Source organism: Xenopus laevis, chromosome 9_10L (genome assembly GCF_017654675.1).
Source record: "Xenopus laevis strain J_2021 chromosome 9_10L, Xenopus_laevis_v10.1, whole genome shotgun sequence".
NCBI classification, from domain to species: Eukaryota; Metazoa; Chordata; class Amphibia; order Anura; family Pipidae; genus Xenopus; species Xenopus laevis.
The window spans coordinates 131,724,818-131,796,906 of record NC_054387.1 but is presented as its reverse complement, the minus strand read 5'-3'; the positions used below and the strand labels follow the sequence as shown (position 1 = coordinate 131,796,906).

Genomic DNA, 72,089 nt, shown 5'->3' with positions numbered 1-72,089 from the left:
TACTTAGGAATACAATTAGAAACCTTCCTCTCCTTTTCCTAAGCAGAAGAACATCAGAGCAGCCTCTTTCTTTCTCCTGACAACTTCCTTGACTACTTGGTGGTCAGACTGGTGGGAAAATGACCAGCAGGTGGCGCTGTTGGAACAAAATTCATTCATATAAACAATACGGGGCAAATTCACTAAGATTCGTAGTTGCGCCAGGCGTAACTTAGCCACACTTCGCCGCACTTCGTAGTTGCGCCAGGCGTAACTTCGCCACACTTCGCCAGGCGTAGTTTCGCCAGCGCTCCGCAAATTCACTAAAATCCAAAGTTGCGCTCAGGGGTAGCGTAAGGTTGTGAAGTTGCGCTAGCGTTGATTCGCTAAGCGAAGCGAAGTTACGCTAGCGATGGTTAATTTGCATACGTCGCCAAATTCAAATTTCAATGGAGGAATACGTACAATCACTACAAATGCCTGGGAAACCTTCAAAACATCAAATAAAAATTTTTTTTTGCCCTACACATGTGCCCACTGTATAGTTAAGTTGCCATGAGTTAGAAAATGTAGGGGGGAAGGAGGGGAGCCCCAAAAAAATTTTCGATCTTTTTCAGCCTATCACCCATGATATAGAAAAAACGCCAGCGTTTTTTGGGACTTAGAAAAAATTTGAACTTTTTTGGAAGCAATCCCTATCTACTCTATTGTGCTTCGCCAGGTCTGAGGTGGCGAAGGAAGTCTAGCGTAAAAGGTAGCGTTCAGTACACTACGCGCATTCGTGAATTTGCGTCGTTAAATCCGTACCGAAAATTCACCAGGCGTAAGGGTGCGAAGTAACACTAGAGAATTTACGCCAGCGTTCGTTAGCGAATTTGTGAAGTAACGAAAATGCCCAACGCTAGCGAATTGACGCTAGCGTTCGGCGCTTCGGCACTTAGTGAATTTGCCCCTACATGTTACATAGTTACATAGTTAAATTGGGTTGAAAAAAGACAAAGTCCATCAAGTCCAACCCCTCCAAATGAAAACCCAGCCCCATACACACACCCCTCCCTACTGTCACATAAATTCTATATACCCATATCTATACTAACTATAGAGTTTAGTATCACAATAGCCTTTGTATTATGTCTGTCCAAGAAATCATCCAAGTCCCTCTTATAGTCATTAACTGAATCAGCATCACAACATCACCCGGCAGTGCATTCCCCAACCTCACTGTCCTCACTGTGAAGAACCCCCTACTCTGTTCCTTTAAATGAAATTTCTTTTCTTCTAGTCTAAAGGGGAGGCCTCTGGTATGTGATTCTCTTTATGGGTAAAAAGGTCCCCTGCTATTTGTCTATAATGTCCTCTAATGTACTTGTAAAGTCTAATCATGTCCCCTCACAAGCGCCTTTTTTCCAGAGAAAACAACCCCAACCTTGACAGTCTACCCTCATAATTTAACTCTTCCCTCCCTCTAACCAGTTTAGTTGCACTTAGTCTCTGCACTCTCTCCAGCTCATTTATATCCCTCTTAAGGACTGGAGTCCAAAACTGCCCCCATACTCCAGATGAGGCCTCACCAGGGACCTATAAAGAGACATAATTATGTTTTCATCCCTTGAGTTAATTCCCTTTTTTATACAAGAACTTTATTTGCTTTAGTAGCCACAGAATGACACTGCCCAGAATTAGACAAAAAACCCCAAGATCCTTCTCATTTAAGGAAACTCCCAACACACTGCCATTTAGTGTATAACTTGCATTTATATTATTTTTGCCAAAGTGCATAACCTGCATTTATCAACATTGAACCTCATTTTCCAGTTTGCTGCCCAGTTTTCCAGTTTAGACAAATCACTGTGCAAAGTAGCAGCATCCTGCATGGAACCTATAGTTCTGCACAATTTAGTATCATCTGCAAAAATAGAAACAGTACTTTCAATGCCCACCTCCAGGTCATTAATAAACAAGTTGAAAAGCAAGGGACCTAGTACAGAGCCCTGCGGTACTACACTAACAACACTGGTCCAATTAGAAAATGTTCCATTTACCACCACTCTTTGTAGTCTATCTTTTAGCCAGTTCTCTATCCAGGTACAAATACTATGTTCCAGGCCAACATTCCTTAATTGAACCAGTGACCTTCTGTGTGGCACTGTATCAAATGCTTTAGAAAAGTCTAAGTAAATCACATCCACTGCCATCCCAGAATCGAGGTCCCTGCTCACCTTCTCATAAAAAGAAATTAAGTTAGTCTGGCAAGACCTATTACGCATAAAACCATGCTGGCACACACTCATAGTATTATGATTTGCTATGAAGTCCAGTATCTTATCCTTTATTAACCCTTCGAAAAGCTTTCCTACCACTGACGTCAGACTAACTGGCCTATAGTTTTGAGGCTGAGAACGGGATCCTTTTTCGAATAGAGGCACCACATTAGCAATTCACCAGTCTCTCGACACTATGCCAGATCTTAATGAATCCCGAAAAATTAAGTAAAGAGGTTTGGCAATCACAGAGCTAAGCCGCTAAGTACACTGGGATGAATACCATCTGCCCCTGGACCTTTGTTAATCTTAACATGTTCTAGTCTCTTTTGAATTTCCTCATGCATCATTAGTTGTATTACTAGAATTGGGACTATTAAGAAGGAAACCTTCACTTACAGGTTCCTCATTTGTGTAGACAGATGAAAAATATGAGTTCAGAATCTGCGCTTTTATTTTGTTTTCATCAACCAGCTGACCCCCCTCTGATAGTAAGGGTCCCACCCCTTCCTGCTTCATTTTTTTACTATTAACATATTTAAAAAATAAATTTGGATTTTTTTATTGCTTGCTGCAATATCCTTTTCTATATCAATTTTAGCTTGCCTTATAGCTTCTTTGCATGATTTATTGGCCTTGTACCTTATAAATGTTTCGGCTGTACCAGCTAACTTGAAAGCCTTAAAAGCACGTCTTTTCTTACCCACCTCAACACCAACGCTTCTATTGAACCAAAAAGGTTTTGCTTTGCAAGGACGTTCCTTGCTTACAAGTTGAATATACTTTTATATCTTGGAATAAAAACAAAATAAATAATGCATGTAAATGACAAAAGTGCTTGGAATACCACCCTCATCAATTTTACATTCACTTATTTTAAAGGTTTACTTATCCTTTAAACATTTTGACAGAAATCCCATAATAATAACCATTGTTTGCAAAATGAAACAACACATTACAAATTATTTCAATTTGATATACACTCATCACACATTTCCAATGGTTTTATAGCTATGTGGACCTGCAAATGCTTTTGACAGCAGTGTAGCAGAAGTCTCCTCCAGGACTGTTAGTCGGTTAGATGTACAGCTACGCAGTTTTGGGAGGCTGAACCAACGGTGAAGAGAACAGCCAGAAAGATGCATCCAAGAAATCTGCATTATAAGCAATATTGTTTAGTAATACCTCTGTCTACTATCTCAATTCCTTGGAGCATTACAAGAGGTACGTTGCTTACCTGCAGGAGTTTTCGCATGAGTATTACAGAATTCAGCAAGATTCTCTCCCATCCTAAACATTCTTCATAATTACCCTTGCACTTACTGCATCTATTTAAATATAGGACACATCTCATAAAATTGTTTTACCAGTAGGTCTTCCCATAAATACTTTAGATTGCTGCAACATCTCTCTCGTAAAGCATCATAAAGCATCACATATAAAACGTTTTACTGGCAGCCAGAATTCCATTGGTGGGTTGAGAAGATATAAACAGGGTGAAAGTTATTTCTCTGAAATGATCACTTTGTAGCACATCAAACACCCAATTCCAGGAAGGGTGTTAATCTATTGACAACACCACTAGTCTTAAATATACATAAAAGGGACAACAATATTCTGAAAAATATGAGTACAACTGGTACTAAAGCTCCTAAACAAAAATTTATGGAAACGTCCACATATGTGCCAATCAGATATTGAAGATAGAAATCCATGTTGCCACAAGACCATGTCCAAATTAATGGTGGTAACAAACCAAAAAACCAAATGGTTGGTGCTCACTGCAGAGATATCACTTATTATATAGTATAGGGCAGACAGAGTATGACACACACAGGGAGCATAGGGAAAGCCGAGTATGGCACACACAGGGAGCATAGGGCAGACAGAGTATGGCACAAGGAGCATAGGTCAGGCAGAGTATGACACACACAGGGAGCATAGGGCAGACAGAGTATGGCACACACAGGGAGCATAGGGCAGGCAAAGTATGACACACACAGGGAGCATAGGGCAGACAGAGTATGGCACACACAGGGAGCATAGGGCAGGCAAAGTATGACACACACAGGGAGCATAGGGCAGGCAGAGTATGGCACACACACACGAAGCATAGGGCAGGCAGCATAGGGCAGGTAAAGTATGACACACACAGGGAACATAAGGCAGGCAGAACAGAGCAGGAGACAGGGAAACCTGTCAGTGACACAGTGCTGGTGCCCCTTCAGCAGTTTCTATTAGTCGAAACAGGTGAACAATGTGGGCAGTTTTAGTCTGGGTCTCAGGTGTGAAAAGTACAGGGATTTAGGGGTGTGAACAATAGAGGTGTTACATATGTGAACAATACAGGGGATTAAAGTCTGAGGTATAAACAATACAGGAGTCAGTTAATCTCAGTAGTGATACCTTTTAAATCTTACACATGGTAAGCAGTCACAGCAGGTAGACTTTCATGTGGGGGGTCACACAGGGGGGGTCGCAGGCTGCCAGTTGGACAGTTCTTCCCTAAGCAATGATTACTGGTGGCCCTGTCTGCCTTTGTTTGCTGGCACAGTATACTGTTACTGAATGGAACATTAACATTGTAATAATATTAATATCCATGTATCTTTGCTTAAGCAATACTCATAATAAAGATGAAAGGCTATAGAATAATTACTTCAATAAATGAACCCCTCCTCTGGAACTCTCTCCCACGGTCTGTCCGACTTTCTCCCAACCTTTCTGCTTTCAAGAAATCTCTTAAAACGCACTTCTTTAGAGAAGCCTCCCCTCACTCTGCTTAACTACCAAACGCAACACCACATTCAATACCACATTTCTCACCCGCTTAATTCGATCTTGCCCACTCCCACACCTGTAAGTGTAAGCTCTTTCTGCACAGGGCCTTCCTCAACTTTTGTACCGGTATTGATTGTGATGTATGTAACTCCATATGTTCTATGTATGTAATTCATGTGATTCAGTTGTGTAATCACATTTACTTTACAGTGCTACGCAATATGTTGGCGCTATATAAATACATGTTAATAATAATAATAAAAAGTTCTCTGCTGTAGCCACTATACAGCAATAGGTTGTCTAGCAGTTGATTAAATACATAAAGGTGTTATACATAAGACATATGACCTGTGAGAAATGATTCAAATAGAAGAGTTATTAATATATTAATAATGACAGCTACATTTAAGGTAAACAAAAATGAGGCCTGTTTTATTCACAGTAGAGTTTTTTAATTTTGCAGAAATTTACCAATAAATTTAGTTTATTCCTATTTAATCAGAACTCACCCAGAATAGGGCTTCAGCCCAGCGCCGATTCTGGGGCTGCTGCCGCCTGAGGCAGCAGCCCAGATGCCGCCCCCTCCTCTCCCGCTCCGCGCTTAAAAATTAGCGTCGGAGCGGGTTTCAGGGGGCAGTATCGCTATTGCATTGAGCGCAGTAGCAAAGTAGTAAAGCTGTTCTGTCCTTGAGGGACCAGTACCTCTAGTGATAAGTCAGGGAGCAGGGACCCTGTGAATGAGGCCAGCCAGTGACAGGTCAGATCATTTTATAGTATTCTCAAGGGGAGTAAGATAGTGAGGATAACTAGAAAGAGCAATCTGTACTCCAACAAGGACGTGTAGTAGGATGCTCTCTAGTAGCTCTAGTAGCTCTCCCCTAGGCTCTGAGTTTGCCTAAACTGAAGGGACCACAGTTGAAGAGGGATTCAGGCATAGTCTTTTCCCTGATTCATTTCACTCTATGGGATCAGGACTATGACAGGTATTTTGTCCTAGAAGTGTATCTTAAGCTACCCTAACTGCTTCCACATGGTGTCACATTGTACTGTCTTTACTTCAGCTGTCCTGGCATTTTAACATCTCATCTGCAATTGCCTCTGTAGATTGTGAGTATTAACCCTGTGGATTATTTGTCTTGAACAGATAAACTGTTTCATACTGCAAGAACCTCCTTGCGTCATTTTTACTTTGATGCCTATGTAAGTTGTAGTTTATCTGCACCTCTCCTTCATAACTTGCACTTAGTAAAGGTCCTGCCTAAAGTGTTAGAGTCAAATGTAACCCATGCTCTACTATATAGCTGGACATTAATCTTTGTGGTCTAATATCACCCAAAATAGCATTACAAATAATAGAAGTTAAACTCGCATTCTGTTTTCCTCAACTCTTCCTACTCTTCTTCCCCCATGTTGTAACTCATTAATACTGGGACTTGCACTTGATCCCCAAGCCCAAATGGACACTGGATATGTTATTCTCTTCATCTGCTGTCTCTGTAGAGCATTTGGGGGGGATTTCACAGTCTTTCCAGTCATATATATAATTCTTATTATAATTCTCATCAGTTAATGTGTAGTCAGCCAAATAGTTATGCCAATGATTATGGGTGTCCACACCACAGGAGATGATGACATTTTGTGGCCAATAGAGTTAACAGTAGTAGATAGTTTTATGCATTATTCTCAAAACCCCTATCTGTGAATCTCTTGTTTACCTCAAATTTAATTAATTAGTTCTCCATATTCTAGTTGTAGTTGAGTTCAGCTTTTCAGAGGTCTGTAGATCAAACAATTGTTATGACAACACAATCACTAACATGCAAGAGTTATTTTCAGCCTTTATCCTTGATTTGACATTATGATCTATTTTACCAACTTTATTGAATACAAAATTTGACGTTTCTTCCACCTTTAAAAGGCAGTCTAATATATTTTTTTCAGTATGTGACTGACCACAGTGGAAAGCCAAGCATAGAGAAGAGTGTGCAAGCAACTCAGATTCTGGATGCCATTTACGTGTTTTAATTCATGTTTATAATAATTATATGAGTTATCGTCTTACATAACATAGTAACATAGTAAGTTAGGTTAAAAAAGATCAAATTCAAATGGACTAGGAGCTTGTTTATTACTTTATATATGAATATTGTCACAAAGAAGACTTTGATTTATTATCATGAATGTTTATGGTCATAGGTTATATTGAGCAGGGAACAACTGGGCAGTTTCTCTTTCTCTTTCTTCTTTTCTTTTACCTTTCTTTTCTTTTTTCCTCTATGTTTATTGAATAAACTTGTTATTTACCCTTTATTAAAAACCCAAAAAGTCAAGGCATTGATGAAATATACCTATTCTCATAATGTGTATATGGCCTAGAGGTGAAAGAATTGTATACATGTTCACATACTTGTAAGACAATCAAAGTGTGATGGTATATTTTTGTACAATTGTACGAGATAGATCTCAGGAATGTACTTGCTGGTATCATGTCTTCTAAATGTAATAGCAATATGTTTGGACAACAATAACTCGCCAATTGCATTTTGAATGGTATCCCCTCTCATCATGTCCATTATTTATATATGACAATGCCTTTGTTTTTGGAAAACAAAGAATATACAAAAAAAGGTCAAATTCAATATTTTAACTCTATTTTAACTTGCCTTACTGCCAGTTGATCCAGAGGAAGGCAAAAAAAACAAAAAAAAAACACTTCTGAATCCACTCCAATATGCCTCAGAGTGGGAAAATTCCTTCCTGACTCCAAAATGGCAATGGGACCAGTCCCTGGATCAACTTGTACTATGAGCTGTCTCCCATATCCCTGTATTCCCTCACTTGCTAAACACCATCCAACCCCTTCTTATACCTATCTAATGTATCAGCCTGTACCACTGATTCACTTCCCAGCTCTCCCTGTAACACCCCTTTCCCTCCTCTAATCTAATTGGCTCCCTCCTGTCTGCTGGGAGGAGCTACTGGTGAATAAAGCATCCGACCCTTCCTTGTACCTATCTAATGTATCAGCCTGTACCACTGATTCAGGGAGACAATTCCACATCTTCACAGCTCTCACTGTAACAAACCCCTTCCCAATATTTAGCTGGAACCTCTTTTCTTCTAATCGGAATGGGTGACCTTGTGTCAGCTGGAAAGACCTACTGGTAAATAAATCATTAGAGAGATTATTATATGATCCCCTTATATATTTACACATAGTTATCATATCACCCCTTTTTTGACATTATTTCATTCTCAAAAGTATATTGACAGAGGCATCATCGGGACTGATAAAGGGAGGTTGTATCCCCCGAAATGTTGATATTGGTGGTGTAAACAAATAAACAGAAGGGGCACTTTCCCCACCGCAGAAATGTATGTCTGTGCGGATCCGTGAATAAAAAGTTGCTGTTGCTGTGGGACTGTGCCGGTTTAATGGAGAACCAGCACCACTGTAACGGTTGGCACCCTAAAGTCAGAATAGATGCTAAGCACCCTGGTCTTGGCTTGTGCTTCCGCCTGTAGCAGCCGCCTTTGTGCTCGGGAGGAGCCCTCAGCTACTCAGATGCCACCAGGTCTTATAACAAGAGGTGCAAGGTGAAAGGTTCTGACCAGGCAAAAGGGGCCAGAAGGTTTTTGGGCAGAAGGTTGTAGTACAAGGCATTAGGCAATAGAGTAGTCAGATCAGGCTGGGTCAGGGCAGGCAGAGAATAAACATAGTCAGGCAGGCAAGGGTCAAACCGGAAGTCAATCAGACGGGTTAAGCAGGAATCAAAGTCAGTAATCAGGCAAGGGTCAGGATTCAGAAGTCAGGATTGTCAAACAGCCAGGCAGGGGTCACAACAGGGATGTAACAGGTTCAAACAGAATAGCACAAAGCTCAAATAGCACCAGGAACAAACTCCTATAACGGGCAGTGTGTAAAAAGAAAAAGTACCTTTAAGTACTTTTAAATTTAGCGCCATTGCGTGCTGACATCATATGTCAGCGCACCTGCGCCTTTAAAACACAAGGAGGCGCGCCAGGGTAAGACTTTATTACAACCACTGCTGCAGAGTGAGTAAATTCCGGGGGTGTGGTGTATCTATTAAATATCATCGGGACTTGACCAGCCCTCGTCAACCACCTTCACCAAACCCCAATAACGCATCAGACACCAACTGGTGGTATGAAAAGGCCACAGAACATTTTATTATAGAAGTAAAGTTTTGTTGTAAAACATCATAGCAATGTCATATCATAAACATACACAACATAACATGACTGTATAACAAACCATTAACTTTTGAACTTTTCGTCCCATAACAACCATAAAACTGCACGACTCAACTAACCTACCCAATGATCCTCCTGGACTCAACCAACCTGCCCCAACCACAAGGACAACTGAACAGCTGTTGGGTTGCTGCTGGTCATCGGGGCTATTGGACCACTGAGAATGGAATAATTGCTACAAATGATTTATGGTAATAATAAAAAATCTATTTAACAAAAAGAAACTCAAGGAATGTTCTTTCTTTGAAGAACTGTGGCTTTGTAATCATCAGATTGCGGGAAAGCCCTGATGTTTTCTAAATGTAAATCTGAGAATAATTAAAGTTTCATCATCATAAAAACTAAACTCGACTTCAAATATCAAAGAAGTTGTCAGTGGGATGAAATCGTTTTCTTGTAATCAGTATTAAAGTGTATTGAAGTGAAGGAAACATTTTTCAAAATATCAGTTGCCTATTTAAAGGATAAGTAAACCTTTAAAATAAGTTAATGTAAAAGTGATGGGGGGGCTATTCTAAACACTTTTGTCATTTACATTCATTATTTATTTTGTTTGTATTCCAAGATATTAAGGGATACATGTGCTGTTAATATGAATGAATTTAGTTACAACAGCACCACCTGCTGGTCATTTTCCCACCAGTCTGACCACCAAGTAGTCAAGGAAGTTGTCAGGAGAAAGAGGCTGCTCTGATGTTCTTCTGCTTAGGAATAAAATTAGAAACCTTTCTCAATTTTTCAGGTAGCTGCCATAGGACAGCTGGTAAGTAAAGGGTAAGTGCACACCACAGGAACATGATATTGGACAGGAGGGGGGACATCTACTTGCATCTTCTTCCCACCAGTGTCAGACTGGGATGCCAGGGGCCCACCAGAAAACCTTAGGCTGAGGGCCCACTTTCCAAACTTCCTCCTCTCCTCACTCAACCTCTTTATTCTCCTAGTGTCTTTTCTCTACATACTATAATCTATTATTCCTTTATTAAGCCTCTTTGTTCCCATAAAGAAATATGGAATGACCATGAAATTGGCCAAATGTTTAGAAGCAAGAGGCCCACTGACACCTGGGCCCACCGGGAGATTTCCTGGTATCCCGGTGGGCCAGTCCGACACTGCTTCCCATTCACTGCTTCTTTATTTGTCTGTAGACATTCACTGAAATCTATTGGCATAGGTTATTCTATAGAGGGAGCATTTCTGCGTATAGAGTTGCCACCTGGCCAGTATTTTCCCATAAAACATTTCCAAAAAGGCATCCAGTGTTGGTTGTAGTAGATAACAAGGTTAACTTACCAATAATGATGGGGGAGGGGTCCAGGTGCTTAAGCCCCAGACTTTCAGGTTGGGGAGGCAATAGGAACACTTATATTCAGTAGTAGGCCGACACTATACTTGATGTAGTTAAAAGGTATTTTATTTAACAAGAAAACATCTAAAAAATGTAGCCTTACTCGTTTCGTGCCTTGTGGGCACTAGGTATTTTCTCAGCCTCAGCCTAGCCAGTGAAAAACCAGTAGTGAAGGGCCATTATTACACATTTACTGGTAATGTACTTGTTTCTGTTCATAATGAGACCCACGTTACACCCCTTTATGTAATGGACACACCCTTTCACATCCCGACCCCTATGTTATTGGCTGAACCCCAATGTCACTGACCTGCCCACTCGGCCTACACTGGCTGCTAAATTTATTTGTAAAAAGTAGCAAATTATTCCTCATATCTGACATTATTAATAGTGGGGGGAGCCATGACTGCTCTGACTTGAACTAATACCCAGACTCTAATGTAACACTGCTCTTTAGTGGAAATATCATCATGAAAGTCATTGAGCGTTTACTAAGATTTGCAAAATAATTACTTTCTTTCAAATCAGGTCTCAGATATGATAATCCATAATAGATCCATAGAAAATCGATTTAAACATACAGTATCTTTATTTACTGGGAACTGGGATTACTAAAAGAATCAATTCCTAGGCCTAAACAAGGCAAGTTTGCCAATGTACAGAATCTTGGATTCATTTGGCCACTCAGAGTTTATACAGAGTCACAGGCCCAATATGGAGGGGCACAGTCAGTAGTTTATACATACCTCCCAACATTTTGGAAGTAAAAAGAGGGACCAAAATTTTTTTCGCACGTAGTGCAGCGATTTTTTTTGACCACTCCCTTTCTCTGGCCACACCCCGTAATTACCATGTTAATTTTACAAAATTTGGCAGGTTATGAAAGTTTGAAAATATTTCTCCTTATCTAAACTGTGTTTTTGTGTCTGAAATTGTTACAAAGTAACTTATTTGCACCTGTTAGCTGTTCTGGGCTCTCTCCTAAAAGCCAATTAAGTTAGAAACTTTGTTTCTTTTTCTGGCTGTTCATTTCAGAGAAAAGAGGAACTTTCCAGTACAAATGAGGGACTGCGGGTTGAGCTGTCAAAAGAGGGACTGTCCCTCCGAAAAAGGGACAGTTGGGAGGTATGGTTTATATGGCCAGTTAATAAACATTCTGTAATCGGAGTCTTTCATGTTAATTGTACCAGTTTCAGTGAGTCACGCAGCAGAAATGAAAGTGAAAGCTGAATGTGACTCCCAGGAGACATAAGTATAACAATGACTGCAGTATACACAGTGCTGGCCTGTTACTGAATAGGAACTAATAGCTGAGAAACAGAGAGACCGATATGAACACCCAGGCCCCAGGTACGTCTGTGCTTAGTACTAATCTATTGTGCAGCCAGTCCTGAGCAGTGACCGATAAACTGTTACTGTAATCTACTCCTTGTACTCCTACTATTGTCTGTCTCTTGCACTGCAGTCTGCACTCCTTCTGCCGTCTGTCTCTTGTACTGCACTCCTGTCTGTCTCTTGTGCTGCACTCCTTCTGCCGTCTGTCTCTTGTACTGCACTCCTGTCTGTCTCTTGTACTGCACTCCTTCTTCCGTCTGTCTCTTGTACTGCACTCCTTCTTCTGTCTGTCTCTTGTACTGCACTCCTGTCTGTCTCTTGTGCTGCACTCCTTCTGCCGTCTGTCTCTTGTACTGCACTCCTGTCTGTCTCTTGTACTGCACTCCTTCTTCCGTCTGTCTCTTGTACTGCACTCCTTCTTCCGTCTGTCTCTTGTACTGCACTCCTGTCTGTCTCTTGTGCTGCACTCCTGTCTGTCTCTTGTGCTGCACTCCTTCTGCCGTCTGTCTCTTATACTGCACTCCTGTCTGTCTCTTGTACTGCACTCCTTCTGCCGTCTGTCTCTTGTACTGCACTCCTTCTGTCTGTTTCTTGTACTACACTCCTTCTTCTGTCTGTCTCTTGTACTGCACTGCTCCTCTTGCCTGAATGTATAGGGATTTGAAATTCACAGAAACAGGAAAGGCCACAGGATGCGCAGCACTGATATTAATGTTGCTATGATATATAAATAATATGAATATGCTTCAATGAATGTTAACCAATCTACTTCTATTATTTATTCTATCCCACAGTCACACTCCCTTCCCAGAGACTATTATCCCACTGTTACTATAGACACCATCTCTCCCTACTATACCTGCTATCCCACAGTCACACTCACTTCCCAGAGACTATTATCCACTGTTACTATAGGCACCATCTCTCCCTACTATACCTGTTATCCCACAGTCACACTTCCTTCCCAGAGACTATTATCCCACTGTTACTATAGGCACCATCTCTCCCTACTATACCTGCTATCCCACAGTCACACTCCCTTCCCAGAGACTATTATCCACTGTTACTATAGGCACCATCTCTCCCTACTATACCTGCTATCCCACAGTCACACTCCCTTCCCAGAGACTATTATCCACTGTTACTATAGGCACCATCTCTCCATACTATACCTGCTATCCCACAGTCACACTCCCTTCCCAGAGACTATTATCCACTGTTACTATAGACACCATCTCTCCCTACTATACCTTCTATCCCACAGTCACACTCCCTTCCCAGAGACTATTATCCACTGTTACTATAGGCACCATCTCTCCCTACTATACCTGCTATCCCACAGTCACACTCCCTTCCCAGAGACTATTATCCACTGTTACTATAGACACCATCTCTCCCTACTATACCTGCTATCCCACAGTCACACTCCCTTCCCAGAGACTATTATCCACTGTTACTATAGACACCATCTCTCCCTACTATACCTGCTATCCCACAGTCACACTCCCTTCCCAGAGACTATTATCCACTGTTACTATAGGCACCATCTCTCCCTACTATACCTGCTATCCACAGTCACACTCCCTTCCCAGAGACTATTATCCACTGTTACTATAGGCACCATCTCTCCCTACTATACCTGCTATCCCACAGTCACACTCCCTTCCCAGAGACTATTATCCACTGTTACTATAGACACCATCTCTCCCTACTATACCTGCTATCCCACAGTCACACTCCCTTCCCAGAGACTATTATCCACTGTTACTATAGGCACCATCTCTCCCTACTATAACCTGCTATCCCACAGTCACACTCCCTTCCCAGAGACTATTATCCACTGTTACTATAGGCACCATCTCTCCCTACTATACCTGCTATCCCACAGTCACACTCCCTTCCCAGAGACTATTATCCACTGTTACTATAGGCCACCATCTCTCCCTACTATACCTGCTATCCCACAGTCACACTCCCTTCCCAGAGACTATTATCCACTGTTACTATAGGCCACCATCTCTCCCTACTATACCTGCTATCCCACAGTCACACTCCCTTCCCAGAGACTATTATCACTGTTACTATAGGCACCATCTCTCCCTACTATACCTGCTATCCCACAGTCACACTCCCTTCCCAGAGACTATTATCCACTGTTACTATAGGCACCATCTCTCCCTACTATACCTGCTATCCCACAGTCACACTCCCTTCCCAGAGACTATTATCCACTGTTACTATAGGCACCATCTCTCCCTACTATACCTGCTATCCCACAGTCACACTCCCTTCCAGAGACTATTATCCACTGTTACTATAGGCACCATCTCTCCCTACTATACCTGCTATCCCACAGTCACACTCCCTTCCCAGAGACTATTATCCACTGTTACTATAGGCACCATCTCTCCCTACTATACCTGCTATCCCACAGTCACACTCCCTTCCCAGAGACTATTATCCACTGTTACTATAGGCACCATCTCTCCCTACTATACCTGCTATCCCACAGTCACACTCCCTTCCCAGAGACTATTATCCACTGTTACTATAGGCACCATCTCTCCCTACTATACCTGCTATCCCACAGTCACACTCCCTTCCCAGAGACTATTATCCACTGTTACTATAGGCACCATCTCTCCCTACTATACCTGCTATCCCACAGTCACACTCCCTTCCCAGAGACTATTATCCACTGTTACTATAGGCACCATCTCTCCCTACTATACCTGCTATCCCACAGTCCACACTCCCTTCCCAGAGACTATTATCCACTGTTACTATAGACACCATCTCTCCCTACTATACCTGCTATCCCACAGTCACACTCCCTTCCCAGAGACTATTATCCACTGTTACTATAGGCACCATCTCTCCCTACTATACCTGCTATCCCACAGTCACACTCCCTTCCCAGAGACTATTATCCACTGTTACTATAGGCACCATCTCTCCCTACTATACCTGCTATCCCACAGTCACACTCCCTTCCCAGAGACTATTATCCACTGTTACTATAGGCACCATCTCTCCCTACTATACCTGCTATCCCACAGTCACACTCCCTTCCCAGAGACTATTATCCACTGTTACTATAGACACCATCTCTCCCTACTATTACATGCTATCCACAGTCACACTCCCTTCCCAGAGACTATTATCCACTGTTACTATAGACACATCTCTCCCTACTATACCTGCTATCCCACAGTCACACTCCCTTCCCAGAGACTTTATCCACTGTTACTATAGGCACATCTCTCCCTACTATACCTGCTATCCCACAGTCACACTCCCTTCCCCAGAGACTATTACCACTGGTTACTATAGACACCATCTCTCCCTACTATACCTGCTATCCACAGTCACACTCCCTTCCCAGAGACTATTATCCACTGTTACTATAGACACCATCTCTCCCTACTATACCTGCTATCCCACAGTCACACTCCCTTCCCAGAGACTATTATCCCACTGTTACTATAGACACCATCTCTCCCTACTATACCTGCTATCCCACAGTCACACTCCCTTCCCAGAGACTGTTATGCCACTGTTACTATAGGCACCATCTCTCCCTACTATACCTGCTATCCCACAGTCACACTCCCTTCCCAGAGACTATTATCCACTGTTACTATAGGCACCATCTCTCCCTACTATACCTGCTATCCCACAGTCACACTCCCTTCCCAGAGACTATTATCCACTGTTACTATAGACACCATCTCTCCTACTATACCTGCTATCCCACAGTCACACTCCCTTCCCAGAGACTATTATCCACTGTTACTATAGACACATCTCTCCCTACTATACCTGCTATCCCACAGTCACACTCCCTTCCCAGAGACTATTATCCACTGTTACTATAGGCACCATCTCTCCCTACTATACCTGCTATCCCACAGTCACACTCCCTTCCCAGAGACTATTATCCACTGTTACTATAGGCACCATCTCTCCCTACTATACCTGCTATCCCACAGTCACACTCCCTTCCCAGAGACTATTATCCCACTGTTACTATAGACACCATCTCTCCCTACTATACCTGCTATCCCCACCCCTCCTTCCGATGCTATTATCCACTACTAAGCACCATCTCTCCCTACTATACCCTATCCCAAGTCACACTCCCTTCCAGAGACTATTATCCACTGTTACTATAGACACCATCTCTCCCTACTATACCTGCTATCCCACAGTCACACTCCTTTCCCAGAGACATATTATCCTACTGTTACTATGAGACACCATCGTCTTCCCTACTATACCTGCTATCCCACAGTCACACTCCCTTCCCAGAGACTATTATCCCACTGTTTACTATAGGCACCATCTCTCCCTACTATACCTGTCTATTCCCACAGTCACCACTCCCTTTCCACAGAGACTATTATCCCCACTGTTACTTATAGACACCATCTCTCTCTTACTATATCCTGCTATCCCACAGTCACCACTCCCTTCCCGAAGACTATTATCCCTACTGTTACTATAGGCACCATCTCTCCCTACTTATACCTTGCTATCCACAGTCCACTCCCTTTCCCAGAGACTATTTATCCACTTGTTACTATTATGACACGCATCTCTCCCTACTATAACCTGCTCATCCCACAGTCACACTCCCTTCCCAGAGACTATTGATCCCAGGTTACTATAGGCACCATCTCTCCGCTACTATACCTGCGATCCACAGTCACCACTCCCCTTCCCCAGTAGACTATTATACCCACTGTTACTATACCTGCCATCCCACACGTCACACTCCCTTCCCCAGAGACTATTATCCCACTGTTACTATAGACACCATCTCTCCTACTATACCTGCTATCCCACAGTCACACTCCCTTCCCAGAGACCTATTATCCACTGTTACTATAGGCACCATCTCTCCCTACTATACCTGCTATCCCACAGTCACACTCCCTTCCAGAGACTATTATCCCACTGTTACTATAGGCACCATCTCTCCCTACTATACCTGCTATCCCACAGTCACACTCCCTTCCCAGAGACTATTATCCACTGTTACTATAGGACACCATCTCTCCCTACTATACCTGCTATCCCACAGTCACACTCCCTTCCCAGAGACTATTATCCCAACTGTTACTATAGGCAACCATCTCTCCCCTACTATACCTGCTATCCCACAGTCACACTCCCTTCCCAGAGACTATTATCCACTGTTACTATAGACACCATCTCTCCCTACTATACCTGCTATCCCACAGTCACACTCCCTTCCCAGAGACTATTATCCCACTGTTACTATAGACACCATCTCTTCCTACTATACCTGCTATCCCACAGTCACACTCGCTTCCCAGAGACTATTATCCACTGTTACTATAGACACAATCTCTCCCTACTATACCTGCTATCCCACAGTCACACTCCCTTCCCAGAGACTATTATCCACTGTTACTATAGGTACCATCTCTCCTACTATACCTGTTATCCCACAGTCACACTTCCCTTCCCAGAGACTATTATCCACTGTTACTATAGACACCAATCTCTCCCTACTATACCTTGCTATCCACAGTCACACTCCCTTCCCAGAGACTATTATCCACTGTTACTATAGACACCATCTCTCCCTACTATACCTGCTATCCCACAGTCACACTCCCTTCCCAGAGACTAGTTATCCCACTGTTACTATAGGCACCATCTCTCCCTACTATACCTGCTATCCCACAGTCACACTCCCTTCCCAGAGACTATTATCCACTGTTTACTATAGACACCATCTCTCCCTACTATTACCTGCTATCCCACAGTCCACACTCCCTTCCCAGAGACTATTATCCCACTGTTTACTATAGGCACCATCTCTCCCTACTATACCTGCTATCCCACAGTCACACTCCCTTCCCAGAGACTATTATCCCACTGTTACTATAGGCACCATCTCTCCCTACTATACCTGCTATCCCACAGTCACACTCCCTTCCCAGAGACTATTATCCACTGTTACTATAGACACCATCTCTCCCTACTATACCTGCTATCCCACAGTCACACTCCCTTCCAGAGACTATTATCCACTGTTACTATAGGCACCATCTCTCCCTACTATACCTGCTATCCCACAGTCACACTCCCTTCCCAGAGACTATTATCCACTGTTACTATAGACACCATCTCTCCCTACTATACCTGCTATCCCACAGTCACACTCCCTTCCCAGAGACTATTATCCACTGTTTCTATAGTGTGTGTAATTGCAGGACACTGTATTTAAATTAGCTTAAAGTGACTATACCTGGTTAGTCCATTGTTGATCAGTGGGCCTGGAGCTTATGAAAATGGATGATGAATTTTCTTTATGTATTTAATTTGAAACAATAAATTGTTTTTATAGATGATGGTGAAAATCCACATAAGAAAAATTCCATGGCCTCTAAAAAGTCAGCTGATCAAGATAGTGATTTTTCTATTGACGACCTTGTGGAGAGAATGAAAAGTATCTCCCTAGAGACTTCACCAGAAGAAGGTAACTGTGTTGATTTGCAGTCACTTGCTAATGTCTTAAAACGCATCAATAATCTGTATGTCAAGTTGGTTAGGATGTCTATGGCAAGCTAAAATTAAGCGTTGGAGGGATCAGTAGGGCAACCAAAGTGACTCCATTACTTTAAATACTACCTGAAATGCAATCTACATGGTTTGCTCTAGATGGAATAGACTTTTTAGTCACACAAGGGACGTGATTGACTGAAATTCTGTCTCAGCCCAATTTCACTTGGGATTTGTTTAATTTGATAGTCCCAGTGCAGTATCATCAGGACCAGAAGAGGGAACTAAGATACTACAGTTAGTCCCTTGGTGAGTATCTAGGTAAATCTAGAAATCTAGTTAAAGTTGCCTGGACCCTTACATAATGTAGATAACCAAGCATTATTGATGGGCAAATTTGTCCCGTTTCGCATTAACAAGAATTTTGCGAAATTCGGAAACTGCCGAAAAATTTGCTGCATCAAAATGGGCGCTGGCGTCAAAGTTAACGACGGCACCCGTTAAAGTCAATGGGCGTCCGTTAATGGTCTCCGGCATCAAAATTGGTGCTGGCATCGGAACCATCGGCGGTGTCAGAAAAACTTTTATGCAGGTATCCAAATCTTTTCGCCGCCGCAGAATTTTCATGTCAAATACGCAAATTTATATACAATTACGCGAAACACACAAATTTGTCCCGGATTCGTGCCTGGCGAATACATCGCCCATCACTACCAAGGATACTAGACCTTGTACTTAGATTGCAGGTGTTTCTTTATTGCTGAAGAACAGAAAAGCTTTCCATATCTCATCATAACTATAATAGGTGCCTAGTTACATCAGGTGCATGATGGAGTTGGCAAGGAGATCTCTTTGTAGTAGGGTCCCCTAATCATAAAGTAATGTAGTGTATACACATTGTATCAATACAAATGGGGACTCTCTGAAAGATTTAGTGTAGGCTAGACAAGACTATGCTGTGCATTCACAAATGCTGTGCATTTGAGTTGCTCAAAGAGATCTTCTCATACTGGAACATTTTCTTTTTGCAACAATATGTTGGAATTTTAAATTGGGAGCACAACCTGTTTAAACAAATTGCTTTACCTTCTGGTGGTGCGACTCCCTGGTGTATGGCCACATCAATCAATGTAGTTCATGTAAAAAAACACTCACCAAGATTAACTGCTATAATAGATTTATTGTGCAACGCCAAATGGAAACAACACGCAAGGTTATAAAAGTATCAAATCTTGACCCCCTCCTCTCTATGGGTTTATATTTATCAAATAGTGAAGTTAGAGATCACCACAGTCCACTTGAGTGTAATTCCGCCACTCTCCATTAATTTCTTTCACTTTTGCTTTTTGATACACTTTTAAAATTCCATTAGAAAAGAATGAAGAGTGGCGGAACTTCACTCCTGTGGACTGTGGTGATCTCTAACTTCACTCTATATTAAGGCTGGGTGTGTATCAGTGACATTTGTAAAAATAAATAAAAAAAACACTAAAAACAACATGGTAAAGAAAATTTGGTATAAAATGTTGGTGCAGTCCATATTATATCCATGCGTGAACACCATAGTCTCATCACAATAGTTGTATCCAATTTGCAGGTATATATCTGAAAACCCCTTATACAGAAAGCTCCAAATTACGGAAAAGTCATCTCCCATAGACTCCATTTTATACAAATAATCCGAATTGTTGAAAAATTATTTCCATTTTCTAAAGCAGTGCCTTGTACTTCATCCCAACTAAACTATAATCTATCTATATTGTGGGTTAAATAATCCTAATGGGTATAATTCATGTTTAAATCATATTTTAGTAGTTTTAAGGAATGAAGATCCAAATTACAAAAAGATCCATTATCCTGAAAACCCTGTGTGCCAAGCACTCTGGATAAAAGGTCCCATACCTGTATTGAGATTTAGAAAAATGAGACAAAGCAGCTACAAAATACTCACAAGGTGTCAGTAGCCTTGACCAGCTGGAGTATTTGATCAAATCTTATCCCAACTTCTCTATATTATTAAAAGAGAGTATCAGTTACATTAGCATATATACAGCAATTAATCCTGGTGAGTGCTGTACCTACTCCATCTACATCTACATGAACTACATTTTATTGTTGGCCAACAATATAGAAATATTTTAAGAGGTAATTATTTGAATAATTTTACAAATCTGTTTCTCATCAGCATCTGATTAGAAACCATTATCGTTTTGGATAAAATTCCATAAAACTTTTGTTTTTGATTATTTTATTATTATTTTTAAGAAGAATGTTTCCTTTGTTTATTTTTTTAAATAAATAAAGAAACAACTCTTGTTGTATAAGTTTTAAGCTGTGGTGTAAGAAGCAATCTGCATGAAACAAAAAGACAAGAATCTTCATGAAACGTTTAATTTGACATACACTTTTCTTGTTCTGTAGACAAAGGAACTTTGTTTCGAATACTGCTTGATGAATTAGGAATGAGCCATTATGAAAGTTCCAAGCTGACCCTGAAGAATGTTCTTGAAGTTGGACATGAAAATATACAAAGAATTGAGTGTCAGACAGTAAAAGATTTTCCTTGGTATTTTCTGTGGAAGTTGATGGCCCTTAGCCCTGCAGCGAGGTGTTTGCGTGTTCCATATGAAGGCATCAAGTCAGAGGAAAGGAATTTAGATGAAGATGTAGAAGCTTCAAACAATACACCTTACTCTGTCCATCCACTTGACGTTCTTTGTGTTCTACTGCATTGCTCAGACCCTTGTTTACAGCAAGAAATGTTATCAAAAATGTGTTTGTGTCAGTTTGCTGTCCCTCTACTGCTTCCTGCTGGTGATGGACCTGGTTGTACCTATATGTTGTGGGCGATGAGGGGTATTGTGAAAAGATGGAGACCCCAATCATCAAAGGACATGAAAGAATTTTGTGAAGATAACTTGGTGCACATAAAAATGCCAATGTTCTCTTTTACGAGGCTAGGAAAATGCAATTTATCAAAGTCACACATTCTCAATCAGCTTCTCAGCCTACCTCATCAGGTCCAAGAGTTTTTCCTGCACAGAGAAATGGAAAGTGGGTATACTTTACGGAAAATCTCAGATGGGTTAGTGGAAATTTCTTGGTATTTTCCAGGAAGCAGTGATAAAATGAACATTTTCAAAGAACCCATTGCTGTTGCTAATATGAGAGGGGACCTGCAGTCTGCGTTGGAGCAGTTTAAATTTTTAACCCGAGTATCTTCATCTGTGTTTATATTTACAGAGAGTATTAGCGAGAGAGAGTATGAATTCTTATCAAAGATTGAAGATAGGTATACAAGAATTATTATTATTGTACTTTCTTCTGAACCTGTAAGTAAGGAGACAGAAGAACACATCAAACTGTTACAGAACAAAAAGAGGATCAATATCTTCAAAAAGAAAAACTCAGTTACTGACAGAAAATTTGTAAAACTATTAATTCATGTAATAGAGCATCTTATGCAGAATGATTCAGATCTCATGAATTTAGAGGAAATGTCTAAGGAAGCCAAAGAATTTGGGATTAACGTAGATGAAGCATCTGAAGAGATTAAGGATGCTAAAGTTCTTGCCCAGGAGATCACGGGTAATATAAAAAGTGTTGCTCAATATAAGAAAAACACTATGAGACTTCATGGAAATTTATGGAAAAAAATATCCGGAATAGAAAAAGAAATGTGCAGGATGAGGAAACAGGGGAAGAAAAATGCAGAAACATACAGAGCCAAGCTTATGAAAACATATTCTGAACTGCGTGAGAAACAAAATGCACATGCATTTCCAGATGATATGCAGACATTTACAGATGGTATCACAAGACATAAACTTTTATTCCTAAAAACAATGATGTTTTATATTGACGCAATCACGAGAGACAATCTTCATTCTCTGCACAAAGAGTACAGAGAGAGTTTTTACCATTTCCCAGGAGATACAGACAGACTAAAGGAGATAGATCTGAGGATACGGAAAAGTTCTTTGGGAGCTGAACATTTTTTGCGTGAATTGGGACAGTTTTATGAGGCTAAATATTTAACAGCCAAAGATAGAAAAATAACAGGTAAATATACAAAATTTCCGGCAATAGTGGCTGAGCTCTTTCTGGATGGATTCCCTTTAGAGCTCATAGATGGAGATGTCTCCAACATACCCATACATTGGATAACTGATATCCTTTCAGAGTTGGACAGTAAGACAGGAGGAAGATGTAGATTGAGAGTAATCACTGTACTAGGAGTGCAGAGCACAGGGAAATCCACCCTTCTCAACACCATGTTTGGATTGCAATTACCTGTCAGTGGTGGACGGTGCACAAGAGGAGCTTTCATGACTCTGCTCCAAGTCAAAGATAAACTTCAGATTGAGCTGGGATGTGAGTTTATTCTAGTGGTTGATACTGAAGGACTGAGGTCTCCAGAGATGGCTTCTCTTGCGGGCAGCTATGAACATGACAATGAGTTGGCAACTCTTGTTGTTGGGTTAAGCGATATCACAATAATCAATATGGCCATGGAGAATACAACAGAAATGAAAGATATTTTGCAACTTGTGATCCATGCATTTGTTAGGATGAAACAAATAGGAAAGAAGCCAAACTGCCAGTTTGTCCACCAGAATGTGAGCGATGTGTCTGCTTATGAAAGGAATTTGAGAGACAGGCACAAGCTGCTACAGCACCTAAATGAAATGACACTAATTGCAGCAAGAATGGAAAAAAAGAGCCAAATAGCAATGTTCTCAGATGTTATAGATTATAACCTTGAAGAACATACTTGGTATATTCCAGGCATGTGGTACGGTGTCCCACCCATGGCTTCGGTTAACTCCGGATACAGTGATGGTGTGTATGACCTAAAGCTAAGTTTAATTTCCTATTTGCAATCAGCTAGCATAAAAGCTCAGACAATACCAGAATTTACTGAGTGGATTAAAAGCCTGTGGAATGCAGTGAAACATGAGAAATTTATATTTAGCTTAAGGAACAGCTTAGTTTCTGAAGCTTATAACCAGCTATGCATGCATTATACAGGCTGGGAATGGAACTTCCAGAAGTCAATGCATAGCTGGTTCAAAGAAATGACATTTTTTATAAAGAATCTACCAGCAGACAAGGTGAACAGAAAAACATGTAAAAAAATAAAAGAATGCCTGAATAGGAGATTAAGAGAAGAAGAGACAATCATGCTAGAATCACTCAAAGAATTTCTTCACAGTGGGTGTGACAATGTGCATCTTTTGGAACCATTTAAAACTGACTTCTCCAGGAGTGTGAAGTATCTCAGGAAGACACAAGAAATGTCTTTAGCTACAAAATTTGAGGAAGTATTTCACGAGCAGAAGGAGAAATTCAAATTCCAAAAAGTGTTGGATCATTTCAATCAGATAATGGCAGACAGAGTTACAACTATTATTGAGATCGGTAGAAATACCACATGTAAAACTGATGATCATCAACTAAAGAGGGAATTTGAAGAGATGTGGGAAAAAACACTAGAGGATGTGACCATGTCAAATTTTTTGGCACGTAACATAAACCAGGAAATCCTTCATCATATTAAGCTTTTGTATGGCTCATCAAATCCAGAATTGCTTACTCTGAATAGTTTAGAAGAATTTAGCAACAGTAAATTATATTCACAGAAATATTTTAGTCCAGAATATTTTTTCCCCAGTTGTATAATAAACAAATGCCGTGGGTACATTGCAGAAATTGTTAACACAAAAGAGTATTATGATGAAATTTATTCTCAGGAACTTCTCCAAATGATACGGGAAGGAATGAAGAAGAACCACACTGGTGTTCTTCAAGATGAGCCTTCACTGCAGTTGGACCTAGTGTTTTTTATCGTCAAGGAAGCAGCACTAGAATTCCAAAGGATGCACAATGAATTTCTTAAAAAGAACAATCCAGGTCCCAGTTTAAGAAATCTCAAGGACCATTATTATTACATATTTGAAAGTATTTATAGAGAAAAAGATGAGTGCCTGAAAAGGGCAAAATATTTCTGCAAGCTTTGCCTAGAGCCGGCGATCAGCCAACATATTTTTGAACATACTGGTGGCATGATAATGAGTGATATTTTGCATAGAAAAGATGCACTAGAATTCAAGAGTCGAACTGTATTTCAGTTTAAGGTCCTTCAAAATCTCTTAGAACATATGTCCTTCCAGTGGTATCTGAATTACCTTGATAACTATGAGAGCTTTGCTAAAACTTGGATAGTGATGTACATTAAGCATCAATACAAAGACATGAAATGCAGTCGAAACTTGCAGATTGAGATTCTTAAATCCATAATGAAGACAGTTAGATGGGCTCTTGAAACTGTGTCGAAAGAAGAGAAGGAAAATGTTCTAGATTTTGTAGACCATTTTTGCAGCCTGTTAAATAAGGACTTAGCAATTGAGAAAAAATATTTACAGCTGGTAATTTTTCAAAGCAAAGTAAACTCTTCCGAGTTTTCAGAGCACATTCAATTCTTTTTGAATGTTATGGAAGAGAAAATCAGTATGGAAATTCAAGAATTGGATATTGACACCATACTTTCTCAAATCACACTTAAGCCTCAAGATGAACTGCTTAAGAAAGTCATAGGGTGTGGAAAGCAATGCCCGTTCTGCAAAGTGCCTTGTGAGGCTGCAACTGCTGACCATAAGGAACACTTTGCTTCTCTTCACCGACCAAAGGGTCTAGCTAAATGCAATAGAATAAGTAACATAGAGGCCCTAGATTACTCAATCTGTTCTACTGATATCACCTCCAATGACAGTTTTATTTCAGAAGAGACAGACTTCAAGCCCCATCCTTACAAAGATTACCGTACATGTTACCCAGACTGGATTATATATCCTGAGATAAGTACTACCTGCACAGATTACTGGAAATTTGTTTTCAAGGAGTTTAATGAACAATTTGCAGATGCATATTGTACAAAACCAGCAGATATTCCAAAAGACTGGCAGAATATCACACAAGAGAAAGCTCTACACAGTCTAAAAGAGTCATTTAGAGTCAAAGAATGGTTAGAGTACTACTAATTCAATATAGAACAATAAAAGGTATGGGGCACTCTGGAACCCACATGCATATCTGGCCAACAATATTAGACAATGGTTTCAAGCTTACGTGTTTCGTATCCATGTGACACTTAGGGGCAGATTTATCAAGGGTCGAATAGTAAAATCATATTTTCAAGGGTCAAAATTCACACATTTGAATTTTAATCCCCTTATTCAAATGTAAATTTGAATGTGAGACTTATCACACCTTGACTATAGAAACAGTCCTAATTCAAATATTCGCCACCTAAAACCTGCAGAGTTCATGTACAAGTCAATGGCAGAGGTCCGTTGACCCATTTGGAGATGTTAATAGACTTCCTGACATTCAAGGGGAAAATAACTCAATTCGTACGAATTGCATACGATTCGAATTTTCAGGTCGGAACCATTCGATTGAATATTAGCCATCCAATTTTTTTCTTAAATAACCTCCCAGCCGAATTGTGAGTATAGTCAAATTTAAAAAAAAATAAATTTGACCTTTTATAAATGGGCTTCCCCATCATAAGCTTATGATATAAGCTTATGACAAGCTTATGATAAAGGGGTATGTTTATCAAGGGTCGAATTTAGAGTTTATGGGAGTTTATTTAAACTTCCATAAACTTAAAATTCGAAACAAAATGACCAATCGAAATGTATTAAAAAAACTACTCCATAGGCTAAAACACCAATATGGCAGGTTTTAGATGGTGAATAGTCAAATTCAAATTCTTAAAGGGACAGTACATGATAAATTTAAAAATTCGAATTTCTAAAAAATTTTTTTACCCAAATCGAATTTGGACTATTCCCTAATTGAATTACACTAAAATAAAATAAACTTGAAATTCAAATTTAAAAATTCAAATTTTCAATTCGGCCCCTGATAAATCTGCCTCTAGGTGTCAGATGGACACGAAACACGTTGTCAAAATAAAGATTTGTTTCTACTTTTTAACAAATATTTTAGGTTTGACCTGTATGTGGGTTCCAGAGTGCCCTATACCTTTTATTGTTCTATGTTTGACCACACCCCTGAGCTGAGGGCCTGGGGCAGGAGCACCTGGGCCACTGCTCAACTTTGATGAGCAATCTGGGAATATGAGCTCCAGGTGTGTTTTAGTATAATGACTTCTGTGGGTGCTAGAGGAGATGATTATCATTATACAGTGTTCCGGAGTGGATAACTGATTGTGGGTTGTGTAAGTATGCTGGTAAATAATATTGAAGGCGGATACTCAAATTTTTCCTAAATACTAACAGAAGTTTAGTAGGGCAAGTAGTGACAGAGTCACGCGGTTACAAAAAAATGACTGATCAAAACATAGAAACTATGCAGAAAAACTGCTTTATATAGCACATTGGATCGAATTCTTAATTTACAAATAAGTAATACCCAGTGATACATACGAAACAGTTATTGTGTTTTATTATTACCATTAATCTGTTTTTCTGGTTACCTAAGCATATTTTTGGGCCATAATCACACTGAAGTCTATAGAAAGAAAACAGCATTTATTATTTAAGGCTTTCTAAAAAAAATTCCTGTAATAACCTGCTCGGAGTTGAACCAAGGACCTGGTGTCCCTGTGTTGTCTACATTACCACTGCATTATGTGAACAGACAGCTAAGGCCATGGTTCCCTCCTATGGCTATGCTTTGTAAAGGATGGCTTGTTTCATCTGTTACCAATCTGGCCACAGGTGACCAGTGTAAGCCATTAGGCTGGCTATAAAACCCCCAACACTGAACTTACTCATTGCCCAGTATGGGTCTATGTTCCACAGTTCCTGGGTATGTTATCTTGTCTGTTAATTGACCACTGCCTGACCTTGACCCTTGCTGTTCTGCTGCCTGTATTGACCTCTGCCTGTTCTTCAACTATTCTATCGGATCTCATTACTGTGCCAAATATCTGGTTGGTTTGTCTCTGACCTGTGACCTTGACTATGCTTCTGCTTCCTGATTTGGTACTGAATTGTCTGTTTGGTTTTGTCCCCACCGGTCCCTTGACCACGTTCCTTGTTCCCCATCCTTTCTGAAAACGTTACAGTTCACTTGCCTGCCCACAGCTTCTCCCTTGGTCCTCTCACTTTAAGTCCTGGTGGCATCTGAGTAACGGAGGGCTCCTCACGAAGCCAAAGGCAACTGCTATAGAAGAGTGAGCCGAAACCAGGACCTTGGGATTGCTCTGGATTTTGGGATACCATACGTTACAATTCCATCTGCTACAAACCAAAAAGTTGAATGTACAACACAAATATAGCCACAAATATATTGTTGCAGTAATAGCCAAGCAAGTTAGACAACTTTTAGAGGCCCATTTGTCAAAATTCGTATTTGTGTGATTTTTTAAACCACAAAAAAAAAATCACTTTTTTAAAAACAACACACAACAAAAAAAACAACACAAAAAAAAAACACCAAATAGAATATGAAACCGAAAACTTTTTTTTAAAATGCATCAGTTAATACTTAATAGTGCTGTTCAAGCAGCATTTTGCTTCAATTTAAAAGAGCAAACAGATATTTTTATATTTAATTTTGAAATCTGACATGGGACTAAACGTGTTGTCAGTTTCCCTGTTGTCCTCAGTCATGTGACTTTTGCTCTGATGAAATCTTTACTGCTGTACTGCAAGTTGATGTGATGTCACCCCCTCCCTTTCCCCCCAGCAGCCAAACAAAAGAACAATGGGAAGGTAACCAGATAACAGCTCCCTAACACAAGATAACAGCTGCCTGGTAGATCTAAGAACAACACTCAATAGTAAAATCCCATGTCTCACTGAGACACATTCAGTTACATTGAGTAGGAGAAACAACAGCCTGCCAGAAAGCAGTTCCATCCTAAAGTGCTGGCTCCTTCTGCAATCACATGACCAGGCAAAATGACCTAAGATGCACCTACACACCAATATTTTTTGTATTTCTTCGTATAAGTGTTTTCTGTATAAAGGGACCTAAGTGCCACAGATCGTGTCATGCAGACATGTATCACTGACTTTTACAACATGTGATCGCCTCTCTTTTTCTCCCACCACTAAAAAATGAGAGGGAGGGATCAAATCACCTGGGACAACAGCAGACACGAAGACCTTGTTGACTGTTACCCTTTTCTCCTGGGTCACATGGCAGACTCCCCAGACAAACAAGGGAAAGTTGTAGTCACCACTATATTTTAAAATCATTAGGCGGGGGTGCAATGAGGGTGTGACCACAAAATACATATAGTCAACTACAAGAGTCCTCTGCACTCAACCCATTATCAATATATTTAAGACAGAGACATTTTGTGCTACTGCTACTGAAAAATGCCTTACCCTTTAAACAACACAGGGATTGTTTGTCCATATATTACAATATATTTAAGCTGAACAACTACATCACAGTCATCCCTTCCCAACTATAGTCAGGTGATCCCACTGGTGTCTAATAAAAGGGCAGCCAAGTATGGAGGTTTACTTTGAAAGCAGCAAGTAAGTTGCAGGTAAAACTTAGTCCCTTTGTAAAATGTATAATGAAGCAATTGAATTCTTAATGAATCAGATGAAAATTAAGGCCAGATATGGGATGACTTTGACGTGGTTGTTCAGCTTAAATATATTGCAATATATGGACAAACAATCCCTGTTTTGTTTAAAGGGTAAGGCATTTTTCAGTAGCAGTAGCACAAAATGTCTCTGTCTTAAATATATTGATAATGGGTTGAATGCAGAGGACTCTTGTATTAGACTCCCCAGACATTCAGTCTCCCCGCAAGCAGGTAAGGGGCACACAAACACTTTTCTTATGTAACATATTTACTTTATGGGGTACACAATGCACAATTTGCCACATATACGTTCTACATTCTGTATTGTTCTGTAAACCAATGCATGCTGGGTTTCTAATATAAACTTGGATATGTTTTGGCATTTATACACACAGGGGCACATTTACTTAGGGTCGAATATTGAGGGTTAATTAACCCTCGATATTCGACTGTCGAAGTTAAATCCTTCGACTTCGAATATGGAAGTCAAAGGATTTACCGCAATTCGTTCGATCGAACGATCGAAGGAAAAATAGTTTGATCGAACGATTAAATCCTTCGATCGAACGATTTTCCTTCCACCTTCCCCATAGGCTAACATTGCACCTCGGTAGGTTTTACTTGGCGAAGTAGGGGGTCGATGTTTTTTTTAAAGAGACAGTACTTCAACTATCGAATGGTCGAATAGTCAAACGATTTTTAGTTCAAATCATTCCATTCGAAGTCGTAGTCGAAGGTTGAAGTAGCCAATTCAATGGTCGAAGTAGCCCAAAATACGTTCGAAATGTTCTTCTATTCCTTCACTCGAGCTAAGTAAATGTCCCTCACAATGTTTTATCTTTAAACTCTAAAGACACATAGAAGATGAAATGCTGTATAAAAACAAGTTTTGAGGCAATTTTCAGACATTTCTTAGACATTGTTGTAAAGATTCACCATTTGGTAGTTTGGAGTTGAAAGGCAGAATTTATGTTTTGCAATTAGTTATGGGGTTAACTTAGTGGGTTTTATAACACACAAAAAGTAGGGTTTAACCATGAAAATTCCAATGGAATATTTTCATTCTGGGGTCTTTATATGACTCATACTTTAGTAATCCTATGCATATAGAGCATCTAACTGTTGTACACTGACATTCATATTTAGCATTATGTGTTGTACCTTAGATCATATGGCCACATTCATGGTGTATGCTGGGGACCAACTCCCTTTAAGAATTGCAATGCCTTCAGAATATGTCCCCATTTGCAGTGTACAGGCCAACAAGAGAGCCTCCCTGTAAATTCCCTGTGAATTGGGAAGCCCTAATGTTGCATCCACACATTGCCAGGATTTTGTTCCTGAAGTACAAGCCTCAAGTTGCAGCCAGTTTAAAACACTTTTGGGTATGTGAAAGCAAGGGCACGCATTGCGGAATTCTTCTGACCAATCCCTGTGTGATTGTCAGGACATGTGGGGATTTGATTTGAACCCTGGTTTGGTTTACATGTGCTTGTGTCTCCTCCTCCAATCTCTTTAACATCATGTGCCTGTAGTTATGGAATTAAGCCAGTCCCTTGCTCCCTCCTACTGTATAATCATTGAACTTAAATCTGTGATCTTGCCCCCTTGTTCCTGCTTCAGTGCTGTACCTGAGTTGCTGCCTCGCCTGTTTTCCTTGTTCTTATTGATTATTTCTTTTCCCTGTTTGACCTCGACCTGCTCCACATACATCTAGTGTACTGCCTGCCTTGAGACCCAAACCTTTTACACTGACATACTTGTTATCGATATTGCTAGTGACCTCCATATTAACTCCCTGACACCCTGTCACACCATTATTCCATTAAGTTCTCTCTACCACCCTCATTGCCTTCCATATCATGTGCTCAAACCCAAGCTGGCATTGTCCTGTCAACTTGATATTTACCATTTTTCCATTGTATTTCTATTTCTGCTAGAGGGGCCAGAAGGTATAGGGGTCCCATAGGGACATTAACAGATAAACAGTTTTATTTTTTTTAAATAATGTATTTCTAAAGTTTATAAGTGACCTAAAAGAACCTGGTTCTGAGGCCTAGTAACTTCTAATTATGCCTCTGTATTTAAAGGCTAGCCCAACCACAATCTTTTATAGTTTTGTTCCTATTGGCGGGCAGACAGTGACGTATGGACCAGACACTTAAAGGGATACTGTCACGGGAAAAAAAAAAATTCAAAATGAATCAGTTAATAGTGCTGCTCCAGCAGAATTCTGCACTGAAATCCATTTCTCAAAAGAGTAAACAGATTTTTTTATATTCAATTTTGAAATCTGACATGGGGCTAGACATATTGTCAATTTCCCAGCTGCCCCTGGTCATGTGACTTGTGCCTGCACTTTAGGAGAGAAATGCTTTCTGGCAGGCTGCTGTTTTTCCTTCTCAATGTAACTGAATGTGTCTCAGTGGGACCAGGGTTTTTACTATTGAGTGTTGTTCTTAGATCTACCAGGCAGCTGTTATCTTGTGTTAGGGAGCTGTTATCTGGTTACCTTCCCATTGTTCTTTTGTTTGGCTGCTGGGGGGGGGAAAGGGAGGGGGGTGATATCAGTCCAACTTGCAGTACAGCAGAAAAGAGTGACTGAAGTTTATCAGAGCACAAGTCACATGACTTGGGGCAGCTGGGAAATTGACAATATGTCTAGCCCCATGTCAGATTTCAAAATGTAATATAAAAAAAATCTGTTTGCCCTTTCGAGAAATGGATTTCAGTGCAGAATTCTGCTGGAGCAGCACTATTAACTGATTAATTTTGAAAAAAAAATTTTTTCCCATGACAGTATCCCTTTAAAGATGTAAGAGGTCATTTACACCTGCAAGTTTAGTGAATGAAGTGCAATCACCATGTTTTTCCCTTAATGAAGCATTTTTCCACTAAGCAAAGGGCATTGCATTGCGCCCAATGCATCATAATTAATTTCATTGCACTTACTTTTCAACATTAATTTCACCGAAAGTTTCTGAAGTCTGCCAGCCTGGTGCTCGACATGAGTGAAGTGTGCAACCAGTTCTTTGGATGTGGACCTTGGAGCTACTGCCTGGTCCACAGGTTCCTCCGTGCCAATAGTGATGGTCTTCTTTAGGGATGTAGCGAACTGCCGATTTGGTGTTCGCGAACGCCGTTCGCGAACACCGGCAAAAAATGCGAACGTTCGCGGACAGTTCGCGAACTTCGAACACCCGCTAAAATCGTTCGAATCGAACGATCGAAGGATTTTAATCGTTCGATCGAAGGATTTTCATTCGAATCGAACGATCGAAGCCATTAGATCGAATGCTTTTCATTCAATCGAATGCTTACAATCGTTCGAACGAATGGAAATCGTTCGATTTTTAGCGGTCGAAGGAATTCGAATGGTCGAATGGTCGAACGACTTGTATTCGAATCGAACGCGAACTCAAAATGCGAACGTTCCCAAACGTTCGCGAACATTCGGCGGACGCGAACGGTCGAAGTTCGCGCGAACTAGTTCGCGGGCGAACAGTTCGCTACATCCCTAGTCTTCTTCCAACATTAGAGTTTTATTATAAAATATATATATTTTTTGCACTAAATGTACCGTATATACTCGCGTATAAGCCGAGATTTTCAGCACCAAAATGTGCTTGAAAATCCTACCTCGGCTTATATGCGGGTCAGCTGCCTTACCGGTGAATTTGTAGGCCCGCAACCCATCCATGGGACCCCGATCCTAAGGAGCCAACAAGGAACATCCCCCTCCCAGCCAGAAACACGCCGCGAAGAAAAGCGCAACAGCGCAAGGAGTGTGTGTCACGCTGCTGGTGGTGCGCACGCTGACGTCATCAGCTCAGCGACAACTCCGGGCCGTAACAACTCCGGGCCGGCCCCCCGCAAAAAAACTTGGAGGGGCCCGGCGCCGGCTGCAGGAAGCAGTATCCCCGGCTCTCCCCTTCTGGCTGCCAGCATCTCCGGGCTGCCCCTACCACAGCGATAGATTAAACTTTGAAGGGGCCCAGCAGCAGAGAGCAGCTTCCCCTCCCACCCACTAACAACTCTTTGAAGGCGATCAGCGTCTACTACAGGGAGCAGCTTCCTGACTCTCCCCTCCCATTGGAGCAAATTTACTGGTAAGGCAGCTGTCTTCTTAATATATCTATTTCATCTACCAGAGGGTTTTTTTATCATTGTACTATGAATTAATGTTTTAAGCATCATGGCTTGATTTTTAACATTAAACCGACTGTTTGATATTTCTGAGACTTTTCTGAGTTGTGTCTAGGCTTATACTCGAGTCAATAAGTTTTTCTGGTTTTCATAGGTAAAATTAGGTACCTCGGCTTATACTCGGGTCGGCTTATACACGAGTATATACGGTATTATTATGTCTGGGACAAATACTGCTTTTTTTCTGATAATGGTGATTTTTTTATTTTATTTGAAAATACATTTTATTTTGTTATTAATTTTGTAGGGTTTTCTTGATTCATGTCATAAACATCTACAAATGCATTCAAGATTTTGTTCTATAAAATAAACATCATACGTAACAATTAACATTTTTTTATAACGATCAAACAAATGTACTTGCTTTTTATTATGTAGCAAACAGTAACGTGAACATTGGTTATGCCAAGACTTTGCTTACAATGCTTCATAAAAAAAGAGCATAACATCTTGAACACAAAAGATTTTCATAATATGTAGAAAAAAACCTACAGTGGTCCTTTTCCCATTACCTACTCAAGGTGACAGTAAGAGGAAGAACACAGCGAGGCTTGAAGGTGGAAAACCAGACCCTATAAATGTGAAATGGCAGAAAAGTCCTGTTCCTTGGGTGTTTATTAGGTGGAGTAGGGAGGAACAGGGAACGAAGGATGCCTTCAAGGCAGCTCTATCTACCAGGCAGATCACAACTCAGCCACACCCTCCTCCTAGGCTAAACACACCTCCCCCAGCTGATTGGTCAGTACACTCTAGCATTGCTTTCAATGAAGTTGTCAGATATGGAGTGTGTGATGTCATCTGCTCTTCCCTTTGATAATGTGCTGTGTGATGTCATCTGCTTATTAGGTGTCCTTGTAGGACCCAGCTTTGGTTTTGGGTTTGTCAATATACAACAAACAACATTCAGGTTTAGAGGAAAAGGAAATCCCTGGGACATGTTTTGAGGTCAGTAGCCCTGGCATATCTTTAATATTAAGCATGCTTCCATTATTTTTTTCTAACTTAACCATTTAATTCTTCAGGTAAGTGTTGTTGTTGTTAGACAGGGGTGGAATCATGATTTGGGTATCCATTAGTCTCTATTTCTTATTATGCATGTTACATATATCATTTTTAAATACCAATTAAGATTAGTCACCTGGGACCCATACGTCCCTTAAATTCCTGGCTAGGTCTTGCAAGAAACATTGCAGTCCCCGTTTTAGTAGGCGTCAAACATGTTTAGGGCTCTGCTTTAGCCAGTCCAGGAAGTAAACACAGAAAATCGGTGGCAGATTAAGGAATGAGAGTTGCAAAGTTTGCACTACATTTTGCAATTAGAATGTTGCATTTACTGGTCTAACGATTGAAATAAATAATCTGATTGGTTGCTATGGGTTACTAGACCTGGTGAAAACTTTCCATCTTTTATTATACTACTCCTCAAATGGACATAAGTGCAAAGCTATATGTAGAAGATACCAAAGTGAATTGCATAGGATTAGGGTGCTGGATGCGAAAAGAATGTTCTAGTTTTTACTGCATGAAAAATGCCTCCTCTAGGCTTCTCAGAGCATCTTCCTTAGTCACAAAATTCCAGTCGAATGGCAATAGAGCTAATTCTGCCAAATAAGCATCTGCAAATTTTCTGTTGAATTCTTTAAAGACGTATTTCCAGTAATCAGATGACTCCTCAATTTGTGTAGGCTTAATGTCCCACTCTGTATAGATTGTTTGATATTCTTTGTAGGGATGAGATTCCCCGTTTGTTTCTGGGCTTATAAAACAAAGTTTGGTATCAACGTCAGTAGAACATATGGATGTGGTTAAATTGCCACTTGTTTTCCAGGTGCACTGAGCCAAACCCTTGGGTCTATGAGTAGATGCAAAGTGTTTCTCGTGGTCAATACCTGAAGCCTCACAGGGAACTCTACAGAATGGGCAGAATTTTAAACAACCACAGACAGACTTGAACACCACGTCCACAGGATTAAGTGTTGCCCTGGAAAGAACCGATTCAGCACTGGAAGATTTTATTTCTGATGAAATTTGTTTTTCTGTCTCAGTGACATAAAGCTCAATTCCATCTGAAAACATCTGAATATCATCTTTGATTTGAAAAATGACGACAAGAATATTATTTTGTGAAATGACCAATTCATTTCTAAGCCTCTTGCAAAATTCCTGTAAAAAGTCAGATGTGGCGAGAAGTCCTACTGATCTGAGTTCTTGGAGAACCTCTCTGACTTTCTTACAGATATCGGAAAGAATGTGTATTTGTAAAGTTTCGAGTTCTTTGGACTTTTCATACTTTTCCAGTATTTCTTTTGTTATCCATGATTTCACAAACGTCTCATACTTGTTAATATATTTTAGATACTGGTGAAAGTCTCTCTCTTCGAGCAGTTTCTTGAGCACAGCAAACTGGAAATGGCGACTACTAGAAAACTCTTTGAAATTCCCACTCAGCATCATATTGTCCCTGATTGCTTTCCCAAGGTGTCTGTTAATGTGCTCCATTAAAGCTGGCCTTAGACACAGCTCACAGAAACGTTTAGCTCTACTTTGCAGATCCTCCTTATCTTGGTGGATAAGAGTTTTAAAGCTTGTCAAATAGTAGGGTTTCAATTTTTCAAGACACAATATTGGATCGTTTTCTTGTACAAATTTGTCATGCATCACTTGAAATCTCAGGGCTGCACTTCCCAAAATAGAAAGTTTTATGTCCAACTCAAACAAATGTGTTGTGGGTAGTTTCAGAACATCTTTCTCCCTGAGTGTCTTATTGACCATGTTAAGCAATTCATGGCAATATATGCTGTCATAGCCATTTTTTTTGTTAATTTGTTCGGTAACATAATCATTACAGCTCTTGACAAGAGATTTAGCAAGCTCATCGATTTTTTTTGTAAACGTACTGGTCAAATATTTTTTTATGAAGACCAGAGGATTCTTTTTTCCAGCTATGTATTTCTTATCCATCTGGAAAGTTTGTTTTCCATAGTCAGACAAATGATTTACTTTAAGTAACTTCTCGTTTATGACAGCTGCCTTATTAACCATGTCTTTCATAAGATGTCCTAGCATCTCTTGACTGGTGTTGATTTTCTCTATTTGACACTTTGGCAATCCCGATATTGTTTCCAACCACATGGTTTCAAACATTTCATTTGCTTCTTCTTCTCCATTATTTTTGTTCTGTCTTTTGCACTTTTCCACAAGACGGCTGACTTTATCTTCGAGCAATTTTTGGTATTTGCTCTGAATCCCTTGAAACTTATCATTAAATGTTTTCCGACGAATAGTCTCTTCTAATTTATTCGATGCTGAATTCTCAAGCTCCTGCCTGAGACATTTTGTGCTTGCTAAAAACTCTTCTCGATGACGTTCAATCAAGTGGACATTTTCAGTTGGGCTCTTATAATAATCTTCTATTAATGTTAGCATATTTAATTCACCGCTCTGTATTATCTCAGATAGTTCAGTTTTTAGTCTCACATACGTTTCTGGTTGCAGTTCATCACCTGCTTGATTCTTAATTCTTGTCTCTGCCTTCATGATCCAGGTATGAATCTTCTTGCGGAAGTTCCATTCCCACTCTGAGTATTTTACAGCAAGCTTATCATATGCTTCTGCCACTAGGCTATTCTTGAAGGCAAAGATGAATTTTTCATGTTTCACTGCATTCCACAAGCTTTTTATCCATATTGTAAGTTCATTAATACTTTGAGGGTTCTGAATATCTTTATGTTGTGCCATCAGGTTAAACAAATGTTTTTTTAATGAAGAAATATTTTCGCTGTATCCTGTGTTTACAGAAGCCATGGGTGGGACACCATACCAGAGCCCTGGAATGTACCAATTGTCTTTCTCATGATTATAGGTCATTATATCACTGAAGGCAGTGATACCACTCTTTTTTTCCATCTTTGCTGCCACTTCAGTCATTTCATTCAGCTGTTCCAGCATTTTCACTCTATCTCTCATGGTCATCTCATGAGCAGATACATCACTGCAGTTGTGATGAACAAACTGACAGATCGGTTTTTTCCCGATTTCATTCATTCTAAGGAAGGCATGAGCAACAATTTGCAAAGTATCTCTCATTTCTACTATATTTTCCATGGACATGTTGATAATTGTGATATCACTTAGCCCGACCACAACAGTTGCCAGCTCATTGTCATGTTCATAGCTGTTATCCAGAGATCCAAGTTCTGGAGCCTTCAGACCTTCAGTGTCAATCACTAGAATAAAGTCACAGCCCAATTCCTTTCTGACGTTTTCTTTCACTTTAATCAGTGTCATGAAGGCTCCTCGTGTGCACCGCCCACTGGCCACAGGGAACTGCAAGCCAAACATGGTGTTCAGGAGGGTGGATTTCCCTGTGCTCTGCACTCCCAGCACAGAGATTACTCTCAATTTGCATCCCTTTCCTGTCATGTTGTCCAGCTCAGTCAAAATGTCTGTTATCCACTGCAGTGGGATGTTGGAGGCATCTCCATCTATTAGTTCCAATGGGAACCCATCCAGCAGGAATTTTGCAGCAATTTCAGGAAGTTTGCTAAACTTACTCTGGCTAACGTTGATCAGTTTGTCTCTGATAAGAGAACATTCTGACTCATAAAACTGTCCCAGTTCACGCAGAAAGTGTTCAACCCCCAAAGAACTGTCCGATATTAAAATATCTATTTTCTTCAGTTCTGCAAGGTCACTATGCCCTTTATGATAAATTTGACTGTATTTTCCATGCAAAGTTGACAAAACATCTCTAGATATTGAATCAAGAGTAAACTTCATCCATTTTAAAAAATACACCTTCTCAGTGTGAGTTAATTGGGTCATTGCCGATATAAACTTATTCATGCCATCAGGAAGGTCATGTTTGTGCTGTTCCTGATGTAGCTCTGACCGCCTTTTTTTCAGATGGCACCTATAGTCTTCAGCATTCTGATGCCCTTGTTTTTTCATTCTACAAAATTCCTTCTCTAACTGGGATAGTTCTTTCCAGAGCTGTCCTTGTAGCTTCATGTTCTTTCTCTTATACTCCACCACATCACCAATTTCATTAGTAATTCCCATGGCCAATTCCTTTGCTTTCTGAAATTCTTCAGATGTCTCATCTACCTTGATTCCAAGCTTAATAGCTACATCTGATAACTCTTCAAGTTTTGCTCTCTTACAAGAATTTTTTAAAAGGTTACTCATGATGTTTTGCAATGTTGTGACTAGTTGTGTCTCATTAATCTTTCCCTTGTTTATTATTTGCTCTGGCTTAATATTTAGCTCATGACTCAACATTTTGAGAAAACCCCTGGACTTCTTCTGTTCATGTATATCAGCACTTCGATTTATAATGAAATAGACAGTAGTCTCAAAATGTTTGCAGCTAGATAACAGTCTATAATCATTGTCAGAAATAGTCTCAGCAAATATAAACACTGCAGATGAGACTTGCATTAGGAACTGGAACTGGGTCCAGTGTGACACCAAGTTACCACGCAAATTCGTAACTGCAATGGGTTCTGGGAAAATATCAGATTTTACTTTTCCTGCAGGAAAATACCATGATATTTCTACTAATCCATTGGAGTTTGATTTTTTTATGTCTCCACATTCCATGTTGTTATGTATAAAAAAGCTATGACCTTGCTGTGCTGAGCTAAGCACTTGATTGAGGTTTTTAGATTTGGAAATTTTGTTTTGACCCAGTCTCACAAAGGAAAATATAGGCATGGATATGCTCACCACACTGTCCTCTATAAACCCCTTGGTCTCTGCTAATGAATAGGGTCTCCACCTCTTTACTATATCTCTCATTGCCCAGAGCATGAAGGTGTAGCCTGATCCATCACCAGCAGGGAGCAATAGTGGGACAGCAAATTGGCACATGCACATTTTTGATACAATCTCCTTTTGTAAAACTGGTTCAGAATTATATAGGATGACACATACAACATCAAGAGGATTCATAGAGTCTGTAGGTTTATCATCATCATCATCATCATCAGCAAAATCATCAAGATTATCAAAGGTGTCCTGCTTTGGAATACCTTCGCCAATCTTCAAACACCCTGCGTTTCTTGCTTCTTTGTTTAGGGCCATAAGTCTCCTCAGAAATGTCCAGAAAACATCTTCAGTTGTCACAGGATCAGCCTCATTGATAACGTGAAGCCCAATTTCCAAAATATTGTGGAGACTGAGCTTTGAAGTACCAAATTCATTCATAATGAGATGTGCAATTATTTCATTCCATGGACTTCTGCTTTCTGGGGTAAAACATGAAAATTATAGTTTAATAAATTGTTAAATGACAACAGTATGTCATACAAGAAAATAGGACCTTCTCTGTACCCATAGACTGTATGTTAATTTCATGAAACTTCTTTATTTCTATTTCTTCTCCTAAATCACTAGAATCTCTCACTCTCTGCCACATATAGTTTGCAGACATGAAATTACATTCACAAAATAAAGTATAAGTTCATTAAAAAATTCAATGAAAGAATTATTCGTTTTTAAGTAAATTAAGTACCACCATCACCATCAAATTACTCTCATATGCCTATATGCCTTTTTATAATTCTTTTCTTTTTTTAGTTTACAAATGGTTCCAAGAAATAGTCTATGTTCTGTTTTAAAGGTCAATTTAGAATGGAAGTGTAAAAAACCTCAAAGATGTACAGTATATTTGCTTATTTAAAAACCATGGTTGCCCCAACCATACCCAAATGGATTTGCTGAACAGGAGTCTCCAGTGTTTGCTTCTCAAAGAACTTAGAGTCATGTAATGCTACTCCCCTGGAGAATAGAGATGTCGCGAACTGTTCGCCGGCGAACTTGTTCGCGCGAACATCGGGTGTTCGCGCTCGCCGGAAGTTCGCGAACGTCGCGCGACGTTCGCCATTTTGGGTTCGCCATTGTTGGCGCTTTTTTTTGCCCTCTCACCCCAGACCAGCAGGTACATGGCAGCCAATCAGGAAGCTCTCCCCTGGACCACTCCCCTTCCCTATAAAAACCGAAGCCCTGCAGCGTTTTTTCACTCTGCCTGTGTGTGCTGAAGAGATAGTGTAGGGAGAGAGCTGCTGCCTGTTAGTGATTTCAGGGACAGTTGAAAGTTTGCTGGCTAGTAATCGTTTTGATACTGCTCTGTTATTGGAGGGACAGAAGTCTGCAGGGGTTTGAGGGACATTTTAGCTTAGGTAGCTTTGCTGGCTAGTAATCTACCTTCTACTGCAGTGCTCTGTATGTAGCTGCAGTGGGCAGCTGTCCTGCTTCTTATCTCATCTGCTGACTGCTGCAATAACAGTAGTCCTTGTAAGGACTGCTTTTATTTATTTTTTTGTTGTTTTACTACTACTACTACTACTACTATAAGAGCCCAGTGCTATTAGTCTAGCAGTGTTGGGGAGTGGGACTGGTGTGCTAATCTGCTGCTCCTAGTAGTTCAGCAGCACCAACTTTAATTTTTTTTTTTTAATATTCATTTTTTTTTTATTTTACTTTTTTTATTTTACTACTGCTGTAGTAGTGTATAAGTTGACCTTTTAGGCATTATTTGCCCTGTAGGCATTTTTTGCCCAGTGTGTTATTCAACCAACTGCCATCTAGCTGTGTGACCTTGTTCACATTCTGTCTAAATATCCATAATATTACCGTCTCCAGAAAAAACACCGGAGTGACTTTTTTCAAGCAGCCATAATATATTTTACGTAATCCGTATCCATCGCTGTAGTAGTGTATAAGTTGACCTTTTAGGCATTATTTGCCCTGTAGGCATTTTTTGCCCAGTTTTTTTGGCCGCAGCCACTGAAGCACAGAGGCCAGAAAAAATATGCCATATAAATGCTGAAAATAGTCATTTTTTGCCATACGTTGACTCAATGTATATGGCAAAAAATGACTATTTTCAGCATTTATATGGCATATTTTTTCTGGCAACTGTGCTTCAGTGGCTGCGACCAAAAAAACTGGGCAAACAATGCCTACAAGGTCAACGTATGGCAAAAAATGACTATTTTCAGCATTTATATGGCATATTTTTTCTGGCAACTGTGCTTCAGTGGCTGCAACCAAAAAAACTGGGCAAACAATGTCTACAAGGTCAACGTATGGCGAAAAATTACTATTTTCAGCATTTATATGGCATATTTTTTCTGGCAACTGTGCTTCAGTGGCTGCGTCCAAAAAAACTGGGCAAACAATGCCTACAAGGTCAACGTATGGCAGTTGTTTAAAGAGAACAGTAGATTACTAGCCAGCAAAGCTACCTAAGCTAAAATGTCCCTCAAATCCCTGCAGACTTCTGTCCCTCCAATACAGAGCAGTATCAAGCAGATTACTAGCCAGCAAACTTACTATCATCTGTCCCTGAAATCACTAACAGCTCTCCCCCTACACTATCTCTTCCAAGCACACACAGGCAGATTTTTCAGATACATTTTTGCCCTTGATCCCCCTCTGGCATGCCACTGTCCAGGTCGTTGCACCCTTTAAACAACTTTAAAATCATTTTTCTGGCCAGAAATGTCTTTTCTAGATGTTAAAGTTCGCCTTCCCATTGAAGTCTATGGGGTTCGCGAACCGTTCGCGAACCGCTCGCATTTTTGCGCAAGTTCGCGAATATGTTCGCGAACTTTTTTTCCGACGTTCGCTACATCCCTACTGGAGAACTAGAGAAAAGCTATATTAAGAACATGCACAATCCCACTTACAGAATATCTACTACCTCTTAAAGGATGAAACCCCAAACCTAAGAGCTGCAGAACATGCAAGAAAATAGTAAAATGGTGATATCAATCGGTTACATTCAAACAAAGATAGCTACCTGCATCTTTGCAGTCCTTACCTTGGATAAAATGGTCCAGGTTAGGATTGTGCTCAATCCCTGAGTCCAAAACCGTTGGTTCAGAATCATTTCGAGCTTCACAAGTTGCAGCGTTCTCCTCTGCAGCAAATAATACATGGAATGGAGTGTTGGAATTAATAGTTAATCTCATGCCAATATATTTTATGTCACAAACCCTTTGTATTTTTCATGACTAGACTGCTATGCACAAATTACTCTTCTTATGTTAATCAAATTCATAGGATAAGGAAGAGAAGATATACAGCCATCCGGACTTTTGGTAAAAGCAATGGTTTAGATATCAAAATATCAACAGAGGGTGTTAATACAGAAATAATCAATAAAATTTTTGTTGGGAATAGGAAGGAGTTAACCATCCCATAAACTATATCTCATGCCCTCTAGTCTATAAAATTAGAAGGAGGACATGGACTCCAGTCTCCAGTCTCAGTAAGAAGATAATGCCTTAAGGTCACATTCAACGGTAACACACATGTACCCAGCGTTTGGTAAGGTGTTCCTGATTTGCACTGGTGCTCCGTCCCAGGCACCCACAGTGATTAACTTCAATAGGTTGAGGATAGCAAATCAGGAAAAACAGCAAAGAAGCAGATTACCTGCTATTCAATCTTTATTGTGCATTCCACACGACATGCTTCGGGCAGCAAGGGCCCTTTCTCAAGTGTCTTGAGAAAGGGCCCTTGCTGCCCGAAACATGTCGTGTGGAATGCACAATAAAGATTGAATAGCAGGTAATCTGCTTCTTTGCTGTTTTTCCTGATTTGCTATCCTCAACCTATTAATGCCTTAAGGTAACTTGATGCTTTGTGAAGTTGGGTAGTTCTTGTTAAAGTACACTCCAAAAGTCTGAGCTAGTGAGAGCAAATTAATGCTCCACTGAGGAGGCTAAGTGCAGGTGACACTCAACAAGTTGGTAGGATTCAGAGAAATCTTAGTGTAGTCCCTTAGAGCGCCCTTTTATGATCTTGGTACACTGGGAGCAGACACCTGTGAGTAACACCCACTGTAAACTCATGTGTTATTGTGCCACATATATTGATGTACAAAGGAAGCACCTTTCTCTTCAGTAAATTTACTGTTCCTGGTTAAGAACTACTAGTGCCCAAGCTTCTTTGTGAAAGTGAATATGCTGAGAGTTCAGATTTAAGAATTAAGCAAGTAGACCCTTCCTCCAATAATTCTCCAAGGCCCAGGTTGAAGAGTTGAGGAGCCACATGTAGCAGTGCTTTTCCCTTGGGAGCAGCCGAAAAAGTACTCCCAAGTATCTATCATGCTAGTTCCACACTGGACTGTTTCTTGGCCTGGATATAAACACAGTCCAAGAAACAGCCCCTCTGCTCACCCCCGCTTGTGAGTTTCTCAGTACTGACAGGTATGGTGATACAACCAGTAAAATGTTATGCTAGCAATTCTACCTAACCATCTGGACAAGTCTTAGATACGGTGAAACCTATTAAGGAAGGAAGTTGGGAAAACTGTCATAATGTAAAACGGGCAGTTAATACATAAGTAAAAAAAAGAGAGGAGAGGCTGAATGGGCTTTAGGATTAGCCCTTACTGAGAGAGAACATAGAACTGTGTAAAGGGTATGTACTGAAGTTAGATTGTTAGTTAGTTGCTGAAGGTCCTACACGCAAGTCCTTGAAAATAACAATATTCTGGTCCGAAGCACTAATTTTCACTAATTTCACTGAATTAAGCATCCACTTTAGGCTTCAGATCCCCACAGAGATTCTGGGTGCAATACATGGTACAGTATATATCTGCTAATTCCATTTTCTGTGTAATAATAAAACAGTTCCTTGATCTGAAGCTAAGATATAATTAATCCTTATTGGAAGCAAAACCAGCCTATTGGGTTTATTTAATGTTTACATGATTTTCTAGTAGACTTAAGGTATGAAGATCCATATTAGATCCATTATCCTGAAAACCCCAGGTTCTGGGAATTCCGAATAACAGATCCCATACCTGTATTTTAAAAACCATAAAAAACAAATAATAAAAAAGTTGCTTAGACTAGGCCCATCCAACATAGTAAAAGGTAAATCAGTGTATACAATAGAGGAGTCTGAGTTCCCAGACTCACATCATAGCTGCACTGTTGGCTCAGCTCAATCTAGTCAGTGGCTGACTCAGGATATGGTTCATAAAGATTTACTAAAAATTAATGTGAACAAGATGCCAGGGCCAGATGGCATACACCTACTGGTTTTAAGAGAGCTTAGTTCAGTTTTAGTCTGGCCTCTGTTTCTGATTTTCTCAGACTCTCTTTCATCTGGTATGGTTCCTATGGATTGGAGGAAAGCTGATGTCATTCCTATATTTAAAAAGGGATTACGATCTCAGCCTGGCAATTATAGGTCAGTAAATTTGACATCTATGGTGGACAAATTTAAAGGCTTTTTAAGGGATCACATTAAAAAAGTTGTCCTTATAAATTGCATTATAAGCAGCAATCAGCATGGCTTTATGAAGGATAGGTCATGTCAGAAAAATTTGATTGCTTTTTATGATGAGGTAAGTAAGATGCTGGACAGTGGGGGGGCAGTAGATGTGATCTATTTGGATTTTGCCAAAGCGTTTGATACTGTACCCCACAAACGACTGCTTTCTAAACTAAGGTCTGTTGGGCTTAATGAAGTCGTTTGCACATGGATAGGAAACTGGCTACAGGATCGGGTACAGAGGGTGGTTGTTAATGGGACACTCTCTACTTGGAGTAAGGTTCTTAGTGGGGTCCCCCAGGGCTCAGTATTGGCTCCACTTTTATTTAACATGTTCATTAATGACTTAGGGGAGGGTATTGTAAGTAATGTATCAGTGTTTGCAGATAACACAAAATTATCCAGCCCAATTAATTCCATCCAGGATGTGGCACTTGCATCAGGATCTTGACTAACTGGCAATCTGGGCAGCTAAGTGGCAAATGAGATTCAATGTTGATAAATGTAAAGTCCTGCACCTGGGATGTAACAATATCCACTTATACCCTTAATGGGACTGCACTAGGCAAATCCATAATGGAGACGGAGCTTGGAGTCCTTGTAGATGATAAACTTGTCTGTAGCAAGCAATGCCAGTCAGCAGCATCAAGGGCAAATAAGTTCTTGAGTTGTATTAAATGGGGCAGAGAGTCACGGGAGGAGGGGGTCATTCTTCCACTGTATAGAGCACTTGTAAGGCCCCATCTAGAATATGCCGTACAGTTTTGGTCTTGGTTACAGTGAGAGCTGTGAAGATGTGGAATTGTCTCCCTGAATCAGTGGTACAGGCTGATACATTAGATAGGTATAAGAAGGGGTTGGATGGTGTTTAGCAAGTGAGGGAATACAGGGATATGGGAGATAGCTCATAGTACAAGTTGATCCAGGGACTAGTCCAATTGCATCTTGGAGTCAGGAAGGAATATTTTTCCCGAATTGGAGAGGATTCAGATGTTTTTTTTGCCTTCCTCTGGATCAACTGGCAGTTAGGCAGGTTATATATAGACTTAAAAGGTTGGACTTGTATTGTGTATGTTTTCAACCCAACTTACTATGTAACTATGTAAGATAACTTCTCCCTTTTAAAACTGGACATAGGGAATGAAAGTGCAGTGAAAGTGAAAACAACTAATGTGACATACAGATCTGGAATCAGGTTTGACAAGCCTGTTAATCAAGTGCAAATTGTCTCAGAATATCATTCTCCACTTCATACTAAAAGTTAGCTCAAAGGTGAACAACCCCTTTAAAAGATTCCAATCATTTCAAAGTTATGTGTAAATGCAGTTGCCGTTGAAAGTAGTATTTGTTTATCTTTTTCTGTTCTCTGCATGTGAAACGATGGAACACGAGTCGGTCCTCGTTAAGGTCTGTTAATCGTCTTTAATTAATTGGCTTGCAACATTTCAGAAGTCATGAGTAGTGCTGGGCGAATAAATTCGGCAGGTGCAAATTCACTGCAAGATTCTGAGATTCGCTGCTGCGAAAATTTGCATCCAAAAAATATTGGCCTCACATCTGAATAGGCGTGCGCATAAAAATTGCAGCGCGTCAAAATTATTCAGACGCCTATTGACTTTGTTGTATTTGGACAAAATTGGGGCGCGTATAAAAATTGATGCTTGCGTAGAAATTGATGCATGTCCAAATTATTTTGACGCCCATTGACATCAATGAGTTTAGCACATTTTTGCCGAAGCGAAACGGGACAAATTCGCCCATCACTAGTCATGAGCACAGAGAATGTAAATTTACTTTCATAATAATCGATTCGAATTTTTCTTCCCCCATGCAATACAGATTTCTTGTAGTAGCGTCTGTTTAGCTATTTGACCTATTTATTACAGAACTAGAAATATACAATTCTGAACTCATTTTGATCTTCTGAAGAATATAAATATACAGGTATAAATAATATAGAAAAATGAACATCTTCAACTTAAGCAATAGCTGTGAAGTGGCTATGAGTCTGGCTACCAACCTAATATTGATATTGTTTTTTAATAAATGATTAATTCTGTTTCACCGTAACAATATTGTCTGAGCCATAATAACAATCAGCCCTTAAGCACTGAACATACACAAACGCCCCTCTGAGTTTTCCCAACTTACCGGCGCTCTTGTTGAGCTGCTGCGGGTCCGTGGTGCTCATTGCTGCTTGTTCTTGTCATGAAATAAATCAGGAGGACTGGTGTCTCGGGAGGGACTCTCAGCATGAAAGTGAAAGAGGTTTATTGAATTTCTATTTCTTAAAGTTGGTAAAACTCACTTGTCCAGTGATCCCATTTTTGTGTGTGTGTGTGTGTGTGTGAAGTTTTGTTTTTCATGGTACCATAGACTTAAACTGGAAATTGATTTTTTTGACCATTGAAGCCAGTTGAAAATTTTTTTGTTCCCAATGGTTTTATGCCAGTTTTTCAGCCGGTATTGTATTGTGTTGTAAAAGAATTCTGATGACTTATGACTTTTAAAACTCAAAATTCTGACTTTTAGGAGGCTATTTACCAAACTCGGGGTCAAAACTCGAATTTTTTCATGTTTTGTTTTAAACTAAAAATTTTCAAGATTTATTAAAGCTGCCTGAATCTGAAAATCCACCATCTCAGACCTACCGAAGTTGTGTAGAAGTCAATGGAAAAGGTTCCTATCCTATTTGGAAGTTTCTGTGGTCTACGCTAAAATTAGGCTGGAAATCCAACCATTTTCTGGCTTTTCAGGTAAAAATCTCAAAAATTCAGGCTTTTTCCCCAAAAAAACGTACAATTTGGGTTTTCATTCAATATTATAGAGTTTTTACCTGAACTGATTAAATCGAGCTTTTTTATTACTAAATAATGAGATATATTTTGATTTTAGTAAATAACCCTCCCAAACTCATAATTCTGACTTTTAAGGCATCTGAGCAGGTTTTATTAGACAATATTTTCATTTTTAAATGTAATAAAGCTCACAAAAAAAAGACGTGATTGCAGGAAAAGTTTGAATAGATTGGTCAAACTGGTTCAGTTTTTCAATGAACCCTCACAACTAAAAGGAACAGTAACAGCAAAAAATGAAAAAAGAGCCTAAATAATTAAAATATCCAGGATTCGATACGGTATTTGGCTAGGATTCAATCTTTTTCAGCAAGATTCGTCCGAATCCTTGTGTCTGGCCAAACTGAAGCCGAATCCTTAAAATAATGTTACTTTTCATTACACACACAAGGAAGTTGCTGGGTTGAACCCCATGTAATACTTTGTACCTTATTTTGTATACCCATTTCATTGGCCCTTGGTTGATGACCATATTCTGCATCACTGTAACAAAGTGCTTTGCAGGGGGAGGTCCTTCCTCTTTGGCCTGCAGCAGTTGATCTGGATGGATGTTCCTTTGAGCCTGGAGTTAACAAGGCCCCAGAAATGTTAGGGACAACCCCTTTAGAGAAGTCAGGGTACAGGGACCCCGTTTAGCTAGTGTGCAGGATAGCCACTGTTGCAGCACTCTCTAGAGAGAGTGAGTTAGTGAGCATTAGTTAGCAAGAGCAGCTTTAAGCTCCTGCAAGGAGGATAGAAGGGAGTAGGTCTCCCCAGGCTCTGCTTTGCCTGTAGTGAAGGGACCACAGTACTGACAAGGGAATCAGGTTATTGTTCTATCCCTGTGCCACGTCTGCTGTAGGGATCTGGGCCACATGAGGTACTGACAACCTGGAAGGTGTTTACTTTCAACATACTGTGTTATTTATGCTGTGTTTGTTACATCATTGATTGTACCAGTGTAGCCAGTGTAGCCTATGCTCTACCCTTCTAGTTGGCCTATTTATGCCAAAATTGTGGTTTAATATATACAGTATATTGTGCATTGGTCCCCAAGTGCAGATAAATGTCAGCAGCACAGAGCAGGTGCTGGGAATCAGTGCAAAAGGAGATGGGGAGCTACTGGAGGGCATCTTCAGAGTCATAGATCTTCCCTAAAGGCTATGGGCTTGTACAGCAGCCCAGAACATGATATGATGTAAAATATCTTACTAGTGCTTATTCCTTATGGATCGTGCCTGGCAGTTCCATTGCATCATTTGTGCATGTGTCTAAGCCTCGGGTCCCTGGTGCACATTTCTGCAAGCTTTGGCATGTCTTATCCATAATAATATGAGTCTTGACTCTGTGCCTGTGCTCTTTTTCCTATTTTACAGATGTTTGCCATTCACTTCAGTGCTTGGTTATTGAAAAATAGTTATTGCATGAAAAAATAGGAATAAAGGACATCTAGTAAAATTATGGTGAGGCTCAAAGGGTATATCTATATACCTTCAATGCATAATTCAGAGCCTCATACAAATACTCATTCAAAAGCTATTCAAAACACGAACAATATATTTTATTATGACATAAAAAAACCAAGCCTAATGCGTTTCGCTCCTAGTGGGGCACTTATTCGTCGACTGCCTATGAATAAAACTAGGCACAAAACGCATTAGGATTGGTTTTTCACATCCAAATAATTATATTTTAACTTTGTGACTTTCTTCTGAATATTTGTACGAGGCTCTTATCAGTCTCTCCCTACTTCACTAGGTATGTGTCCCAATGGCAGGAGGATTTTGTTTGTATGAGTTGCTGGTGGGCTTTCTCTTGACTATTGATTCATGAATCTGGAGTAATTCTAGTCTATTTCCGAGAAGTTAAACAACACCATGGATCAGAGTAAAATTCAAGCTATTTCACGTCAAAACACGGAATTGTTCTGACCTACAGTAGTTTGTTTTTCTCTGCAAACTTCTAGTTTGCTGTATTTCATGAAACACTAGGGGACCCATTTATTAAACCTCAAATTTTTCTAGACAAGTTTTTAAAGGGGAAAACTCAAATATTTGTAGGGAATAAACCTGTAATTTTAGAAATTTATTATACCCCAAAGCTGCTAAAAATCCAGAAACACTCCATCGTATACCTGCCAAGGTCATGTAGAAGTCAATGGTAGATGTTCCTGAAGATGTTTCTTGACCTCATGATCTGCGCTGGATAATCCAATAAAGTTGTGGTTTTCATCCCATAATCCGAAAAAATTGAGTTTTTGCAGCAACAATTCGATAAAGTCGATTTTTAGGAGCGGCAATCATACGATACGAATTGACGCTCGATTTTATTGCATTTTTTAATTGCATAAAAATTATTTATAAATGAGTTCAATTCATGGAAGGGAGTTTGGTCGACTTAAATTGAAATTAATTTGAATTTTAGTAAATAAACCCCATGTTTTTCTTATGATAGCAATACAATTTATTGTCCAACTGATAAATGTACCATTGGAAGCTTTCAAAAATATCTCTTCATCAGGCATGTGACATTTTCTAAAGCAATTAACACAAACCAAGAGAAGGGAGACTTTACTGGTTGAACATCTTCTTCATTCCACTGAGTTCATTTGATAAATAGAATATTATTTCCTTATTTACAGTTAGGGCGTAATTCATTTTTGCCTGGCAAACTGGTAGAACAGGAAAAAAAGGATGTGGTTAAACTACTGATACCAACTGTCACGCGAAGGATCAGAAAATATATTTTTAATATCTAGGGTTGGCAAAAATTACATTGATTGTCATAGGTGTTAATATTATAACATTGACTATTAGCATACAGAGTTATTGTGCATGGATTATTTGTCAGTGCAGCCACATGATGGTTGATACAAATACCGGATGTACCGGTCATGACTGATCATTTTGCTACCCCAAGGGCCCCCACCCTTGGGGTAGCAAAAATTCCTCCACCCACTGCCGATCTATCCCTACCCAGTTCCTTACACATTTAGCCACCCTTCGTTGTAACATCCTGGCTGGAGTTGAACCAGCGATCTGATATTTTCATGATATCTGCATTACCTCTACTCCCCAACCTTTTGAAACCATAAGCAACATTCAGAAGTAAAAGGAGTTGGAGAGCAACACAAGCATGAAAAATGTTCTTGTGGTGCCGAATAAGCAACATGTTGATCTCCAACCCTTAGATGTTGCTCCCAGTGGCCTCAACGCAGGTGTTTATTTTTAAATTCCAGGCTTGGTTGCATAAAAAACAGAAGTACTGCCAAACAGAGCCTCAATGTAGGTTGATAATCCAAATAGGGGCTACTAAATGGCCAATCACAGCACTTATTTGGCACCACAAGAACATTTTTCATGCTTCTGTTGCTCTCCAACTCCTTTTACTTCTGAATGTTGCTCACGGGTTCAAAAGGTTAAGGATCCCTGGTCTAGGTCATGGTATATCTGTAAAGATAAGTCAAATCAACTGGACTTTTTTTTCCCTTGAAGACGTTTCACCAGTCATCCAACTGGCTTTCTCAATTCAGAATTGACTGGAAATACTTCATCATTAGTTGTGGCTGTCCTAGCAGAATATCCTTTGAATATGGTTTACCTTTGAATTAGAGATCAAAAAATCTACAGCCAGACCATACTATTCACAAATAAATAAAGTATTTCCATAAGTTTTTCGATAAGATCTTTCTTCAAATGTTGAAGATCTGTTATGAGGATGAACTTTTTTGGACACACAATAATGCCGTCCACTTCAGTACATGTTATAGCCCATATTTCTTGAAGTTTGAGCACAATGACCTTGTAAAGAAAAAGGCACAAAACAGACCTCAGTCAAAAACAATTCTGCTTAAAAAGTTATTTTATTAACAAAACAAATCTTACTTGTGGTACAAAATCCTAATGCGTTTTGTGCCACTCCTTAATCATAGACATAGGAGGACTATAACCCGCATACCTGGGAAAAAGAAGACTCAGAAAAGCCTAAAAAGTGGTTGCGGCCAAAATAGTGCAGCACCCACACCCTGCCTTTTTGTTTTTTTGTCTATTTTGTGCCCCTGAGGAAGACCCTTAAGGTCGAAACGCGTTGGGCTCCTTGTTTCTTTATTATTTTTGTATAATTTTTTTGTATTTTCTTTATTTTTTTGTAATTATTTTTTTTGATAATTTTCTTGATATTGGGTGTGCTATCCATTATGTTGTGCATTTCCACACCCTGCAAGGACTGAAAACCTGCCACATCCCATTGTCAGGTCTCCCCACTGAACAAAGGCAATGGCAATAGCTTTATTAAAGGAATTCCCCCTTTTGCAAGTATTCCACCTCCTAAGCGGTGGCAAGGAGGTACAGACACCCAGGCAGGGTCCTAGTATTAAGTACTAATAATACTTGCCTCAGCTCAGATTTTTGGGCAAAGTGATGACCCAGACGCACACTCTTATGAGACCCCAGGAGCTGTTGGATTGTGGCTGCAACAGGGGGTCCGGAGGGGGGGGGGTGGGGGGAGGAAACCCCAGTGGGCCTCGGACCCTCCATTCCAATGCTGAAAAAAATATGTTTACAATGGAAATACTGTAATATTTGCTTTGTGCATATTTGAAAACCTACAAAAGATATTTTGTGACTGATCTACAACATTTCACATTTTTGCTTCAGTCAGGGGCAGTGTATGCAATACAACTTGTTTAACCTGTAATAATTCACCCCAACAACATTCCAGCAGAGCTTACAATCAAGACCGACACAAAATTATAATTCATGGCAAATGAACAACAACGCATCGCAAAAAAAATAAATAAAATACAAATATGTCCTAGGACTCTCATTATATTGACCCATTGGCGACTTATGGGATCCGTTGAGACCCAGTTTCCAGAAAGCTCTGAATTACGGAAAGGACGTCTCCCATAGACTCCATTATAATCGAATAATGCAAATTTTTAAAAATGATTTCCTTTTTCCGTGTAATAATAAAACAGTAGCTTGTACTTGATCCCAACTAAGATATAATTAATCCTTGGGATCGTACGATTCCCTGTGCACACAAACATACCAAACAAACCATACTTGTTAGGTGACACGAGCCAATGAACAGACAGAGATCTGTCTTTCGCTTCAACACTTCTTCCTGTTACAGTTAGAGTTATAGTATTTCTGGTCAGGTGATCTCTGAGGACCATCTCGAAATGGTGGTTCAAGGCAAGAGATGAAAAAGGGCTTCTTAAATATATAGACCAGTTTGGTAAGATTCTTTAATATGCCATTTAATTTGATATAAATCTGTTGCTTAAGTATTCATTTTGGGGGTATAGTTTTCCTTTAAAGTTTATATGATTTTCTATTAGACTTAAGGTTGGCATACACGGGCGTATAAAGCTGCCGATATCGATCGTTCAGACTAATCTGGCCGTGTATGGAGGCGTCCGACGGGTCTTTCCAATCGATATCTGGACACGATATAGATCGGGAAGGTTTGATTTTTCTCCCGACCAACCTGTCGCAGCCCATTACGCTAGTCGTAATCCAATTGTTCGACCATAGGGCCAACGTTCAGATTACCCCCGATATAGCCTATCGGGGAAAAAAGATCTGCTCGTTTGGCGATGTCGCCAAATGAGCGGATCTTATAGTGTATGGCCACCTTTAGGTCCGAATTTATCTCCTTATTTTCTGAAATATACTCCGACCAAATCCGCATGGGTTTTTTCCCCTTATTTATCAATATATTTTCCCAAAAAATTCCAGTGTGGGAAAAAACTCATCCAGTGTCGAACTGGGACACCAGGGGCCCACCAAAAACCCTTAGACCAGGGGCCCACCCAAACACCTTTAGACCAGGGGCCCACTCGAAGTATTATTTTCTTCCTTTACTTAGTCAACCTCTATTCTCCTATTCTCTTTTCTTTCCATACTATAACATATTATTCCATCTATTTAGCCTCTTTATTCTCATAGAAAAATGGAATGGCCATGAAACAAGCCAAATGTTTAGAAGCAGGAGGGCCCACTGATACCTTGGCCCACTGGGAGTTTTCCTGGTATCCCGGTGGGCCAGTCCGACACTGAACTCATAAAAGTCATGAAAAATCGCATGAAAATAAGAATTTTTTATATTTTTGTCCAAAAACCAAGAAATCTTCGGATTTCTGCACGAAACCGAGCGCAGATCAGGAAATCTTCTGGACTTCTCCCGTTGACTTATATACAACCTTGGCAAGTCTGAGATGCCAGATTTTCGGATTCTTACTTTTTCCATCCTCGGTGTATAATAAATCACAAAAATTCAAGTTTTTTTTTTCACAAGAAATATGATTTTACAGTAAAAAAAAACTAAAAAATTTTGAGTTTTTGGTATTTGGACTTCAATAAATAACCCCCTAAAAGTATACAAGTTACGGTAATATCCATTATCCAGAAAACCCTAAATCCTGAGCACTGTGGATAACAGGTTATCCATTATCTATTATACAGGTTATAGGTGGATCTAGTGAGCAGTGTAAGTAATAAAACCTCACTGGCCGCAAAATCAGGTGAAAGATAATGTTTTATTATAAACCCTGAGCATCAAACTGTTATATGAGTGATCACATTTTATCTTATCCCACCTATTTGATGGTGCGCTTATTATAATAATCAGAATGGGTTTTAATAAAGATGTGAGATATGATAGAACAAATACAATGTGAAGCTGGTCACACCCTCATACATAAAAGGGAAAGTGAAAGGGAAAAGTGAATTTGCTTTTTTCCTTTATTCTCTCTGTCTCGTCCTCCGCTGGGCTGCTCATACTCGGCTCCACTGGGAAGAGAAGGGGAGATTACTGAATTCTCTAGGGGTAAGATCATCTGATCCTGAATCCTTTTCATCATAGAACGGACCGGGACTCTGTTAATATAGTTGGGATACAGCATCTAGTTGTTAGATCTATGCCAATTGCTGGGATTGAGTTTTTATTTATGCCATTTTTAGATCAAACAGAAAAATAAGAGCCAGCTCACAGCTCAGATCAGTAGAGGCAAGGGGTGGTTCCCCTTTAAGTCAACTTTTAGGGGCAGATTTGTCAAGGGTCGAATTTAGAATTTCTAAAACTTTGAATTCAAAAAGACCAACCGAAATTAATTCGAAGGCCCGTTTTTGATCAGATTCAAGACATACGAATCAAAGTAATAGCGCATTCGATTAAAATCAATTTGAAGTTTTCCAAAAAAAAACTTTGATTTTTCAAAGTTCCCCTATTGACTCCAAATAGGTTCTAGGAGGTCCCCCATAGGCTAAAACAGCAATTTGGATTTGCGGTGAATTTCGTCATTTTGGCACCTGTTTCGCAATATTGCTACAAAAATTGGCAGACGAAAAAAAGTTGTGCATGGAAAAATTGTCATGCATCAAAATTTTGATGTCCATTGACTTTAATGGATTTGGATAAAAAAGTGGTGTGGGTAGAAACTGGTTTTTTTTTACACCCATTGACTTCAATGCATTTTGCATATTTCTTGCCGTTTTGCCCATCACTAATCCCAGAATAATGTAAATCTGTAAGGGGCAGATTTATCAAAGGTCGAGGTGAATTTTTGAAATTTGAATTTTGAGCTATTTTTTGTGTATGACTAGGGTATAGTCCAAATTATATTTGAATTTGAAAAAAATTTGAAAATTCGAATATTGAAATTTATCATGTACTGTCGCTTTAAAATTTTGACTTTGACCATTCGCTGTCTAAAACCTGCCGAATTGCTGTTTTAGCCTATGGGGGGCCTCCTAGAACCTATTTGGAGTCAATTGGTGGACTTTGAAAAATCAAAATTTTTTTTGGGAATAACTTTGATTCGAATTCAATCTAATGCGCTATTCCTTCGATTTGAACGATACAAATTAGGCTAAATACGGACCTATTCGATCAAAAACTGACCTATTTGACAAAAAAACGTAGACTTAATTTCGGTCTGGTCTTTTAGAATTCGAATTTTGACGTTTTTTTCAATTCGAAATTCGACCCTTGATAAATATGAAGGTTGAGGCATGCTGGGAGCTGTAGTCCAACAACATCAGGATTAGATTCTTAAAGCAATATTGCCCAATATTACACCAGCTCTCCAGAGCCAGCATTTGCAGTAATATGCAAAATAATTCTCCAATGAGAATCCCAGCTGATCTGTATCAATCTGACTCCATGTTCTTTGTTCCTGCAACTGGAGTTGGAAGCTTTAAGTCCAGTTTCCCAGCACTGAACAAGGTTGTCCTTTATCCCCATATCTCATTCCAGTGTCATATAATGAAGAATAAAATGACATAATTATCTCTATATGTAACATAACAACAAGATGTCTGACATAGTGCTGGGAATCAGCGTTCTCATTGGTCACTTCTTTTGCTTTTATAATGATCTGCAGCATTCTCATTGGTCACTTCTTTTGTATTTATAATGAAGTGTTTCATCAGTAGAATTCTCATTGGTGAATTTTCTTGCATCTATAATTATGTTTTTCATCAACTTCTATAGAAAACTAGGGGGGGGTTTGGGATCTTATTAAAGTTGGGTTTTCCAGGTTCTGAACTGCTTTTGCCTCTTGATTTGGACTTGATATTAATTTATCTGGCACTGCTGATTATCCTATGAGCAGGTTATTGAATTGTGGATGATGGGAAGGTACTTCAACAGCAGTAAGTGACTACACATCTCTGTGTTAGGTTTTTGTTAAAAAAAAAAAAAGCTGATTACATTAATAGATTTAATGTCTTCTTTTTACAGGCTGGGATATGAACATCACACCCTACACACTATGGGGGTTATTATCAGTTCTAATTATTATTCTTTTAGTTATTATCATTTTCTTCGTCCATAAACTTCTCGGTAAGTACATGGCAAAATGCTTTTATTTTTTTAAAAAACAACAAATGATACAAATAGGACTTTGGGCTCTTTGGGCATTTTTACAGATGGACATTGTAGGGCAACACTTATTTCATGATGCCATGTACCTTATAGACTATTTGATGAAGTATGTGGGGGCAGGAATAATTATTATTATATACAACCCCCGTAAGCACTTATTGTTAGTGGCCAGACCCTCTAAAATATTAGAGGAAATTATAATATTAGTTAATTAGTCAAATAATATTACAGGTATGGGATCTGTTTGGAAAACTGGTATCCAGAAAGCTCCAAATTATGGAGAGGCCGTTTCCCATGAACTTAATTTTGCCCAAATAATTACAATTTTTTAAAAATAAATAAAAGTAATAATAAAACAGTAACTTGTACTTGATCCCAGCTAAGATATAATTAATCCTTATTGAAAGCAAAACCAGCCTATTGGGTATATTAAGATTTATGAAAGATCGAGGTGAATTTTCGAATGAAAAAAATTTTGAGCTATTTTTTTGTGTTCTTCTACTATTGAATAGTCCAAATTCGATTTGAATTTGAAAAAAATTAAAAAATTCAAATATCTAAATTTATCATGTACTGTCTGTTTAAAAATTCAACTTCAACCATTCGCCATCTAAAACCTGCCAAATTGCTGTTTTAGCCTATGGAGGACCTCCTAGACCTATTAGGAGTCAATTGGTGGACTTTGAAAAATCAAAGTTTTTTTGGGAAAAACTTCAAATCGAATTTGATCGAATTTGCTATCCCTTTGATTCATACGATTCTAATTCGGCCAAATACGGACCTACAGTATTCGATCAAAAACAGACCTATTTGACCAAAAAAAACTTCAACTTAATTTCGCTTGGTCTTTTTGAATAAGAATTTCGACGTTTTTCAAAAATAATACGTTTACATGATGTTCTAGTAGACGTAGGGGCAGATTTATCAAAGATCGAGATGAATTTTCTAATTTAAAAAATTTCACGTTATTTTTGTGTACTTCGACTAGGGAACAGTCCAAATTCAATTCCAATTTGGAAAAATTTTCAAATTTTGAAATTAATCATGTTCTGTCCCTTTAAGAATTCGAATTCGACTATTCACCATCTAAAACATGTCGAATTGGTGTTTTAGCCTATGGGGGACCTCTTACAATCAATTTGGAGTCATTTGATGGTCTTTTGAAAAAAAAAACATTTTCTTTGGGTGAAAAGCCTCAAATCGAATTGTATCAAATTTGATTTGAATTTGATTTGAATTTGCAGCTCGATCCTATTCACTCGCTTTTAAAAGAAAAAAATTGTTTTTTTTAATAATTTTCGATTGGTCATTTTTTGCGGATTTCGAGTTTATGGTTGTTGATGGGAGTTTTTAGAAACTCCCATAAACTCGAAAATTCGACCCTTGATAAATCTGCCCCTTAATGTATGAAGATCCAAATTACAGAAATATCTGTTATCCAGAAACCTCCAGTTCCCAAGTATTCTAGATAATAGGCCCCATACTTATTCAGTCAATAAATAGTATTGTGTTGAAGGGGTATGTTCTACTTTTAAAAAACAATGCTCCAAAGTATTTTTTTGTACAAATGATTATGCTTTTGTTTGTGCCCTCCCTTCCAAACCAGCAATGAGTTCAACTTTAAAGAGAGTAAATTTAAAAAAAAATGAAAAGCTAATTTAGCAAAATAGGAAAAAAACTTACTGAAATACAGTCACTTTCATGCCATTTCAATATTTTCAACAGGGGTAGAAAAATGTCAATGTTTTTTTTTTTTCTTTTACATAGTTACATAGTTACATAGTTACATAGTTAAATTGGGTTGAAAAAAGACAAAGTCCATCAAGTTCAACCCCTCCAAATGAAAACCCAGCATCCCTACACACACCCCTCCCTACTTTTAATTAAAATTCTATATACCCATACCTATATTAACTATAGAGTTTAGTATCACAATAGCCTTTAATATTATGTCTGTCCAAAAAATCATCCAAGCCATTCTTAAAGGCATTAACTGAATCAGCCATCACAACATCACCCGGCAGTGCATTCCACAACCTCACTGTCCTGACTGTGAAGAACCCTCTACGTTGCTTCAAATGAAAGTTCTTTTCTTCTAGTCTAAAGGGGTGGCCTCTGGTACGGTGATCCACTTTATGGGTAAAAAGGTCCCCTGCCATTTGTCTATAATGTCCTCTAATGTACTTGTAAAGTGTAATCATGTCCCCTCGCAAGCGCCTTTTTTCCAGAGAAAACAACCCCAACCTTGACAGTCTACCCTGTGTGTCTTATTTTGTCCAAAAATGCTCTACATGAGATACCTCCAGTTATGATTTAGAGAAAGGTGTCCTCCAATTTTTAATAAAAAAAAAGGCTGACAAAGATTGTTATACATTCAAAATAATGAATATGAAAAAGTTTCAAAAACATATTGTGAATGTAATATTTACAAAAATATTTTTTATCAAATCTGACCATTTTTCCAGTCCAGACCTTCCTGAAATGTTGATGGTTTATAACTACTGTACCACAATTTTAAAATAATTTAAAATATATATATATATATATATATATATATATATATATATATATATATATATAATATCAAAACAGGGGGGTTGTGGGAGCACTCTAAAGGCTTTAAAGTATATATATAAGTATAATAAATGCTATTGCATATGTACCCAGAACAGGGGTTATTTTGTTACAAAGTTATGATCATAAAATTGATAAGCCACCATACCACGTCAAGGTAAACCCCCCTGTTTTGATATTATATATATATTATATATATAAAGTGGTGGCACCCTTGGACGAAGCCTAAAGAACCACGAGGCATTAGGAAGCAGAGGATGGGATTTTATAGACTTTGTTCCAAGTCTTACAGACATGAAATATTTTCTGTTAGAGGAAGTACACGGTATCACAGGCCAGACTGAAATCTCTAAAGCTGGTGAGATACGTGGGACTGAATTATGGGTATTGAACCCGCCCACCCATAAGAATCTTACTGGGTCCCCCCTGAATTGTGCCAACAATTCGAGAGCTTGGACCATTGAGCAGGAACAAGACCATTGAATGACGAGTCTTAATTATGTCTGGATTTTGAAACGGATCAACAAATATCTCCCATCGTTATCTTTGCAGGCCTGTTCAGTTGCTGTGAAGATGAAAAGAAAAAAGAAAAAGGTTTGAAATCAATGGAATGTTTTATGTTTTGCATGTAGATTGTCATCCTGAAGGAACATGGCAGCTTGCTTAATGGCCACATAGAACATTGTAGTCACTGCAGTCAGGCAATTGTCAAACCTCGACTCAGATTCAGGGATGTTCCCTATTTTAATTAAATGGAATAAAATGAAATAAAATGGAAGGCTGGGTAGAAGTGGCACTTTATGTTACATTCCAGCCCAACGGATCCTAAGCAATCCCTTTGTTAATTATTATTTTGATTTATGAACTATTCAGCATGATACTCACACCGTATTTTTAAAACAGTGCCTCCTATTGCGGGAAAAAATGAAGAACTTATATCAGGTAAGAGGTTGTTTTCAGGTTAAAAAGTTGCGAGTGACCTTACTAGAGCCTCTTGTCCATAACTGATAGTAGGAGGTTACGCTCTCCTTATCAATCACTCCCTCAGACGCCACTTATGGGTCACATCGCCTCAAAACTTTTCGGGAAAAATTCACTTAAGGGTGAATCGAAAATTCGCCAGCGTGACGTCATTTCGGGACTTCGCTGATTTACTAATGGGCAGAGTTGGAAATTCGCTAGCGAAGGAGATAGACTGTATCGCTACTTCGCACTCTAACGCCAGGCAAATTTTCGCTCTGGCGAATTCACTAAGATGGGGATTTTAATGAACGTCTTGCGCCAGACTTGCTTTCACCACCTCAGACCAGGAGACGTGCAATAGAGTAGATAGGACTTCCTCAAAAAAAAATTTAAAAAGTCCCAAAAAACGCTGGCGACTTTTAATTTTTCAGGGCGATAGGCTGCAAAAGATCGTAATTTTTTTTAGGGTACCCGGCTTCCCCCCTATATTTCCTAGCATACGGCACATAAACTATACAGTGGGCTCATGTGTGGGGCAATATAATAATTTTATTTTATTTTATTAAGGTTCCCTGGGCTTGTGTAATGTAATGTATTTGCTGCAACATATACGTCCATGGTACTTTAACTTCCCGCCATATGCAAATTAGCCAACACTAGCGCAACTTCGCTTTGCTTGCCGCAGTAACGCTAGCGAAACTTCACCATCATTCGCCCCCTGGACGCAACTTTGAATTTTAGTGAATTAACGTTGTCCTGGCGAGTTTTTGCCAGGAGAAGTGTAGTGATGTGAGCAAAGCCGTCGCTGGCGATTTTCCACAGGTTTGTGAATTTGCCCCTTGATCTATTGCCCACTCTATTCTAATCACTCTCTGCGGCATAAACAGCAATTAATAAATAGTTCATTTTCTACATGTCCCATAGTTCAACCTTAATTCAAGCATTTCAGTCAAAGGGGAAAATTTCCTAAAGGGCGAAAATTCGCCAGCGTGACCTCATTTTGGTACTTTGCCAATTTACGGGCGCAGGCGTAACTTCGCTAGCGAAAGAGACTGACGCTGGTGCTCATTCATTGCTCACTCAATTCGGGACTTCGCTGATTTACTAACGGGCAGAGTCGTAAATGGAAAATTCGCCAGCGTGACGTCATTTTGGTACTTTGCCGATTTTACGGGCGCAGGCGTAACTTCGCTAGCGAAAGAGACTGACGCTGGTGCTCATTCACACACAATCGGCAGGTGAAGTTGCGCTATGGTGAAGGGAGGTAACTGCGCAAATTTTGCCAAACCTGCCAAAAAGACCTCAATTTTCACCAATGCTGATTTTTGTATTTGGCAAAACTGATCTAATTCAACATTTTGCAAGTTAGTTCATTTTTGCAAATCACTGATCCATATTGGGCGGTTTAGGAGCTGTGCCCACATCATGGCACCCCTGCGAAATATTCCACAAACTTCTTATATTATAAAGGGGTCACTGAGGATTGGAATGGTGAAGGAAAACATAAATGGTACTTTATGCCAACAAGTAGCCCCCCTGACGTTCACTCTTTATGATTTGTATGTTGATATTTTGCATAATATACTATTGAGCTTGATACTTACACTTCACATGGTTTCATTTTATGCAGTTCAAACAGAGCAGCCTAGAAAGTGTTCAGGGAAGGAACCTTTACAAGGTAAGCATTGAAAGTTCTTGCTTCTCAAAACCTTCATTGTCTCCCCATTACTCCCCCTTTGGGTCTACAGATCCACATCTTTGTCCCCCTGTAAAAACAACCCTCTACCTTATTCTGGCTGTTTCAATTCCCTCTAAATAGACGTATAACTGATACAACTGTCTTGGTCTTGCTGTTTTGTGTTCCAAATAGAAATATAAGGGCCAGGGGTCCACAACAATTTCATGCCCATTGTGCATAGGTTTACCTAAGTCTGTGGCATGTAGGGCCCCCAAATAACAATATCCCCATATGATCTATTATTTCTGTGATTTCAGCTACTGCAAAATCAACATACTAACTGCAAATTATGTGCGGCTAAAAGCACAAAAAAATCAGTTCATCCCAGAAAAACATATTTTTTTTGGAAAGTACACGTTCTTGCTAATCCAAAATTGTCAAATATGTCTTTATACTCCAAATTACCAAACAGCAACGTTTTCCTAAAGTTGTCGATTCAGAGGAAATCTGCATCTTCTAATAACATTCAAAGTCCTTCACTCCTCTGCTCCTCACTATTTCTCCTCTTGTCTCTTGCCCCTTCTATCTTGCTGCTCCTTCCCTCTGGAATTCCACCCCTGGATTCCTCCATAAGGAGTGCTCTCTCAATCTCTTCAAGAAAAAACTTGAGTCTACCTTTTGTAGCACTAGAACATTAGTCTAGTCTTGTTGCCTATTGGACATTACCTTGAGCACTTTTCCCCTCCAATGCCAGTATGTTAGCCTCCCATCCACTTAGACTGTAAGCTCTACAGGGCAGGGACCTCCTTCTTACTGTGTCTCATGTACCACATAGGACTTAAGCTCTGTGTATATGTATTGTATTTATTGCCTGACTTGTCCTTGTGTGTACTTTTATGTGTTGTACTTTTATTTAGATTGTAAATTATTGTAATAAAACAGTTTGATGCCCAATGTGCTGTACCCTGACCAGTATGTTTTACCCTGTGGGATTGATTGAGAATTTTATAGTTTGCACCAGTGAGTAGTGTATGTAATGAAAGTTCTTTTTGCTCCAAAAGACTACGCCACCACCTTCACGTCTGCCACAAAAGTGCATCTTGTACAATTAAAATTTGCAATGCAATAACTGTCTAACAAAGAATATTACATTGATAAAATGCACATTTTTGTTTCTTATGTGTGTACATTTTTTTTCTGTTTACTATTTTTATTAAGTTTTCCCCTAAGTTTAGCATGGACTATATCTATTTAGATGCTACAATAACATTAGAAATAGTTGCTCTCTGTTTGCTGTGGAATACAAGTTACAGTTACGGGAGAGTAAATAAATAAATGTTTAATACAACAGGGGAACAGTGTTTTAGTCAATGTTGTTGCTGTTATTTAAGTATATACAGGTATGGGACCTGTTATCCAGAATGTTCGGGACCTGAGGTTTTCCAGATAATGAATCTTTCCATAATCTTCATATCTCAAGTCTAATAGAAAATCGTGTAAACATTGAATAAATCCAGAATGTGCAGGACCTTAGTTGGGATCAAGTACAAGCTACTGTTTTCTTATTACAGAGAAAAGGGAGATCTTTCTTTAAAAATGAAGATTATTTGGTTAAAATTTAGCCGACAAGCATACAATGTAGGTGGTAATCTCAATGTATTAAGTAAAAAAGCAGCAAACTGGTGTTTCTGGAAGGGCCTTCAACTTGGAGCACAGCCAGGGTAGGAGCCTAGACTGGGCTAGGAAATAGAGTAGGGAAATGGAAGGTAAACAGGGGTGGTAGGGTCATCAAGGTTCATGAAGTGAATGCTAGTAGAGCAGGCTACGGAGCAGGTAGGGAAATTTGGGAGCAGGACGTTGATGTTCTCCAAGTGGGCCTGTAAGTAATAGTTAAAGAACATTAAAGCTTATTCTTAAAGCAACACTACTAAATATATGTTTTTGTGTAGTTCTCCAGGGGAAGATTTTACATTATTAAAACAGCAGGCAAAGGGAATATTCAGCTCAAATCCTATTCATTGCACTCATTTCCTTTTCTCGCCAGTCTCTTTATTCTTTCTTGACCTAAACAAGGAAACTAAACTACTCCATGTTTGGTCCTTGCCAAGTCCTGTAGATGATTATATTCCGAGTGTCCAGATAAACCTCCTACAAAAGGACGTTGTTTGCTTTCTTTTGGTTAAAAGGCCACAACCAAGAGTAATAGGAGGAGGAGGAGGTTATCTTGTGATCTACCTTGCAAGGAACAAACATGGAGTAACTTCAGGTGGTGATCTAAAGACTAGTTAGTATTCCCAGTATACCAGTAAACTATCAAAACCACTGGCTTTTCTAACCAACAAGGCATAAAGTTTGATTGCCTTCACGTTCTATTTTTCCTTGACTTACATGAAAAGATTAATTTGTGCACAGCAATGCAGACTTGAAAAGAATGTTTGGGACTTGTTGACATAGAAACGTTTTGCCAGAACTTAAAGGGGTCACTAGAAACCTTTCTAGAAACCTTTCTCAAATCTTTCCTAAGCAGAAGAACATCAGAGAAGCCTCTTTCTTTCTCCTGACAACTTCCTTGACTACTTGGTGGTCAGACTGGTGGGAAACTGACCAGCAGGTGGCGCTGTTGGAACACAATTCATTCATATTAACAGCACATGTATCCCTTAATATCTTGGAATTAAATAAAATAAATAAGGAATGCAAATGACAAAAGTGCTTAGAATAGCCCCCTCATCAATTTTACATTCACTTATTTTAAAGGTTTACCTATCCTTTAACGATCAATCTAACACTCAATTCCTTGTATTGTTTTGTTGCAGAGGAAAAACCTGCAAAAGATTCTGAACCAAAAAACTTGATGATTCAGTACAAGAATGCATATCCTGATCTGTTAGTTATCCAAGGTCTGGATTACCATGGAGCAGGTAGCCATCTTTGTTTCTAAAGAACAAGTCTCATATTTGTGCAAGTGGAATAACAATTCTGCAATTTTCTTACATTTTCTGCAGCTCTCATGTTCAGTTTTCATCATATACTTGCCAGCAGACATTTTTTTTTAAATAGCAGTCCAAGAAGATCAAGGATGGATCCTTAAAGCAACACTGTTTAATTTATATTTTATTTGTTACCTCTCTTTACATAAATACAGGCTAGTTCCATTTCTATTTCAGTAAGGGGCAGATTTACAAAGCTCGAGTGAAGGATTCGTATTAAAAAAACTTCGAATTTCGAAGTGTTTTTTTGGCTACTTCGACCATCGAATGGGCTAGTTCGACCTTCGACTACGACTACGACTACGAATCGAACGATTCGAACTAAAAATCGTTCGACTATTCAACCATTCGATAATCGAAGTACTGTCTCTTTAAGAAAAACTTCGACCCCCTAGTTCGGCAGCTAAAAGCTACCGAACTCAATGTTAGCCTATGGGGAAGGTCCTCATAGGCTTGCCTATGTTTTTTTGATCGAAGGATATTCCTTCGATCGCTGGATTAAAATCCTTCGAAACGTTCAATTCGAAGAATTTAATCGTTCGATCGAACGAATAATCCTTCGATCGTTCGATCGAACGAATAATCCTTCGATCGTTCGATCGTAAGATTTGCGCTAAATCGTTCGACTTCGATATTCGAAGTCGAACGATTTTAGTTCCTAGTCGAATATCGAGGGTTAATTAACCCTCGATATTCGACCCTTAGTAAATCTGCCCCTAAGTGTGGTAAGAAGAGTGCAAAAAGGAAAGGTTATTAGTGATGGGCGAATTTGCGACGTTTCGCGTGAAATTCGCGAAACGGCAAAAAAATCGTGAAACGGGCCATTTTTTTGACGCCGGCGCCCGTTTTTGAGGCCGGCGTCCGTTTTTTTGAAAAAAAAATTTTTGGACGCCGGCGAATTTGCGCCTGCCGAATAAATTCGCCCATTAATAAAGGTTATGGGAGCACTCCGTGGCATAATGAAAATGTACTAAAATACTATGGAAGTGCTACTGACCTGCCAAATTAACTACAGACATAGAGAAAAAGAAGAAAAATTATTTTTATTTTACAAAGACAGGGGTTTTTTTTGTTACAAAATTATGATCATAAGATTGATAAGCCACCATACCATGTCAAGGTAAAACCCATATGGCGGTCCCTAACTATTTACCTCTGGTCTTACCTCCCGGCATAAGAGCATTACCTGAAATAAAAGGTCTCCCGACCTGGGCATTGGTTTTCATCATAGGGCTTAGTCCTCCCCCACCATTAGCTTTCAAACCTAGACCCCAGCAATACTTTTACCTGTTTTATTGTATTAAAAAGTTGCATGGGGGTTTGAACAGAAAAGAACATTGGTTCAGAGTTTAGAATTGAAGCTATTCCATTCTTAAGTTTTTGTAAGATAAATAATTTGATTGTGAAAAGACAAGTCATAGACGTGATTCCAAGTCATGGACGTGATTCCAAGTCATGGACGTGATTCCAAGTCATGGACGTGATTCCAAATCATGGACGTGATCCAATTTGTGGAGAAAAAAACCTTTATCCAAATTCAGTTCCAGTTTTTTCCCATAGACTTCAATAGAGTTTTCACGTCATTAACTGTGAGATAAGATTTTCTGAATTGAATTGCATCTCGACATAGGTTGACTTTGTTTTAATAAAAAAAATGAGATAAAGTCTAGTTTTAGTAACTAACCTGCCACAAGTCAAATGACTTTTAGATTTTGATTTGGCTTCACACCAAGGAGGTGATTTATCAAAGTCCAATTTTATCTCAACATTTTCTGCTCGGGTTTTTAAACTTCTTTATTATTACATTTTCTTGAAATTTTGCTTTGCGGGAAAAAAGCAGATTTTCAAAATGTATTCGTATTTTTCACCTGATTTCTTATGCTTTTTTGCCCAAAATCAAAAAATCATTGGGACTTCTCCCATTAACTTATATGCAACCTCAACAGGTCTGAGATGCTGGATTTTCTAATTCAACTTTTCCAGCCTCAGGGTTTAATAAATTCTGAAAAATATGAAAATTTTTCGGAATTTTCGCATTCAGGGTTTAGTAAATAACCCCCCAAGTATTTGACTAAATACAAATCCTGCAAAAAGTAGGCAGCTGAACCCTGAAATGTATGCCTCCTGTCAGTCCCAACTAGTGTTGAGACGTTTACATGCCTTTGATTGTGAATTCAGGGAGCTGAGGTAAGTGCTCAATTACCTTAATGGAGGCCTACTGTAAGAGGTGTTTGACTATGCCAAAGTGATCTGAATGGTGACCAAAATGCTAATATTACTGGTATACAGGTATGGGATCTGTTATCCAGAATGCTTGGGACCTGCCGATTTCCAGATAATTTATCTTTCTGTAATTTGGATCCTAATTCAAGTAGTCCTAAGTCTAGTAGAAAATCATGTGAACATTAAATAAACCCAATAGGCTGTTTTTGCCTCCAATAAGGATTAATTATATCTTAGTTGGGATCAAGTACAAGCTACTGTTTTATTATGACCGAAAAAGAAAAAGATTTGGAGCTTTCTGGATAAATGTTTTCCAAATAATGAATCCTATACCTTTACCATCACGCTGACAGGTTTTTATTAATTATCACCATTTCGATATCCAACCACTGCCTGTTCTTCCCAACAATGGCTGTATAACTTCACTTCCTATTTCTCCTTTGGCATAAAAAGAACAGTTCAGTCATGAATAAGTTTCATATACTGTAAATGTATTGCCAGAGGTAAAATATCAGTCCCACACTCAATTCCATAAATTGTTTTATCGCAGAGAACAGACTTTCATCTTTTGAAGCTCAAGGCTTGGACTATGACCAGGCTTCGTACGCTGATCTGGTTTTGCAGTCAATCCAAAGGAAAAATAACAAACAAGCAGGTAACCATCTTTGTTTCTACATAACAGTCTTATATTTAGATTTAAGTGGAATCACCCTTGTGCCCTTTAGACTGAATTCCTACTTGATGTCCTAGAAATACCTGAAATATCGACGAAGAAGTCAACTTCCCACCAGAACACTTTGGGGCAAATTCACTAAGCGCCGAACGCCGAACGCTAGCGTTAATTCGCTAGCGTTTGGCATTTTCGTTACTGCGCAAATTCACTAACGAACGCTGGCGTAGTTTCGCTAGTGTTACTTCGCACCCTTACGCCTGGCGAATTTTCGCTAGCGACGTAACTACGCAAATTCACGCGCGCAGTGTACTGAACGCTACCTTTTACGCTAGACTTCCTTCGCCACCTCAGACCAGGAGAAGCGCAATAGAGTAAATAGGGATTGCTTCAAAAAAAGTCCAAATTTTTTCTAAGTCCCAAAAAACGCTAGCGTGTTTTCTACATTATGGGTGATAGGTTGAAAAAGATCGAAAAATTTTTTGAGGGGTTCCCCTCCTTCCCCCCTACATTTCCTGACTCATGGCAACTTAACTATACAGTGGGCACATGTGTAGGGCAAAATAAAAAATTTTATTTGATGTTTTGAAGGTTTTCTAGCCATTTGTAGTGCTGATACGTATTCCTCCATTGAAATTTGAATTTGGCGCCGTATGCAAATAAGCCTTCGCTAGCGTAACTTCGCTTTACATAGCGAATCAACGATAGCGGAACTTCGCAACCTTACGCTACCCCTGTGCGCAACTTCGGATTTTAGTGAATTTGCGGAGCGCTGACGAAACTACGCCTGGCGAAGTGCGGCAAAGTTGCGCCTGGCGCAACTACGAATGTTAGTGAATTTGCCCCTTTGGGTTTATATCGGAGCAGCACAACATCAATTTTCCAAATGAAATAACTTAATTGCATCTTGAATGCATTACTGTGCACCTTTTTAACCCTGACACGGCCCTTTATCAAACTTAACAAATAGAAACATGCCCAGGGGAAACGGTCGACATCCATTTATTTTATCAGGGGCTTTTTAATTGTCCCTCTAGTTCTGTCTCTCCTTTTAGTTTCATTTTTACAGATCTGCTTGTCAAACTTGTTTCCCAATGTGTCACTTCGCTGCAGTTTGCTGTAATTCATTGTCAGTATTTTTATGTTTTTTGAATAATTAGAATTCCTACTTGCATCTTAAAAAACAATGTGGTTTTTGCATAGCTTCCAACTGTCCCATTTTGTGCAGGACAGTCCTGTTGTTTCACTACAAAACCCACAGTCCCAGATAGCAGATTTAATGGCCCACTTGCCTCCAACTGCATCACCAGTTTATCAATGATGAGGGGGAAATCAAAGATGATTATTAGTGATGTGTGGGTGACAAAAAGTCAACCAGCACTTGACCCTAAGCTGTTGTGCCACCACCTACACCCGACCCTAACCCGGCGAGCCTCTGAATTTATCAGAATCCGGCAGAGTAAAGTCGCAGGCAGGGAGAGTTGAAGGAGGTGCTCAAACCAAACCTACCTGTGACCCAACAATGGTGTGCGGAAGTTGGCCATGGCCATGTGTTTCACTGTGGAACACACAGACATATTTTAAAGAAGCTGCTCAGAGCAACCTCTTTCTGTCTCCTGACAACTTCCTTGACTACTCGGTGGTCAGACTGGTGAGAAACTGACCAGCAGGTGGCGCTGTTGTAACAAAATTCATTCATATTAACAGTACATGTATCACCGAATATCTTGGAATACAAACAAAATCAATAATGAATGTACAATGCAAAATTTCTTAGAAAAGCCCCCTCATCAATTTTACATTCACTTATTTTAAAGGTTTACTTATCCTTTAAGGGCCATATTTATCAAGGGTCAGATCGTATGTAACGAAGGAACAGCGCATTAGATCGAATGTGATTCAAAGTTTTTCCCACCAATTGACTCCAAGTAGGTTCTAAGAGGTTCCCCATAGGCTAAAACAGCAATTCGGCAGGTTGTAGATGGCGAATGGTCAAAGTCAAATTTTTAAAGAGACAGTACATGATAAAATTTGATATTCTAATTTTTAAATTTTTTTCAATTCCAAATCAAATTTGGACTATTACCTAGTTGAAGTACACATAAAATAGATCAAAATTCGATTTTTTTTTTTTCATTTGAAAGTTTAACTTGTAAATCTGCCCCTAAGTGTAGGGACCACAGAGGGGACGGGGAGTCAGGCTATATATATAGTGAATAAAGTACCCCCTCTTGTAAAATATAAGGATATTATAAGTTAACGAGGAGTTTCACGACCATATAAAAACTAGGGATGCACCGAATCCAGGATTTGGTTCGGGATTCGGCCAGGATTCGGCCTTTTTCAGTAGGATTCGGATTAGGCCGAATCCTTCTAACCAGCCGAACCGAATCCTAATTTGTATATGCAAATTAGGGGTGGGGAGGGAAATTGCGTGACTTTTTGTCAGAAAAAAGAAAGTAAAAATATTTCCCATTCTCACCCCTAATTTGCATATTCCAATTAGGATTTGGTTCAGTATTCGGCCAAATCTGTCGCAAAGGATTCGGGGGTTCAGCCGAATCCAAAATAGTGGATTCGGTGCATCCCTAATAAAAACACGAGGCCAAAGGCTCCGAGGTAACTTCTAATATCCTCATATTTTGCAATTGGGGGTAATTTATATATTATAATATACAAATTTTAGTGAGTCATGTGACAGAAATGACATCAGAACTCACCATTTATAACTGATGACATCAGAACTCACTGTTTATAAGGATATAATTGTCGCGATCGCCGCCCGGAGCAGGTCCAGGAGCTCCGGGCGGCGCGTCCTCTCCTGCCGGCGTCGCTCCCAAAATGGCGGCGCCCATGGCCGCCACGTGGGTAAGCGGCGCCGGCGCGATGACGTCAGTGCGCCGAAGTCGGCGCAAGGACGTCAATGACGTCAATGGCGCCAAATTCAAAATAAAAACACCATCCAGACGCCAGAATGGCGCCCAAGAATAGGATTACTTCCCTAAAGTGTATCCTGGGTTTCCTGTGTGCCTTATTGCCTAATCTTGTTCCTGATTTATATTCTGACCCTTTGCCTGGACTTTGGACTTTGCTGATATCTGCCTGCCTGTGAACTTTTGCCTGGATCTCGACTACCCTTTTGATTAACCCTTTGGACACCGCGACGTTGTTCCCTCAAGAGGGCTTCCTCCTCGATCCTGACTACCTCCCTGGAGGGAGCTCCCGGCTCCCTGACATTATTCTTGGGCCATGGATCCTACTGAGGAAGCTACGCCTGATGTCGGACGAGCGCTCCGCGGACTGGCATCCCGCATGGAGGAATATGAAGCCCAGCAGTACCACATAGCACAGGCACTCGATACCCTTCTCTCCCGAGTGCCTCCAGCGCCTCCTGCTTCCCAAGCGGCTGCAAATCCTCCCATGGCGGACGTCTCGTCTAGCACAGGTTTCTCGTCTGGTGAGCCTCGTATTCCGCCTCCTCCTCGCTTCAGTGGGGACCCACAGGCCTGCAGAGGTTTCACTACACAGTGCCAGATCCAGTTCGAGTTTCAACCCTCGCATTTCCCCAATGAACGTTCCAAGGTGGGGTATGTGATGTCTCGTTTGGTGGGCAAACCGCTTGAGTGGGCAACATCTCTTTGGGAGAAGAATTCTCCACTGACTTTTGATGCCAAGGCTTTTCTTCAAGCATTTCGTACTGTGTTTGATGCCCCGGGTCGGGTCACTAATGCCCCTTCTCGTCTTCTGCAACTCCGACAGGGTAACCGCAGTGTCAGTGACTATGCTATTGACTTTAGAACTTTGATGGCTGAAACTTCCTGGAATGACGATGCCTATAAGGCCGTATTCTATCAAGGTCTGTCTATTTGCATTAAAGATGATCTTGTCTCCAGGGAGTTCCCTGATCTGCTGGAAGATCTGATTGCACTATCCATTAAGGTGGACACTCGTCTTAGAGAGCATCAAGTAGAGAGGGAGAGTTGTAAACGATTTCAACCCATGTTGGCACCTCGCTTCCAGAGACCTCTCTTGCAAACTCCAGCTGCTCAAGCCGCTCCTTTTCCTCCGGAGGAACCGATGCAAGTTGGAAGGGCTCGTCTCTCCGAACAAGAAAGACTCCGTAGACGAATGGCTGGCTTATGTCTGTATTGTGGCGGACAGTCTCATTTTGCGAACTCTTGTCCGGTGAAGCCCACGAGTTCTGTTCCCCGAGGTATTTCCAGGGTAACTCATGTAGGGGGCACTACTCCAAAGTCTCAAGAGAACTCTCACAGGTTTCTCCTTCCTTTACAGATTCGCCTAGCCACTAAGACCATTGTCGGCTCCGCTTTCATTGACTCTGGAGCTGCTGGGAACTTCATGGACGCTCTTTTCGCCAAACACATGGAAGTTCCCTTATTCCCATTGTCTACTCCTCTCCGAGTCACTGCCATTGACGACAGACCCCTGGAGGCTGAATTTATCTCCATGACGACTGGGGAATTGCCTGTGCAGGTTGGGACGCTGCATAAAGAAAGACTTTCATTCCTAATTATTTCCTGCCCATCCGTTCCAGTTGTGTTGGGTCTCCCTTGGCTGCGCCTGCATAATCCTTCCATTGATTGGTCCGCAAGACAGATTTCCCGTTGGAGCCCATTTTGCCAGCAGCACTGTCTTCCTGCTGAAC

The 72,089-nt window shown here is 39.8% G+C and overlaps 2 protein-coding genes across 2 annotated transcripts; one reads left to right on the top strand and one right to left on the bottom strand.

Moving 5' to 3' along the window:
• Nucleotides 1-11,780: 11,780 nt before the first annotated feature.
• On the top strand, nt 11,781-25,725 carry LOC121398188 (up-regulator of cell proliferation-like). Its single transcript, XM_041577018.1, has 3 exons — nt 11,781-11,994; nt 18,362-18,493; nt 20,938-25,725. The coding sequence occupies exons 1-3, from the start codon at nt 11,976-11,978 to the stop codon at nt 25,554-25,556; spliced, it is 4,770 nt and encodes a 1,589-aa protein (XP_041432952.1). The 5' UTR covers nt 11,781-11,975; the 3' UTR covers nt 25,557-25,725.
• An 8,344-nt stretch (nt 25,726-34,069) lies between these two features.
• LOC108703895 (up-regulator of cell proliferation) lies at nt 34,070-39,701 on the bottom strand. The gene has a single exon (XM_018240199.2). It carries the CDS (start codon nt 39,509-39,511, stop codon nt 34,820-34,822), a length of 4,692 nt encoding a protein of 1,563 aa, XP_018095688.1. The 5' UTR covers nt 39,512-39,701; the 3' UTR covers nt 34,070-34,819.
• Between the last annotated feature and the right edge of the window lie 32,388 nt (nt 39,702-72,089).

Bases quoted from the DNA above. Each gene is read 5' to 3' on its own strand.
- LOC121398188 (XM_041577018.1), top strand. The intron at 18,494-20,937 runs GTAACTGTGTTG...CTTGTTCTGTAG, and splicing joins AGAGACTTCACCAGAAGAAG to ACAAAGGAACTTTGTTTCGA.
- LOC108703895 (XM_018240199.2), bottom strand. From the start codon at position 39,511: ATGAATGAATTTGGTACTTCAAAGCTCAGTCTCCACAATATTTTGGAA.